This window comes from Myotis myotis, unplaced genomic scaffold (genome assembly GCF_014108235.1).
Source record: "Myotis myotis isolate mMyoMyo1 unplaced genomic scaffold, mMyoMyo1.p scaffold_m19_p_10, whole genome shotgun sequence".
In the NCBI taxonomy this organism is placed as follows: Eukaryota; Metazoa; Chordata; class Mammalia; order Chiroptera; family Vespertilionidae; genus Myotis; species Myotis myotis.
The window spans coordinates 47,661,821-47,733,909 of record NW_023416314.1 but is presented as its reverse complement, the minus strand read 5'-3'; positions in this window follow the sequence as shown (position 1 = coordinate 47,733,909).

Below are 72,089 nucleotides of genomic sequence, written 5' to 3'. Positions count from 1 at the left end.
ACAGCTGTTACAAATATGGAATGGGAGAAGCTTAGGATGAACCCTGTGGTGTAGGACTGGAATTAGAGATATGGGATAAACAGATAGGGGTGTGTGTGTGTGTGTGTGTGTGTGTGTGTGTGTGTGTTGTCTTAGATCTGTAAGCTGAAGGGGCCTAGAAGCAATGATACACCAGTAGCAATGAACACACCTACTACCCAGATCTTCTAAATATTATTCCTTATAATAATAATAACGAGGGTTCCTTGGAGAAATGGCTGACTCCAAGGTTGCGGCAAGAAGGACCTAGGATAGCTTGCTACAGAAAGTAAAGAAGTGCTCAAAAAATTATAGGAACAAATCAAAAAGCGTAGGAGCCAACTTGATGGAGCTCCCACTACCAAATCTGAGTACATGTCAGCATCAAAATAAAAAGTGATAATAGTGACTTATAGCCCATTGAATAAAGTAAGAACCATGTGTGTATACGGATATAATTAAATAAATGAATATATCACTGGGAGGTAAGAGAAAGAGCTTCCTTACAGAATTATGACAACTAATTAATGTAGAAGGGATGTTGGAGTTAGAAAAACCATTTTGATGCTTAAACTAATGGGTGATAGTTTGATAAGGAACAGGGTGTTTACATAGTTTAAAGTATCTTCCCACAAATTACTTAATCATAAGGGGGGAAGTGAGAACTTGCAGTGGGGAAGCCTGGAGGACACTACCTTACCATGGGGTCAAGGTCACCATCCTTTGACAATGTCACATCCCTTCCAATACAGTGTTCTGACAAGGACACAGCACCGCTTCTGTGGGATACGAACTAAAAATGCATGATGTGAATCCTGTCATGAGGAAACATTATACAAACTGAAATTGGGGGTAATTTACAAAATAACTGACCTGTACTCTTCAAAAATGGTGAGGCTGTGAAAGACAAAAGCTGAGGAAATATTTCAAATTAAAGAAGACTGGAGAGAGACGTGACTCCTAAATGCAATGTGTGAACCTGGACCAGATCCTGGACCAGGAAAAAAAAATAGCTATAAAGACAATTGGCAAAATTTGAATTTGGACTGTGGATCGGATGACAGCATTTTGTCAATGTTAAATTTCCTAATTTTGATCACTGTACTGTAATAAACATTCTACAAAATGTCCTTGTTCTTATAAAATATACACTGATGTATTTAGGGATAAAGGGATCTAATGCCTACTTACTCTAAAATGATTCAGACATGTTTATACTTAGAAAGAGAGAACAAATGTTCATGCCAGTGGGGCAAAATGCTAACTCTTGGTGAATCTGGATGAAGGCTATTTTGTACCATGGCAACTTTTCGTGCATTTAAACATATCAAAATGAAAAGTTACGAAAGAACCTTTTTTTACCAGTGGAATATTTTCTTAAATGAAATCCCACCTGGAAGCTTGATGTGTCCAACATAAAAACTCAGAGTTATTCTGAATGAAATAGGAACGGCAGATCCAGAGATCTGCACTCTCAGACCCGCTCCCGCCCTCCAGAGCAACACCTGAAGGCACAACCACAGACACTGGACTGTGCACTGCCAATCCCTCTCCACAGGAGCCCTGGATGTGCTAGGCCACACCTCTGGCTTCATCCCTGTCTGGATTCTCGTTCTAGTCATCTCTGCTCTCCAACTTCCTCTGGCCTATGCTCTCCGTGCTTACCTGGCCTTTTCCTAATATTTATGCACATATGCCAATTGCTGAGAATTCTCAGTCTGTCTACTACTGCCTCCTCTCCATGATGCTCAAAAATGGTCTTCCCTGCCCAGTCGGAGTGTCGTAGTTGGCTGAGCATCATCCTGTGCACCAAAAGGTTGCCAGTTTGATTCCTGGTCACAGCACACGCTCTCTCTAAGCATGTCCTCGGGCGAGATTCTAAGAAAACAAATGTTCTTCCCCAACCCCACAGAGCTCACAGTTGCTATTGTATTTCCATTTCTGCTTCCAGCTGCAGCTGCCCGTACCTGTACCAAGTAGAAACTTCCTGGGGAGGTGAGTGCTCTCCTTGCCCTATAAAATACCTGCTGGAGGGGACCTCATTGGCATTAGGCAAGGAAAACTTACTTGTATGCATTCCCTGTGGCTGCTGTAACAAATTACCACGAAAGTGGTGGCTTAAAGCAACACCAATTTATTCTTTTTCAGTTCTGGTTGTCAGAACTCCAAAATCAGCTTCACTGGACTGCAATCGAGGTGCAGCCAGTCCTGGATCCTCCTAGAGCCTTTGCAAGGAGAATCCATTTCCTTTCCTTCTTCAGCTGCTCTTTTCTGCCTGAATTCCTTGGCTGTGGCTCCTTCCTCCATTTTCAAAGGGCATCATACCTGCTCCATCATCACCTCGCCTTCTGCTCTTCTGAGTCATCTCCCTCGGCATCCCTCCCCTAAGGACACTTGTGATTACATTTAGGGCCCATCCAGAAGATCCAGGACATTCTCCCCATCGCAAGAGCCTTAACTTGGTCACATCTGCAAAGTCCCTTTGCCTTGTAAAGTCACATTCATGGGTCCTGAGGGTTGGAACCTGGGTGTCTCCCAAGGCCATTATTCAGCCTGTCACAAATGGATTACATTACTGTCCAACAGCCTTCCCCTATTATAAATACCCCCAGTCTTTAGGATCATTTGCTGGCTTTTACCTAATTGTCCCCCCCCCCCAAGAGATTCAAGTTCAAAACTGTTCATTTACAATAATAGACACCACCTTCCTTTTGCAGCTCTGCTCCATCATGGCCCCTAACTGTAGGTAAAGTTACAGAGCTGTGTCTGTCTACACAGCTCTTCCTACACCACCCCTTTACCAGCTGAAGTGATGAATTGCCTTGGTCTTATACAGCCCTAGCCTGGGATACAAGCTCCTGGAAGCAACAGAAAAAGGATTGAGCTAGAAGATCTCTGCTAATTTTCCAAGACTATGGCTGGGGTGGGCTGAGGTCTCCCCGGGAGCTCTCATCAACAACCACACACATAAATCAAGAAGGAACTGAGCCACAGTGCTCCCGAAGAATGAAAAGGGAAAAAGAACCCTGGCTCATGTTTGGGCTGATTCTAAAATATATGGGAATGAAAGCCTTTGGGGTGATGAATTTTCTTTTAATGCTGTCACATCTGTAGTCCTGGAGGTTTAACCTCTGATTTTTGGCTGTAAAACCAACATTATTTCTGCAAACTTGACACCAGATGCTGCCAGGGAGATGTAGCTGAAGGGATAAAAATCTATGTAACAGATTTAGTGAAGCAAATACAAACTAATTAACAATTTTGGAATTGGGATTAAACACTAATTCTTTTAAACTATAAAAATTGAGATGAACAAAAGGGGAAAAAAATGTTCTCCCTCTGAATAACTCACAGGAGCCATCTGTTTGCTATTGAGAAAATGGCCCAATTGATAGATTTTGAACAAAGCCCTACATATTTTTATCTGGATTTGAATGCACTGTGGACGACTAACCCAGAAAGAAGGCACATTACTTTCTGGCTAATATGGCCATCTGAGCTTCCTTGAAGCTCCAGAAAACAAGCTATTTTTGTACTGACTCAGAAATAAGGAAACAAAAAATGAAATGGTATCTTTATAAATTTATTTATATGTTTTCAGCTATGAGGAGGAATGATGGCCTGAGCCTGTGCAGTAGCCACTGGCAGGACACAGCGCTTTTGCTGTGTCTTCAGTGTCATCGCCAGTGAGCGTAGAGGGACCTCAGCTGCCACCATTATGAGACTTTCCAAACTAAATGAATTCCAACCGATGAAACTGTGGGTCCTCTCATCTTCCCACCTCGACACTCATGCCCTCAATATGCAGTCGACTCTAGAACACAGGCTCTAGAATTCATTCCACCCTAATCAGAGTTGGATGATGGGGAGAATTCTGTTTGCTCTGGTTTCAAATTCAGTTGATTTGGCATCAAATCAGTCTATTAATCCCACTCTGAGCAGCTCCTAAAAAGACCTCAGGTCTGTTATAAGCAGCTTGAGGGTGGAGAGAATTTGGTATCCCTTGTGCCTAACCCAAATATCTGTGTACATATATACACATATATACATTATATATACATATATGTTCAATTAATGATGATGATAATGATGATATTACAACTTATTGAGTACCTATTATGTGCCAGACACTGTGCTATCTCACTTAATCCTCTCAACAACATCTATACTTATAATAGGGTAATATGCAAATTGGTCAGGACGCCATCACGTAATGACTGATCAGCAGGAGGGTGGAGCAGTGAGCTACGTGATGGAGAGCTACGAGTGGTGGTGGATGGGGCGGCCAACTGAGGCAAGCAGCAGCAAGCTACTCATGCATGGATTCATGCACAGGGCCACTAGTTATAAAATAGATATTTTTATGATCCCTATTTTACAGATAAGAAAACTAAGTCCTAGGAAGATCAAGCAATTTGTTAAAGGTCATATAGCTCATAAGTGGCAAGGCAAAGTTAAAACTCAGTCCTCTCTGACTCTAGAACTGACCTCCTAGCACCACACATACCCTACTGTGTGTACATGATCATTCATTCATTCACTCAGAGCCCACTTCATCCTAAAATATATTTGAAATTACTACGTCCCCGTGTAGACTTTTGTTTAAATCCACGTGTAGACTTCCATACTCTGAGCTGGTCAGTCAGTTGATCCACAAGATACTTACATTGATTATTTTTAGATTTTCATTGAGAGAAAAAGACAAAATTTTTTTAAAAAGTCAAAAACTCATGAACCCAGAGAAATTTCTACATCCGCATGTAGACTTGTGTTTACATCCATGTGTAGACTTCCTTACTCTGAAGACCTTTTACAACCAGACCTATGCAGTATAGAAATATAACCTGAGCCCAGTTGGCAAGGGTCAGTGGTTGAGCATTGACCTATGAACCAGGAGGTCACGGTTCAATTCCCAGTCAGGGCACATGCCCGGGTTACAGGCTCAATCCCCAGTGTGGGACATTCAGCAGGCAGCTGATCGATGATCCTCTCTCATCATTGATGTTTCTATTTCTCTCTCCCTCTCCCTTCCTCCCTGAAATCAATAAAAATATATTATAAAAATATATATATAACCTGTACAACTCAATTGAGAGTATTGAGTTTCAGGGAAAATAAGAATGGAAAGGTCAAATTATTAAGTGCATTGTCAGTTCAAATAAGGTTGGTAGCAGCACTTGGGAAGGAGTTTGAATTGTTCCTTGAGATTTGGTGCTTGGATTCCTGGGGCAGGTGGGGTTATGGGCAATTGGCTCCAGAAAGCAAGACACCGCCTGTCCTGGGCTATGATAACCACTGAGACTGGCCAAAGACCATGCAGGGTGAGCTGCAGGTCAATCAAGCCTATCACTAGGACTTTAGGGATAAGCCCTATGGATCAGATGTTATGCAGCCTCAGTTTCCTCCAGGAGTCTGAAAACAACTTGTTTTAGAATGCTTTACTGGGTTTGGGGGATACCACTGCCTGCCGCAGAACAGACCATAGTCTTTTTATCTGCCCATTTTGTAAAAGGCAACCAAGCTCATGGGTTCCTGTACAAGCTATGTAGATTAGCTTGTATTATCTTTGTGGAGCTATTTGTATTTTACAAATTTGTAAAAGTATACCTGAATGTTGTTTATATTTAAGTTTATATATTTAGTTTGGTTTTAAGGAGATTAGACTTGGATTAATAACTGCACATATATAAATTAACTAAGATAATAAAATAACTTGTCATCATTTTTCCTTTAAAGGATAGATATAGATATAGATATAGATATAGATATAGATATAGATATAGATATAGATATAGATATAGATATAGATATAGATATAGATATATCATATGTAACATATATATAATTTAAGCTTAAAGCACTATTATTTTCTATTACACCATCAATTTCTCTAATACAGTGGTTGTTTGCCCCTTATTAGCTAATGTGGCAAATATTCTTATTGATCAAACTAACTTCTTTAGTTTTTTTTTAATGGCCTCTTTGTTCATAATCCTTTTCCTTGAAGAATGCTGAAAGGACCAGTAGCTTGAGTGAAAAAAAAACTGTCTATCTGACCACATTAACTGTTCTAAACAGGAACAGAAGGTTCTGGAAGTTCCTTGAGGCAATTCCTCAAGAGCTAACATTTGGTCAGAGGGACAACGCAGAAGCCAGCACCAGATCTGGGTAAGAGTTAGATCCACCCAGGCAGCAGGATAGCACTAATGCTCATCCACAGGATTTCTTCATCCCCTCCCGCGCCCACCACTGAAGCCAGGACTAGCTCCAGATCCTGGAGGAAGGAGGCTGGGGAGGACTGAGCCTGAAGTTGAAATCCATTTACTCCAGTTGTGAGTGGTCAGGGCTGGGAGGCAGGAGCCAGATTAGTGAACTCACAAATCGATTGCTGGCCACAGAGAAAACAAATTACTTTAGACATAATTAACTGTACACAATGAAACACCGAGGCCATCCCAATAAAATATCGCGTTACTTCAGACTTGAGTTACAATAAAGAAGGAAAGCAAGGACCCATGAGAAAAAAAAAATTGTTGAAACGTTAAGGTCTTGCCCTGAAGTCCCATCCATGACCCTTTAACTATGGCCAGGCTATGGATGGACTGTGATGGGATTTGGGGAGGGGGTGCTACTAGAGAGGAGATGACAATCAACGTCAACAATGCCTGCTCTGGGACACTGCCCAGGGCTGCTCCTGCTCACCCTGAAGCAAATACAAAGTCTAAGGAAATGATATGATTGGAAAAGATAGACAAGCTCTAAGACCCAGACACACTTTATATATTAAATGCATATGAATATTTTTTAATCCCACAAAGAAAGATGCTTTCCACCATTTTTCATGAAATAAACAACCCCTTTTTGGTCAACCTTTCATTGGTGTCACTAAAGACATGGATATAGAAAAACAGTACTTCTCTATCATAAGGAGAACAATAGCGCAAAGGTGATGCAAGAGGTAATGGACAGACGATTTAAAGTGAAGAGGCGATTGGGAATGGTGGGGACTGTGCCAAACTGGAGAGCACTTACCAGTGTTCTGTCTGAAGGCAGCAGACATAACTCAGGCCTGCTGAGCTCCTGTGTGCTTTGCTAAGGCAAATGTCAGTGCTGCTCAGCATTAATCCCAGGAGCCTGGAAGGGAAACGGAGGATGACTGCTAAAGGGCCATCCATCCTTCAGACGTGGGACAAACACTTACCAATGTGATCGGCTTGCTGCAGGGCGTTTTTTCTATAATACATTTATCAATTAACAACCTGTAACAGATAATAGAGGTAAATTCCTGATGCAGAACACCATTATGTGTTCAGCCACATATAATGAGGCCATTCCCACATCTTGGCCAATAGCCCACACTAACACAGCTCTGCTGATGTGGGTATAACAAATTCTATTAAACGAAAAACCCAACATAATGGCAACTATTAATACCTTCTACTATTAATAGGGAGCATTAATCTTAGGTAATAGAATCTGTTCCCGTTATCAGGCACTTCATTTCATAGCTCTTCTTCAGTTTCTTTAAATGTCCTTCACCACACCTGACCACATCTCCTGGACACCTTCCAATTTGTCATTACTACTAAGGTGGGGGTCAGAAGGCCAACAATGTACAATACGGCACAGAACATGTAGCCCCCCCCCCTCCCAAAAGGGGAATGAATACAAGAGACATCCTTTTAATCTAGCACACTCCTACTCATCTTTCAGATCTCAGTTTAGGTGCCACTTCCATTAGGAAGCCTTCCCTGCTTATCTCCTTTACCTCAACAACAAGAACTGGGTTGAGTGCCCTCTATCAAGGTCCCCAGCACTGTTGGTTTGTCCGTATCTACTATTACCATCTGTGGGGTCCTTCCAGGCAGGGCCCTGGCATTTCCCAGACCAAAGCATAGAAAACATTCAACAAATGAACAAATGATTGAGTGGATTATTAGATGGATGAGTGGACAAATGGATGGATGGATGGATGGATGGACGGACCAACGAATGCTGTCTGCCTTCTAAGAGGTCTGCACAAGGGAAGGAATATTCTCCAATGATATTTAAATAGAGATCTCACCACAAGATGGCGCTCATAATTTTTCTAATTTTTGGTTTCCATAGAAAATTTCAAATTTTAAGCTACCTTAGAATCATTTTTCAGTTACTGGAACTTGTTTCCCATACTGTCTGTATTTCATGTTCCATCACATTTCACACAATTACAAACATGTCCTTTGCCCTGGGACATCAAGACCCAACCCTGTGGAATTTTCTTGGACATTGGGCGGGCTGCTCTGTGGCTAGTCCGATTGCTACAGAATACGGGGAACAATGCCAGTCCCTAGACAGCTCAGGAAATGAAGGCATTGTTCTTCCACCACCCCATCTCCAAAAGCAAAGAGTCAGCAGAAAAATGAAACCTTGGCTTGAAATAGCCATTAACCTTTGGAACCATGAATTTTGCCTTAATAAAATAATAGCTTCTTACAGTATACAGTGCTTTTATGCCAAACAAAGCAATTTTACATCACAATAACTGTTCTTGAGCTCCTAAAAACCATGCCAGGCACTTTAGATGTATTATCCCCCTTTAGCCCTCATACCAACCTTCTGAGTTAGGTCTTAATACTTCCCATTCTACAGATAATAAAATGGGGATTCAGAGAAGGGTTGTAATTTGCCAAAATCATATGGGTGGTGACAGAGCTATAGTTGGGATCCAGATTTGTCTCTACTCTATATTAATGTGCCTTCTTTTATTCCCTGGGATACAGCCCATTTCAATATCAAAGACCGGGTATTAAGCAATGAGGGGGAAGAGGGTTGCCATGTATAAGACCCTGCTGTGTGCCTGTTATCTTCCTGTATTCGTGTGCACACACACACACACCTCAAAGAAGCTCTGTACAGAGTAACATTTACTGTTTTCAAGTACCCACAACATGCCCAGCACACCATCAAGTGCTTTCTCTTACATCATTACATTTCATCTCTAGCTACTTCTATGAGGAAGATATTATTATCCCCATTTTACAGATGAGGAAATTTTATGTCACAGAGGACCCATGCCACAGCTAAGATTCAAAGTCAGTTCCATCTGACTTCAAAGTTCTACGTCACCATATGAGGTTGCCAAAGGCCACATGACTAAAGGTAACTTGGGAATTCTGGGCAGGATTCCCGGAGCTGCCTCTTTATCTGCTCTTATCAAACTTATCCACATTTCCCAAAGGTTCCTCTGGGCCTTTGCATTTTTCTGTTTCTCTGAGGAAATGCCCTTCCATACAGAGTCTGCCTGAAAAGCTCCTACTCACCTTTCAAGACCCAGCTCAAACATCATTTGTGCCACAATGCCTCCTCGGATGACCGTCTCACTAACCATACACATGTATCCCCATAGCATATCCATTGTCCTTCCTCTAAGTCACACACACACAATCATCTTGTGTTTCCTCAGAGAATAATACATGTCCTATTGCGTGGTGTCCAGGAATGTGAAGGGTCTGAGATTTCAACTACCTGCCAGCTAACAAGTAGGCCTGCCACAGTTTCATGATGCTGGCAGAAGACACAGATTCTGTCCCCACTCTCCATCTCCAGCACCTTTAACAGAGACATGTGCTGTGGATCCATCACAGGTTGCTGAATAACTGAAAGAATGAGTTCAAAGTCCAAATCTTTTTCTTTTTTTATTAATTTCAAAGATGAAGGAAGAGGGGGAGAGAGATAGAAACATCAATGATGAGAGAGAATCATTGATCAGCTGCCTCCTACACACTCCACACAGGATCGAGCCTGCAACCCCGCATGTGCCCTGACTGGACCCTGACTGGGAATCGAACCGTGACCTCCTGATTCACAGGTTGATGCTCAACCACTAAGTTATGCCAGCCAGGTCTCCTGTATGTTTTTTTTTACCAAAACACATAGCATTTACTCTATGCCAAGCACTAGCGTGAGGAACTCTATGTATATTCACTGTGTTCATCTTCATAGCCTTGGTGACTGCCACTGTTCTGGAGCAATAGACAACTGAAACAGGCTTGGTTCCCTATGAGACAGGTTTTGGTTCCGTATCAGCCCAAAGTATATGTCCCTAACCACTGCACAAGCTGTCTCTCCATTTAAGCTCACAAAATAAAACCAACTATATAATCCCAATCACATGCCAGGTTTTCAAGTCACAATAGCCTGTTCATGATGCCTGTGTGTTTTAAAAATGTGCTAATGCTTTACCGTGTTGTTCATTCTGCTTAGCATGAATCAGAGGTAACTCTAGGATTGCAGCCCTTTCAGCTCTTCCAAAGTATACATACAAACAGGCTGACATGAAGCCTGGGAAAGCCGCTAATGTCCACAGCAAACCAAATATGAAGACAGACACGTGAGAGCCCACTCTTCAGCCGCCATACCTTGACTGGTGGTGAGGAGAGTCTGAACAGCAAACTGCTATCAGTCAATCTGTAGCTTTGCAAGCTGGGAGTGCAGCTATTCCACAGCGCCTTATTTAAAGCACATTCTTGGGGAAAGACGCACACCTGATAAGTAAATCTCTATAGCAGGGCTCAGCAAACTAGGGCCTGTGAGTCAAATCCACTGGCCACCTGTTTTTAAATAAAGCTTTATTAGAACGCAGCCAACCTACTCACTTGTATACTGCCTATGGCTATGTCCATGCTACAACACCAGAATTGAGTAGTTGTGAGAAACTAGGCTGCCCTTTAAAGAACAGAATTTGTCAAATTCTGCACTAGATAAGTGACATTTAGCTCTCTTTTTCACATTCTAAATACCTCTCAAATCATTTCACATTTTCTTACATTATTGTTTTTAAATTTTTAATTATGAGATATTTCAAACATACATAAAATTGACTAAGTAGTAAATAACTCACATACCACTGAGATTAAGCAGATGTTGCCATCTTACCACATTTGTTTCCGTTTGACTTTGAAATGAGAAAAAAAAAAAGTACAAACACAGCTGAAGCACTCCTATCTCTTTCCCGTCCCTCCATCCCAGCCTTTACCATTATCTTGAAGTTGGGGGTTCTTTTCCTATTCACGTTTTTGTACTGTTACTACAACTTATGCAATTTCTCTATCCCTAGAAGTGCTGTCACAAACAACTTTGTACACATCTCCTTGCGTACAAGCGTATGAATTCCTCTAGGTGTGTTCCTAGGAGTGTAATAGCTGGTCAAGGGGCCTAGGTGTGAGTCATCCTCCTCTGCCCACTCTTTCAGATGTCCCTCTGCACCTTTTCTTTCCTGCTGTGGATTCCAGGAAGCTGAGTTATGTGGGCTAATCATCAGGCTTCCTTGTCTTCTGCTTCCCATTGTGTTTGGCCCATGAAGAGGAACCAAGGGAAACTGGAAGAGGGAGGAAATCAAGGTCAGGGTGTTCATTTTCCCAGACCCCTCCCTGTGGGATTGCAGCAGGCTGAATAGGCCCCTCCATTAAAGGTCACAGGAGCCTTCGCCTCACAGCCACCTCGGTCTTCAGTTTCCAGTAACTGCAGTCAGCTTCCTCCTTCAGGTCTAGGGGTGGTAACAGCCCACTAACACTTGTCCTAGGAGTTACCCTATTCCTTGTGCTTTTGCTGCTCCTTGTCCATAATTTTCTAAATAGTGCCATTATTACACTTTCCTCAGATTACCAAATTTGAGTGTTCCAGCTGCTTCCAGCCAGAACACTGGCTGATACAATGCACATCTTCAGGTTTACAGTCTATAAATTCTATTTACAGTCTATTAATCCAAAGTCACTGAATTAATCTGCACTCTCACCGGTTTGTGCATGAGTTCCTACTTCTTCAAATTCTCTCCACAACCTGAGGTGATCTGTTCTATAATGTTGGCCGGTGAGGATGAGCATGAGCATCTTTCTCTATGTTTATTGGTCATTTGAGTTCCTCCATCTGTAGTTGCCTGCTAATATTCTTTTCCTGATTTTCTGGCTTTTTTCTTCTTACTGATTTAAATAGGTCCTTTTAAAAAAAGATTAATAGGTCCTTTAGATATACTGAATGCTAATTTTCCTTGGACTGAAATGAGCCTTCTTTCAACTTGAGTCTTGTCACGTTATTTAATTTATGGTGTGGCTTTCCACGTTAAGGTGGTCTACACTGTCAATCTTTTTCTGGTTTTGCTTTGTATAACTTAAGAAATTCCTTCTTAATCATAAAGCCATAAAAATATTTCATCATATATTCTTCCAAAATGTTTATAGTTTTGCTTTTCCATTTATATCTTTAGCCTTCCTGGAATATATATTTGCATTTGGTGAAAGGTGGGGTGTAATTTTATTTTTCTATAAAAAGAAGTAATTATTTTATTGATGGTCCCTTCTATTGTCACCAACTTATAATGCCACATATGCTATAATCACGACTCCATGTGCATACAGGGCTGTTTCTGAGCTCTCCTATTGGTCTGTTTTCCATCCCTCTGTTGGTAATGCACAGTTTTTATAAAAAGTCTGGCTATCTGATGGAAAAGCATCATATCACCTCCTCCCAAACCTGCTTCTTCTTCGAAGTTATCTTAGGTCTGCTCTCCCAGGTGTATTTCAGGGTTTTGGTACTTTGCCTCTAATCATGATCATTTTTTTCTATTTGTAATTTTCTAATAAATTTAATAATAAGAGACAATATGTTGATACTATAAATTCCATACAATACATTATATAAAAATAAATGATGTATAATTTTATAGAATTTTTCTGCATTAAAAAATCATATGACTTTACATTTGTTAGTGAGGTATATTACACCAACATATTCTTTAATATTGAGCTGTCATTCAATTCCAGGAGTAAGTCCTTCTTGGGTGTAATATTTTTCTTAATGCAACTGGTTTACCTAGGATTTTTGCACCCATGTTAATATTATTACCCTATATTCTATTTCTTATCCTTATCCATTTTTATTAAAGAGCTAAGAAGAGTAGCTTTTTCTCTTTTCTCTGTGGTTCTAGTCCTTCCTTCCCCCTCCCCTCTCCAGAAGCAGGCAGAAGATAATCAGGTTGGGTGTTCTCTTTTTATATTATCTGAATTAGTTTAAGAGGGATTATCTGATTTTTTTTAAGGTTTCCTAGCACTCTCCTATAAAAACATCTTTGCCTAGTAGCTTTCAAATTAGATTATTACTTATTGGTCTAGTTCATTTAATAGTTGTAGATCTAGTCAAGTGTCCTGATTCTTGTTGAGTCATTTTTTGTGTGATACATTTTTCGAAGTAATTACCTATTTTACCAGTTTTCCAGTGCATTGTGGGAGGAGCTGCTCTGCGTGGCAGCATAATGACCTTGCACATTTCCACAGAGGTCACGTAAGCAAGGCTTCTCCACTATCTGACCTATATCTTTACGGAACACCCTGTCATCCTCCAGGCACATGGTTATAATTGGAGTGTCTTATGAGGAACTGTCACATGCTGTTTGCTATCCACCTCTCTATCTTGCAAAACAACCCCTATTTTGGAAGAGGTTGCCATGAGACAACAACATTTTGCTAAATGAATGAAACTCACACTCCCAACATCAAACCCAGTAAGCTTCCGTCTGTCCCACTGCCTCCTGGCATCACAGGAAGACTGAGCCCACCTGGAGTAGCTCCACACCAAGTGCTCCTGGGCCCATGTTTCTCCTCCAAGGTCAGGGTCTAGTTGAGGCCCTGGGTAGCAGAGGCTAAAGCCATATTCATGGTCGGGTCCCTCTCTAGACTTGGTACAACATCTGGCACAGGGCCGGGCACATCTCAGGTGCTCAGAAAGCCTGAGCAATTGAAATGGATTGGCCTTTTGATTTGAAAAGCCTCAGACACAGAACAGTGCTGACTCAGGGGATCAGAGCTCCCGCAATGACTCACACATTAGGACCTCTTTAATGGGGGATTATGAAAATGTACTGCCTGGAGCGGGCTTAATTAAGAACAACCTGTTCTTGACTGCAGCCTCTGAGCAGACTCTTCTTTTTGTCCTCCCGTCTCCTCTTCTCCTCGACATCTGGAGGCAGAATCCGACTGCCTCTGACAAGGCTCTCCCTCTCCCAATAACACTGCTGACAGTCTTGGTTTGGAAACAGTTGAGCTAGTTGGGGATGGCAGCCCTTTGGCCAGCATGAGGCTCCCTAATGGGCAACCTAAATCAGTGAGTAATAGAGATGTCGCTGCACCTATGCGGCCCTCGCTCTCGGGAAAGGCTGGGCTAAGGTTGGAAATGGGCAGAATATCATCAGGTTGGATGTTCTTCCCAGGACCCACTCTCCCCACCTGTCTCTCCACGTTAGCTTATCCCAGGCAGAGAATACAGATGGGCTCCCTCTTTCGGCCTGAGCCCCAAGGGGAGGAAGGGAGCAGCCATTCTCTCTATATAGGAAAGAATATCTTATGTGTAGGCTCAGGGGCCACAAAAGAGGACTGGGCTCCTGGAAGGTCTGGCTTCCCAAGATAAGATTCTGAGCCCTAGCCAGAGCCAGACACCACCTGGCAGCTTCCTGGCAGCCACAGTCCCCCACTCACTGTCACTGGATTTTCCGTCACCATGCTCGGGCCATTTGTCACATCTTCATTCAGCAAACATTTACCATTGTGTGTGAGGTCTTGATGCTCTGTGGTTCCAGCCCTTCCTTCCCCCTCCCCTCTCCATACACAAGCGTGTACACACACACACACACACACACACACACACACACACACACACAGAGTTTCTGAAAATAATAAGAGTTTTCAAGGAAACTTTACCATTAGGCATGACTCATCTTTTAGTTGGTGGATTTAGTTTCTCTGGTCCCCAGCTTCTCCAGGGAGTAATTAATAAAGGGTAAACAAATATTTAAGTCACATGGGAGCTCACTATTTGAAAGCTCAGGGGTGAGCTTCTTGTAATAATATGACCACTCCTTAAAACATCTGTGAGCAAAACTTCCTTAAGCAGGGGCAGGATTGGGTAGAACTCCCATTTGAATGAACAGAGCCATTAACCTTGACCCGGCAGGACAAGATGGGGAGTACTGTGCACCCACTGTCCTTGATATATATATATTCAGCTGCCCGACGACTGTTCACAGGGGAATGGGAAAGCCTAATCCCAGAAAACAGATCCTCCTAACCTGGGCCCCTGGCTCTGTTTCTCCTACCTAACCCTTTCCCATGGCTTCCTATTTCCCAGATCAGAAATCCTAGAGTGTGTTTCCTGGCCCAGCAGCATCAGCATCTCTTGAAACATATTAGAAATGCAAATCCGCAGGCCTTATCCCAAACCTACTAAGTCAGAAACCCTCCAGGTGGGGCCTAGCAATCTCTATTTTAACAAACCCTCCAGGTGATTATGAAGCACAGAGTTTGAGAACCACCGCCCCAGATAGAGGTGAACCCGCAGTGGTTCTCAACCTTCCTAATGCCAAGACCCTTTAATACAGTTCCTCATGTTGTGGTGACCCCCAACCATAAAATTATTTTTGTTGCTACTTCATAACTGTAATTTTGCTTCTGTTATGAATCGTAATGTAAATATCTGATATGCAGGATGTATTTTCCGATGGTCGCGACCCACAGGTTGAGGACCGCTGCTTAGAGCAAGATCTGCAAGGCCCTCCACAGAGACACTGCTGGCCCATAGTAGCCTTTGTGCAAATTACAATAGGCAGTGGTTCTCAACCTTCCTAATGCCAAGACCCTTTAATACAGTTCCTCATGTTGTGGTGACCCCCAATTTCATTGTTACAAATTTAACATAATTAAAGCATAGTGATAATCACAAGAACAATATGTAATTCTATATGTGTTTTCCGATGGTCTTAGGTGACCCCTGTGAAAGGGTTGTTCGACCCCCAAAGAGGTCACGACCCACAGGTTGAGAACCGCTGCAATAGAGCTTTTTCTGGGAGGATGTAGCTGCCAGCACATGCTTGCTCTGTGAAGCCAGCGCTCTAACTCAGCACCCGCCCCCCACCTCAGCCGGGTGCCCTTGTAAAGCAAACAGCCTGCACAGTCATACTTGGACACCCTGACCACAACCAGACCCTCCCCCAGCCTATATCCCACCATTTGCCTCCTTATCCCTATGCTCCAGCCACTCTAAACACTTTACAATTCCCTGAGTACATCATGGTACTTCATGCTTCCTTTGTGCCTTTGCCCAAGTTGACCTCTCTACCTGGAATGCTTGTCTCCCACTTTCCATCTAGAAAACTCCTACAACCTTCAAAACTCAGCTTAGTCATCTCTTCCAAGAAATATTTGCTGACTACAGAATCAGATTCCACTCCTCGAGGCTCCCTTATCACGTTCCCATTCCCCTCTGACACAGCCCTGGCCTTACTGCATTTTAATTGTTGGTTTCATTTTAATTGTTGGTCTCTGTCCTCCTCCAGGGCAGGGCCTGGATCTTATTCATCTTTGCATCCCAGTATCAGCACAGTACCTGACATATTCATACGATGACAAAATACTGAATGTCAATTCTGTGCCAGGCTCTCGGCACCCAGAGATACAGTGAAGGTCATGTCAGACAGATCAACCTCATGCAGCTAATTCATAATGAAGCGAATGGTACAAAGGGGAAAGGGAGAGACAGAAGAGGCAAGGCCCTTGCCCAAATGGTGGCAGCCAATTGCTTTTCGGAATGATTTAGGAGCTGCCTAGAGAGCCGGGTGCCTTTCTGCTCTGAGAGGATGAATTTCTGTCCTCTCCAGATTCACCTGTGAAATCAAAAAAGCCAGTCCCAAGCAGAAAAAAACTCTCAGGGGGAGAGCTGCCCTCCCACGAAGCTGGGTTAAGCCCACACCACTAAAGAGCCACCTTGTGGCCCAGAGTGTCCAGCGCCTTCCCACGGCAGCTGCAGCCAGGAGTGTGAACAGGGAAGAGATGGAATCAGGAGTCTTGATGCCTCTCCTCCTTGAAATTAAGACCCGAATCAGTGTGTCCAGACTCAAATCAGGTTGGCATGCCTCCTCCCCCCCCCCCCCCGCCAGTTAACACTTATCTAATGATAAGACATGAAGTGCACACTTCTGCTCACTGCAGGAATGCAATAATGGGGTTCCTTGTGGAAGCCATTTGACTCCTGGAATAACTTCTACACACAGTGAGCCATGGAAGGGCAAAGCAGGGGTTCAGGTTATATGCAGAAAACATGAACTTTCTCAAAGTAAAAGAAGAGGTTTGAAGGTGGAAGGGAGGTGATCTGAAGAGGTTGCCACAGTCACCAGGGTGAGCAATGCACTAGGGCCGTGGTCAGCAAACTGCAGCTCGCGAGCCACATGTGGCTCTTTGGCCCCGTGAGTGTGGCTCTTCCTAAGCCTTAGGAGTACCTTAATTAAGTTAATAACAATGTACCTACCTATATAGTTTAAGTTTAAAAAATTTGGCTCTCAAAAGAAATTTCAATCGTTGTACTGTTGATATTTGGCTCTGTTGACTAATGAGTTTGCCGACCACTGCTCTAGGGCAAGGCAATGGGAATGGAGACATCATTCTAGGCAGACAGAGTGCAAGAGGAATCAGGAGGGGAATGAAGGGGGCTCGCCTGGATTCTGAAGGTGCTGCAGAAATAGCTAGGGCAAACCCTCTGATAGATAGATGATAGATAGATGATAGATAGATAGATAGATAGATAGATAGATAGATAGATAGATGATAGACTTTATTAGCACTGTCCCAGCCTGAGCCCAGGTGTGTGTGCACACCCGTGTACATGCACATTCACACACTCACACACCCGGCTCCATCTCCTTTCACTGACATGGCTGTGCTATAAGAGCTTCTTCGTCGGATAGCTCAAACCAAGCTAAATCAAAGTCCCTCGCTGTGGTCCTAGTCTCTTCAATTTTTCACTGTAATGACAAATTGTGACCCTTTGTTCCTAGTGTCTAAAAACCACTCCTGGGCAAGAAAGCAGATAGTGTGGCCAAAAGAAAGGAGATAAAAGAAGCTCAGGTGTGCTGAGAAAGGTGATTCTCACATCCTTACTAAAATTTGGAGTGGACACACAGAGACATCAACAGAGATCACAAATATATGTATACAGAGACACTCCATAATGGAACACACACATACACACACAGGGGTGGGGGACAGAGAGAGAGGCTTCCTCACTCATAGACTCCCACACCAACACAAAGAAAACAAAATTGCACCTGCAAAACCATCACACAATAAACAGATACTCTCTGACAAATGCACATATAGTCACTCCCTTAAAACAAGAGTTTTGAAATAATCATTCAGGAAATTAAAACCAAAAAAAATTGTCAATTATCTGGATTTTTTTTTTTTTTTTTTTTAGAAAAAGTGCATTGTTTCATTGAAACATTCTGCCTATGATTCTGAACCCTCTCTGGCTACGAAATACCTTGTATTTGCATCACACATTTTCGTTGTCAAAGAAAATTCACAAATTTTATCTCCTTAACACCTCACAGGGCTTTCTTTGTTGGTATGTTTTTCTAATTTCCACATGCATTTTGTGCTGGATACTGACTGTTAGCATTCAATACCATCCCAGCTCTCCTGAGCTCCTCCTGTGTGGCCAGTTGCTGGAAACCAAAAGACTACATTTCCCAGATTCCCGTGCCAGCAGGGTGCTGGTTTTGATTCCACCCATAAGAGACATTCCTGCAAGATTTGGAAGGTGGGGGAGAAACAGGAGCCATTATTGCTCCGCAGACATCGGCAGGCAGGTGAGCTTCCTGGGCACGTGCAGTCAGCAGGTTTTGCAGTGGCTTCCATACATCCCCCTGGGAATCATCCACATCAGTGCTTCAGGCAGCTCAGACCATTGGTAGTAGGTTCAGGTTTAGGGGGTTATTTTTATAACTAATGTAAAGCTCTGATTTTATAAACATTTAAGCAAAAAATAAGGACACATTACTAGATCAGCTTCCAGAATTGATGAAGAAGGTAAAGAAGCAAGCAGTTTCAGGAGCCCCAGGGGTTCCAGGACTCTAAGGTAAATATGGGCGGGGAGGAAGTTTGTTAGGGAGGGCAGTGGAAGGCAAGGAAGCGGGACTGGGGAGGAGAATTGGGTGTGAGCTTGACAGAGGCCCCAGGCCACTTGGAGGGAGTGAATGAAGCGGGGGTGATCCTTCGGTGCTGGGTGAGGATGCCAAGCCTCTATCCCTGCATGCTTTCCAGTTGTCCTGAGTTGAGGCATTGATAACCCACAGGGCAGCTCTCTTCAGCTGAGGCAACGCCTGTAGGAGACGGGCAGCTCAGGGCCTTCAGCCAGCAGCTCTTATGCTGCTTGAGGTAAACAGTGCTTCATTCCTGTTAAGGACTGGAAGGGTGTAACTCCCTGTAAAATGTATATGCTGGAGCCCTAACCTCGGATGTGACTGTATTTGGAGTCAGAGCCTGTGAGGAAGTCATTAAGGTCATAATAGGGCTGGTGCCTACTATGCAGAGGAAAAGACACAGAGTTCTCTCTCTCTTTCTCTCTCTCTCTCTCTCTCTCTCTCTCTCTCTCTCTCTCTCTCTCTGCCATGTGAGGACACAGGAAGAAGGCGGCTGTCTACAAGCCAAGAAGAGAGTCCTAAAGAGAACCCAATCATGCTGCCATCTTTTTTTTTTTAATTCTCATTTATTTTAGAGAGAGGAAGGGAGAGGGAGAGAGAGAAACAGCAATCGGTTGCCTCCTGCATATGGCCCATACAGGGGTCAAACCCACAACCTGGGCATGTGCCCTGACCAGGAATCGTATCCACCACCCTTCAGTGCACAGAATATGCTCCAACCAATTGAGCCACACGAGCCAGGGCCATGTTGACATCTTGATCTTGGACTTTTCAGTCTCCAGAACCGAGAAAATTAACTGTTGTTTAAGCCACTCAGTCCATAGTTTTTATTTTTATGGCAGATCAAGCTGACTAATCTAACTTTTGCAGGAGAATGTGGACAGCACATGACAGGGTCAGGCACAGGAGCTGACCCAGGGATCTAGTTGCCTTCAGCTTATTCTCTCTCTCTCTCTCTCTCCCCTCTCCTCTCCTCTCCTCTCCTCTCCTCTCCTCTCCTCTCCCCACCTCTACTCTTCTTCCCTAAGTTGTGAGAGAAAATATGACCACCTCCAGCCTCTCACCCTTCCAAAGCCATGATCCAAGAACGAAGAGAGCTCTCTCTCAGGCTCCAATTTGGAAAATTCCAGAAAAGGATTCTGGTTCCCCAGCCACACCATGTGCACCCTCCTGGACCAGTTCTGAGGCCAGGTACATGGGTACCAGGACTGACTTTGCCTTTGACTTCAGGCCATATTTATTATCCACCCAGGGCCCTAACTCATCCCAGCCCAGAGTTACAGCCTCTCTTTTCTCCCAGACACCCAACCTGTATGTTCAAGTCCAAGGCTCCTCGGTGAGCACTGCTGGGATGGAATTGAAACCCAATGGGGTATCTGGAAAGCAAGTGGCATATCTGGGAGTAATAAACCTCCAACTGCTTATTCATTTGGCACCCAGCGGGTAGCACAGATTCCTCTCGTCTCTCTTTCTTAAGAATCAATAAAAAGCTAGTGATGCATTTAACAGAGATCAGATAAATGCAATTAAGTACCTTTTTTCAACCTTTTATAGGACTGATACTTCGGTTACATTCCTGAAAGTCACCCCAGGTAAATCTGGCCCATCATCTGGTAATTGCATTGCAAATTTTTAAAGCTGAGTATTGGTGTAACTAAGAAGAGGCGAATTTAATTGGCCAGGGGAGGTGCAAGCAACAAGGAAACAGTGGCAACTTTGGCTGAGCCTTGAAAGGCCCGTGACTGGGGTGAGGCAGGAAGAACCAGGGTGAACAAGGACGTGAAAGTAAGCAACATGGGGTGTTTGGGACTGGCAGGACCATGTAGGAGCTTGGAGATCCTTTTGGAAGTGTCAGAGCTGACTGGGGGCAGGATGAGGCTGGTCACAGCGGCCCCAGCACTGCCCCAGGCTATGGCTGAGGCCAGTCAGGGATTACCATCCCCGTATCACAGAGGAATAAAATTGGAGTTCCACTGGGTAACTGCCTGTCCAGGCCCTGGGCACTTTCTGTTCCTATCAGAGCTGCCTTCAGCTGCCAAAGGAATCAAAGAATCCAGAGAGCCTGCAGGTTAGGCCTAAATACACCTTAAGAAACAACAGGAAGAGAGAGTGCAGGCCAGCTGCTCTGATGGGGACTCTCAGTAATAACAGGCTTTGGCTTCCTTAAAACAATCTTTCACACCCATTCAAAGCTGTGCCTCAGGATGCTGAAGCTGAACTAATATCACGGCCCAAATTACGCCCTTCTGCACCACGTGGCCTGGGGCCTTTCGGTGTCTCTGAGCCTCATTCATATTATGTGGGGTTCAACTGGCTGGTCTCTAAGGCCCATGGCTCCAACATCGCAGGATTCATGAGGAATGTGCGGGACCTTCAACACTGATGTTGGCATAATAATGCCATGCTACTCGCATCTCTTGTCTCCAACCTACAAGATTAATGCCCACCAGGAAACTGCAGGCAGTAATTTATTCTGGATTTTCCCACCATGGGACTTGCTTTACATACATTGCTACATGAACTCTAATAAAACATTAAACAGATAAAAAAAGGTTTCTGTCAGCTTCCCAGCCCCCTGACATATGCTCCTCTTCCTGCCAGACACCCTGGAGAGGGGACCTCCTTGGGACTACAGCTGTGATCAAGGGTAACTGCAGAGAGCCAGGCAGGAGGTTGGACACAAAACAACCAAGCCTCTAAAATAAAACGGAATGACAAAAGAATGAAGTAAAGCAATCCCTCATAATAAAACCCCAGTGACCAAAACAGTGGAATGACCAGAACAACCAGAGACCAGAACACCACAGTCCCTCGCCCTGGCTGGCCCCACCCCCCAGGGAGCAGTTAGGGGTGATCATGTAGATTGGCAGAGTGGTTAGGGGCAATCAGGCAGGCAGGCAAGTGGTTAGGGGCAATCAGGCAGGCAGGCAGAGGTGGTTAGGGGCAATCAGGCAGGCAGGCGAGCAGTTAGGAGCCAGTCGTCCTGAATTGCAAGAAGGATGTCTGACTGCCAGTTTAGGTCCACGCAGATCGGGCCTAAACCAGCAGTGGGACATCCCCCAAAAGGTCCTGGATTGCGAGAGGGTGCAGGCTGGGCTTCGGTGACGCCCCCCCCCCCCCGCCCATTTTTCATGCACCGGGCCTCTATTCTATATATATAAAATGCTAATATGTTAAGTGTCCCTCTGACTATCCGAATGGTTGCTATGATGCGCACTGACCACCAGGGAACAGACACTCAACACAGGAGCTGCCATGATGCACACTGGGCATTTACAAAGGAACGGCAGCATGGTCTGACACCCACAAAGTAGCACTCAGCTTTCCCCAAGTGGGACATAGGCCCTGCCACCACCCCAGAGCAACACCCCACCCCACCAAATTGCAGCCAACACTGCCAAGATCTCACAGTGCAAAATGAAGTCCACAGCCCACCCCTGCCCAGAAACAGTCGCTGTGGGCATCAGGGAATGATGTCACATAGCAATACCTGGCTTCCTCTCCCTAGTGACAATTAGCCTCCTTGGAGTTTCTTTAGCCCAGGAACATGACTTGCTTCATAGCCTGGTGCAAACATTTTACACTTTAACCCAGTGGTTCTCAACCTTCCTAATGCCGCAACCCTTTAAAACAATTCCTCATGTTGTGGTGACCCCCAACCATAAAATTATTTTCGTTGCTACTTCATAACTGTAATTTTGCTACTGTTATGAATCATAATGTCAATATCTGATATGCAGGATGTATTTTCATTGTTACAAATTGAACATTATTAAAGCATAGTGATTAATCCCAAAAACAATATGTAATTATATATGTGTTTCCCTATGGTCTTAGGTGACCCCTGTGAAAGCGTCGTTCGACCGCCAAAGGGGTCACGACCCACAGGTTGAGAACCGCTGCTTTAACCAAATGTCTGTGAAGTGTTTTCCCGGGCCTCATCTCATTAGATCCTCACAGAAGTCCTGGAGTAGGTACATAGGAGACTCGGTAGAGTCCTATTTTCTTTTCATTAGCCAGAAAACAGAGATTTAGAAAGTTTAGAAACTTGACCCGACTGAAAAGAAGTAAGAAATGGTGAATCTTGAAAATGACTGTGGGTTTTCTCACTGCGCAGAATATAGTCAAACACTGCTGCAGTTAAATATTTCACCCTTTGTTCCCCCTGTGTGATCTACAATAATAATGTGCTTCATGTTGATATTTACTGCTGTGTTGCTGACAATTACCTGAAAGAGAAGTTGGGGTGCTTCACTGGGCTGGAAAAAGTTCAGCTAAATCAGAAAGCAGGTCTAATTAAGCAAGTTTATCTATATATATATAAAGCTCTCATCAGTGCCAATCACACGCATGTGTTTCCATCTGTCATTGTTGATCATGAATTTGGTTGACACTTCTATTATAGAGAAAGGGCAAATAGCAATATTAAAATATTTCTTCTAATTAATTTCCTTCAATGTGCACAAATTCGTGCATCAGATGTCTAGTATGAAATAAAATAATAAAATGACCAAGCTGGATAGATGTCAGAGGGCCCTCTGCCCAAGAGAAGAGGGTGACATATTGGAATATGCATCTGTCCAGCCCTACCCAGTTCACGACCTGGGGCAATGGGGGTCACCCTGGCGACACAGGAAGATGAAGTGGGGTCAGTGCTGACCATAGTCAGTGCTAGCACCTGGTCTGCTGGGCTTGGCTCTGGGGGCTCAAGTGAGCACTGAGCTGACACTGAGTTTGGGGAACAGCCATTATCACTTCACATGGGAGAACAGCAAACCTCCACATATTCCCTATTACATCAGTCTCTGCAGTAGCACACAGAAATAGAAATAGCTAGGAACCCAGAAACACAGTAATGAAAACTCGGTAATCTGAAAGCTAAATTTGATCCCCTGAAGCAAGATTGGGAGAGTGGCATGTCTTTTCTGAAACAAGGAAATGACCAGTGTGGAGCTGTGCAGGTCATGGGCAGGCATGGGAAGCAGAAATGGTTTCACAGAATATGCAGAATCAGGACAAGGCAGGCAACTGGGGGACTGGATGCTACTCAAGTTGCTTGTATCCAACGAGGTCAACATCACCCCGGGGAGCGGAGTTGCAGTTAGTGCACAGCCCCCACTGGAATGGAGCCTCATATTGAGCGTGGCTGATGTAAGTACAATTACAATTAGGCTAAATATCGAGTAAACGAAACACAGTGGGCTCACTTCTTAGCTAATCTGTGTGTTGTCTTTGCAGCTTCCTAAGTGAAGGCTCCTTGTTGCTACCTTTAAGGCAGGCTGACTGAACGGTGAAGGCACAGGCGATGTGCACAGTAACCACCAGGACGCTCAGCAGAGACAGGTCAGGGAGCAGGTCCCTCTCCTCCCGCCACCAGGAAAAAAGAGACAATGCCTCTGCCTGCTCACGTGTGTGAGCCTCCCTGACCCTTCAACTTCTTCTCACTTAGTGAGAGGCAGACGCAAGAAGAAAATAAAACGTAGACTAGGGGTTAGTTTTCATCTGAAATAGGGACAGTAGAGTAGGCTCCATTGAGGAGGCGCATTTGAGTGGCAAAGGCTTAAGGGAGGGCCCTGGCTGGTGTGGCTCAGTTGGTTGGACATCGCCCCATGCATCGAGAGGTTGGATCGAGTCAGGCTCAATCCTGGAGGAGGGAGGTGAGGAGAGTGCAGAAGGCAGCCGATAGATGTTTCTCTCTCTTTCCCTCTCCCTCCCTCTCTCTAAAAAATCAATAATAATAAGACTTGAGGGAGTAAGATTTCAAGCCATAGAAATATCTGAGTGAAGAGCATTTGGGACAAAGGCAATAAATAGAGTAAAGGTTCTCATCAGAGACACAGCAAGGAGGCCAGCATGTCTGTACCAGAGAAAAGGAGAAACAACAGAAATGAGGTCAGAGATGTGAGGCGGGTGGAGAGGCAGGTCACAGACAACCTAGTGGGTGTTCACTCTAAGCTCTTTAGATTCTGTAAACTTGCTCCAAGGCCCCAAAGCTCTCAGCCACAGGTGACCTTTGACGCAACTGGTTCCTAGTAAGAACTTCAGGATGGTGATCCCAGCCCAGCCTCTTCTGCCGGGTGGGGACTGTGGCACTGCCTCAGGAATGGCTGTGATGTGTCTCGGCACTGAGCCTGGCAGCCTAGACTCGGGCTCACAGTGTGGCCCTCACACAGACAGGCTGCATGCCAGACCGCTCCTGCCCTGCCCACCCCAGCAGGGCTGTCTCTCCCTCTAGCTCAGCCTGTTTCCTCAGGGCTGGGCACAAAGGGGATAGGAGGGAGGGCACTGGCTGTGTTCTGGGTGTAGATGCTTGTTTCCCAGCCTCCGCCATCACGGCTAATTGACCTTTATTGTTCTCTCCATCACATGGAAACCCAATTCAGCCCCTTTTCCCTCTGTGCCTCGGAAAAGTAAAAGTTCGTCTCGGCTTCTAACTGAACCATCATTATCCTGACAGTACGAGGCCCACAGGGCCTCTCCCCCTAGCCCATTGCCTCGCTCCTCTTTCCGACTTGGAAAAGAAAAATACGAATCAATGTAAGAAAGCCATTTACTCTCCATTTTACAGGCTGCACACCAAATAGTTTGTCAGGGTCTTTTAAAAGCAACTCTCCCCACCCACATTTTGCTCAGAAGGTTGCTTTGTCTTTTCCCGCAGCCATTGATTTTCACATCTCGTTAGGATTGTTCTAAGCTCCTAAGGCATTAACAACAGATTTGCCAAAGTCTGTGAGCTATAGCTCAGCGGGCGGTGCTCAACTGGGCGGACCGTCGGGGCTCTGCTGCACTTATTTCACGCCAGGAGAACGGAGTCCCCGAGGATGGTGCTGGGCTGGAGAGCATTGGGGTTCTTACTCTGCATTGCCAAGGAGTGAGACTGCTCTGGGCTTCCTCTTAGTGTCCTGAGGATCGAGTGTTGACCTCCGAAGGTAACAGGGGGTGGCCACAGACAACAGTGAAAGGGTGTGGTTTGGGAGCCATACAGGCCTGAGTTTGAATTCATGCCTAACTGTTTACGGGCTGTGTGGCCTTACTTATACTTACAGGAAAGTGCCCTGGTGTTTAGGGCTTTGAGAGCCCCCAGGGTGTCATAACCCATGAGCATCCAGCCTCATGCTGAGTCCTAGCGACAGGAAGGGGTGAAGGAGGGTGATGAAGGAAGCTAAGGAAGAGCACGCCTGGAGTTGGGCTGCAGTGTAACTAGAGAACAGCTCCCTCCAGGGAAAACCAGGAATCCAGACCTCAGTGTTCAAACTGGGATCACTGCATCTGCAGTCAGTCCAGCCTGGCGTCGGTGTCCAAGAAGTTCTACCTGGGCCCTTGAGTTCTGAAAGGACTCTAACTGGGGCACTATGCTACATACAAAGCAAGAAACAGCATGGTAGCTGAGAGCATGGACAGGGAGCTAGACTTCCTGGATCCAAATGCTGACTCTGCCACTTACCAACTAGGTATGCTTAGGCAAGACTCTTAACCTTTAGTGCCTCCGTTTCCTCATCTGTAAAATGGGACTAATCATTGTACCTCATGGAGTTCTTATGAAGATCAATGAGTTAATATATGTAAAGGGCGTAGAAAAGTGCCTGGCACCTAGTAAATGCGATAGAAGGTTAACTTTTGAAAAATAAGAAAAATGAGGGCTCACTTATCACAGAAAATATAATCACAATTTCCCCTTACTATGTACTTGTTGTATGACTAAAAACTATTGATGGATCTATAAACCCAGGCATCATCTTTAGTGCTTCCTTCTCTCCTGTCCCTCCCCACCCCCCAATTGATTGGCAACCCAGTCAATCACCAAGTCTTTCTGCCCCTTATACCACGGGCCCATGCCAGCATCACTCCCCCTCTGGACCATTGTGCCAGCTCATCTCCTAACTACTCTCTGGTCTCCCCGGTTCTAGTCTTACCTTCTCCAACCCATTTGTCACACTTCCAGCAAAGCGATCTTTATAAATCACAAATCTGGCCAGATTGCCCATTTCAAACCATTCCATTGGGCTTCTCCCATTGTCTACAGGAGTCGATGAAACTCCTTGGAACACAAAGTCCTTCATGGTCCTCTATAAACTGCGGCAGCCTCATTTACTGCCCGTGGCCCCATGCTTTATACTCCAGCAACACTAAACTTCTTATTGTCACCCACACCACACACACACAGACACACCTACACATGCTATCCCTTCGTGCATACACACACACACTTGCATGCTTCATTTGTTCTATTCCCTCTGCCTGCAATATTCTCCCAGTCTCCCCCGCCTCCCTATCCACCCCTCATCTCAACCCCACCACCGTCCCCACACATTGTTTGGCAAAACTCAGCTGACACCTTAAGACCCCAGTGTTCCTTCTTCCTAGAGTCTTTCCCTGGAGCGATCAGTTGGATTAGACATCAGCGCTCTTAGAGTTCGGGCTCTTTCTGGCATCGTGTCCATAGGCTAATTCCAGATAATAAACTTCTAAATTCCAGTGGCTTAATTCTATCAAAGTTTAGTTCTCATTCCAGGATAGAGTAATGTAGGTGTTCCTGGTCAGCAAGCATCTTTCCTCCCCATGGTCTTTTAATTTTTTAACGTAGGAACGCATCCTTTGGCTCCATAATCCCTGGGATCTCAGAGTCTTCTGCATCCAGTTGATGAAAGGGTAAGAGGAACTGGCAGAGGCACATCAGCTCCTGAAAACCCCTGGCTGGGACAGAGGTGGTACACCTCACTCCCACTCATTCCATTGTGCGAACTAGTCACTAGTCACAGGGTCACTCCTGGATGAAATCTAGTGCCTGGGCCATTCCGTGGCCCTTGCAGCCTCAGGGCCACTTCTCGGTTCTCCTCTGACACCCTGTCCCTACTTCCACCTCCAAGTGGCTCAGTTCTGTTTCCAGGTCCATCTGCTCCACCAGATTGTGAGCTCCTGAGGACAAAGGCCTGTTTCTTTCCCCTCTATACACCCAGCAACCAGCTTACTACCATTGTTAGATGAATGGGTGACACGTCAGAACCAGCTCAGTGACTGGGTGGCCTGGCCCTTGCAGAAGGTCTTCCTGCAAGCAGCTTGGCTAGACTGGGGAAGGTGGGGGCTGCCAGGATGGGGCATGAAGGGGGATCTTCCAAGGGAAATATGGAAGACAAGGCGAATGATGTGACCATTTGGAGAGATTTGCTTCTTCATGTCCACGGTATTTCTCAGGCCAGAAAGGGCCCAACCTCCAAGAGTGCTGAAACACATATCTCAAAGCTAACACTACAGGTAGCCCATACCATGTGCCAAGCACTGTTCTAAGTACTATACCTGCATTAATTCATCAGTCCTCACAATAACTCCATTTTACAGATGAGCTAAGAGAGGCTAATCTCAGAAAGGTTGAATGACACATGATACTTTCTCTACTCAAGGGTTTTTCTTCCTTATCGTGGAGGCCCTTGAAGCCCTAGGACAAGGATGGCTTCCGCCCATTTTCCAACATTTCTGTCCATGAGAATCAGGTGTGGGAATAGCAGAGATTTGACTTCCTGGAGGCCAAAGCAGACATTTTGAAGCTTTCTTACCCCAATCTGAACCCCAGGGCTCAGGTAACAGGCCAGTGGCCTGAGAACATTTCCAAGATGATTCTTCAAGATTATTTCAAGCTAAGAAAGACGAGGCTTTCCGTTGATTTTTATGTCTTACAATAACCTTTGGTCAAATTCAAAAACAGTAGAGGTTGGAGCCAAATAACAAATTGCAAGGCTCCAAGCCCATCTGAACATGACACTTGTGCAGAATTAACAGTGATCATGTTATGACAGGGGGCTGATCTCTCTGCACGAAGCGCCAGGGCTGACTACCCAGCAGCCAGCGGTGCGGAAACGCAGCTCACTCAGCCGGGCGACTCGGCCCCTCCACCGAGCATTTCCATAGTCTTAACTGGATAACAACCACGGCCCTCCTGGGAAATCACCGCCTCGGAACTGCTTTACACCGATGACAAGAGAAACAGCTGCAATTTGTCATTATAGAAATATCCAATTATCAAGCTACTGAGTGATGACTGCAGCCTCCTGTCTGCATGGCCTTCGGTTTAGGCTCTGAGCTACATACCTGTCATTGCCAGGGTCTCGGGTGACAGTCTCAGAAGAGCCTTGCTCCTCCCTCCCCCCCCCCCACCCCTGTCACCTCAGGAGGGCCCAGCAGCCCCTGCCTTCAGTGGGAGGAGCAGGTGCTTCCAAGGCCTCCTCCTGCTACAGGTGCAGGAAGATCAGATTAGGCCCAACAGCACCTGGCTGAACTGCCACCTCCTCCAAGATGGTCACAGAGGTCACTCCTGCTCCTCAGTTTGCCCACAGGAGGAGGAAGTGGCCTGTGATAAGTGAAGGTGCTTCAACAAGTGGGGTTGAGTTCAATTCATGTCTCCAGAGCATCCTCGCTATGTGACCTGCGAGGTACACTAGAGACAGAATCTTCCACGGGTAGAATGCACTAGGAAAAAGCAAATGAATGACAAACAGCCAAACATGGTACAACGGTGATAAGCCAGCACTTGTCGGTGCTGTTTACATGTGGTAACTCATTTTTATCCTCACATCATCCCTACACAATGGGTGCTATTACGGGGTCTATTTCACACTTAAGAAAACAAAGAAAGTCCCCTGGCCAGGTAGCTCAGTTAGTGAGAGCGTTGTTCCAGTGTTCCAAGGTTTCGGGTTAGATTCCCTGTCAGGGCACATACAAGAATCAAGCAATGACTGTATAAATAAGTGGAATAACAAATTCCTGTTCCTGTTGTCTATGTCCAAGAACTGTGTTAAGTTCTTTATACATATTATGTCATTTAATCTCACAATACATTATCCCCAGTGTACTGCTGAGTAAATTAAGGGATGGAAGGGTTAAGTAACTTGCCCAAGTTCATTAGCAGAGCCCAGACTCAAAGCCAGGCTTTCTGGCACAGACTGGGTACCAAGCCACTAGCTATACATACTATGCTATGTTTCCTTAATTATGTTATATACACACTTGAATTAATCTTTCCAATACTCCTGAGAAAGGTACTGTTAGTAACTCCATTTTATAAATTGGGAAGGTGGACATTATAGAATCCAAACAAATTATAATCAGTAATTGAGGATTCAGGATTCATATCCAGACATTCTCTGGAACCCTTTATTTAAAACTCTGTGTTGGCCCTAGCCGGTTTGGCTCAGTGGATAGAGCGTCAGCCTGTGGACTGAAGGCTCCCAGGTTTGATTCCGGTCAAGGGCACATGCCCGCGTTGCAGGCTTGATTGCCAGTGTTGGATGTGCAGGAAGCAGCCGATCAGTGGTTCTCTCTCATCGTTGATGTCTCTTTCTCTCTCTCTCTCTCTCTCTCTCTCTCTCTCTCTCTCTCTCTCTCTCCCTCTCCCATCCTCTCTGAGATCAATAAAAAATATATTAAAAAATAATAATAAAATAAAAAATAATTATTAGGGTAGGAAGTTGCAGTAACTTCCTACCCTAATCTAATGGCTGCTCATATACAAAACATATGATTTTAAACTCAATTGAGCTAAAGTATGAATGAATGACCTGCTCAACTCCTGGCTCAAATGCCACTTCCTCCCAGATGGCCTCCCATTTCCCCGGCAGAAGTTGTCTCTCTTTCCTCTGTTTAATCTCTCAGCTGGTTCTTGATCACTTGTATGGGCAATCCCGCTGTGAGAGAAATTCCCTGTTTGGAAGAGTTCATTGTGCTCTGGCCTGGCCCAGACCTCACTAGTGTGATACTGGAGGGCAGGGTCAGTGAAGAGAGAGGAAGCATCTATGGGAGAGCATGGTCCACAGCCAGAACCAAAGGCCTTATCAGAAACAAGAACCACCAGGACAGAAAAAACAGAGACCAGACCATGATAACAAAATCCGGAGCAGCAGTAAGCAGCTGGGTGAGTGGTCACCAACTCGGCAGAGCTGAGGAAGCTACATCCTAACCCAACAGCAATAAAAGGCACAGAAATCAGTAGCAGCGTGAAGGGAGTGACACAAGGTAGATTGGTTGAGAATTATTTAAGAAGCAGCTGAAACCCTAGTTCCCTTCCCCAACTCAATGCCCCTAGGTTACTCTCCTGCACAGTCTAGAGAAGATGAGAGGTTTATTTTTGGGAGAGGATAAAACAGAGGTGTTTGGAGTGGGGGATAACAGAGCCAGCTGAAGACCAGGTACCATTTTGAATAAAGTGACCATGGCCTATGGAATGTTCAGGCTCCTGTCTGGCCTCCTGCCCTGAGCCCCAGACATCAGAACCCAGGCCTCTGCCTTCCAGGAAGGAGAGTGGAAGAGGAGGAACAGGAATTGGGCTGGCTCAAGAGGAAGGATGTTTTAAAACTAACATTTGTCTCCAACAAATGGTACAGCTGGATCACCCGACAGCAAAGTTCCCAGTGCCAAATGCCACCTACAGTCCCCCACTCCTAAACATGAGTAGATATCTGGGCTTACCAGACACCTCAGGAAGTTTCCAGCATGAAGGACATAGACTGAAAGAAACATGAGAACAGGGGAGCAACCTGAAGGAAATGGGCCCATACAAGGAGGAAAATATTAAAATAACATCATTCATTCCTCAGATATATAAAAGAGTACATTACATCCTTGAAATAAGAATAGGGGCCTGGGACACTCCGAGAACAAGGAGGGGCTCTGGGGAGTTAAAGACATGAGACCAGAAGTGAGAAACTCAATAGAAGGGTTGAAGTTTGAGGAAATCTCTCAGAAAGATGAAAAAGGAAGAAAATCTATATAATAAAAGCCTAATTGACTGTTACGGTAGAACGACCAGAATGACTGGTCACTATGATGCACACTGACCAACAGGGGGAAAATGCTCAAATCAGTCGCTGCCCCCTGGTGGTTAATGCAGTCCCACAGGAAGCACTGCTCAGCCAGAAGCCGGGCTCATGGCTGACGAGCGCAGCAGCAGTGGTGGTGGGAGCCTCTCCTGCCTCCACGGCAGCTCTAAGGAGCAGCGAACCGAGCAGTGTGGAGCAAGCAGGCCGGCGGTAAGAAGCGAGGGATCACGGATTGAGAGAGGGATGTCCGGAAGTTGGACATCCCCCTAGGGGTCCCAGACTACAAGAGGGCTCAGGCCAGGTTGAGGGGACCCCCCCCCTTCCAGTGCACAAATTTTGTGCACCAGGCCTCTAGTAAGATAGTAAGAACCGGTTTAGTGGGTCCAACATCTGAGCAATAAGAATTTCAGCAATAGAAATCTTTCTAACACCAAGTCAAGGTTTTCCAGATTTGTAGACCATGAGTTTCCAGATAAAAAGGGCCTCTGAGTGCCCAGAGAAATAGATAAAAATACCCAAACCAAGGCACATCCATGTGAAATTTCAAAACACTGCGGACAAACAGAAGAGGCTACAAGTTTCCAGAAAAGGGGGGGGGGGGGGCGGCAGGGAAGAAATAGTTTGCATACACAGAATTAGAATTAGGAGTTAGGATGGTTTCAAAGTTCTCAAAAATAACTAATTTCCAATAAATAGAAGTAATAAACTAATAAATAACTTCTCAATAATAAATAGAACCAATATATATATAACTTTTTAAAAATAACTGAAAGCTACAAGACTATGGAATAATGCTTTCAAAACTCTCAGGGGGAAAATACAGACAGGCAAGATCTCAAAAATGTATATTCTACCCACCCCCCCCCACCCCCATTTCTCAGGAAGCTACTGATGATGTGCTCCACTCAAATTAGAGTATAAATCAGAAAAGAGGAAGAATGGAATACAGAAAAGAGGAGGCATAAGGCGAGAGGGAGGTGGTGAAGGAAATTCCTACATTGACGCTGAAGGGAGGTCTGAGGACAACAGCCGTGCACCAAGCAGGGAGGGCAACTGTCCACCAGCAGTTCAGTGACCACAAAAAACTCCTTCATGAGGAGGAATTCATAGACCCTCTGATGCTGGGGGAAAGAAATGTGGACAACCTTTGAAGAGTTGGGGTTGAATTGGTGATAAGTACATGGAATATCCAACACAAATACAAACAAACAAAAGGCAATTAACTCCGGGAAACACAAAAGACTGTTCACAAAAAGGAAAGTAATCAAAATTTACTATGAAGACCTGAATAGCATACATGGCCATAAAAAGCCTGAATTTAGATTGAAGCAAAATTATAATTATGTTGGCGGGATGGGAAGAGGAAAGGGTGCTGCATTTGGTGGGACAAGAGAAAGAAAGGGAGCTGAGTAGCTTAATCTGTATCTTCCATAGTGGGAAGTTAGTAGATGATGCCTATAAAAAAATTTTTTTAAATCAAGAAGGAGCAATACAAACATATTGTTGGAGGTAAGGTGATAAGGACAAAAATGTATCTAGAAAGGCGAATGTGTTTGCCTCTGTGGAGAGGAACTGGAGGGAGTGGCTGGAGATGCTCTTTGTTTTAGGAAATCTTATAGAACAGCTGAGTCTTTAAACTATGATCATGTAGAATTCTGACAAAAATAAAAACTTTTAAAATTTTTCCCCTGGTTTTGGAGTGGGAGCTGAGAAAACAGGATGGTGTTTTCTAAAAGAACCCAGGCTATTTCATGCTTTGATGATGGAATAAATAGCTACATCCATGCTGCTGTACTTCTGCACCACCTTAGTGATTATTCATTCATTTGTTCCACAAATATTGATCAAGATCCCACTCTATGTAAAAGCAATTCCACATCCATTTTCTCTGATGACTTGGCTTTTAGAAATTAGAGAGAAATAATGTGGGCTCATGGCTCCCTCTCGTCAAATTCATGCAAAGGCCGCTGACTCCCCTGGCGGGGGGTAGGGGTGGGGGCGGTGAATGTGGGGTCTGGTGCTGTGATGCTGGCAGGTCTCCTCCTCTGAGGGGCAATGGCTGCTCCTCTGGTATATGAAACATCTCACTATTCAAGGATTGGTTTTCTTCAAAACTAATTCTCACCATCAATATAAACTTATGCTTCCCTCTTAATGGGATGCATAAGGGAAAGAGGAGAGGTGAGGAAATCAGTGTCTATTCTCCCTTTTGTGGAATACTTGTGACCTAAAAAAAAGTTCTACCCCCTCTCTAATGAGTGGAAAGGAATCTACATAGCACACAACTGGTCACATGAAATTTGCCCTCCCTGACCATGTCCTGCTCATGGTAAGTCATCGGAAAATTTGGACAGCTCCCCTGTCCCTGCCACAGGGAGCCTGCATCACCTCCTCTACTTGGGAAGCAGTTCTAACTTCCTCGGCCTCATTGTCTTCCACATGAGAGATGTCAGAGCTATATGCCAAGGCACTACTGAGACTGCCTGAGGATCAGGGTGTATGAAGGCAAGACTCCCATGCTAAAAAAAAAAAAAAAAAAAAAAAAAAGTCACCAGGCACCTCCCTATTCAACAGGATCATCTACTCAACCATGGAGGAAGAGGGGAAAGAAGGAAGGGAAAGAGGCGGTTTCAAAGTGGACAACTAGGAGATCTCCCTCTGCAGCCTATTTAATATCACACTTGGCATTCAATCATTTCTCTTCATTACAGACTCCCTGAATCACATCAGCATTGAGATTGTTTGTTGCACTTGCCCATTATAAAAGCTACATTTCAGAGCCAAAAGATGAGCTAATATTCTACTTCAATGTCAGCAGTAAAAAGCAAATAACTTTGAGCAGGAGAACCAAGAAATGAAAAGGAAGCTTTAATGCTTTCATAGAGAAGCAAATATTTGCACTTATTAATATCCTGAAACCCATGTTACCATGACTAGTTCCTTCTCCTTTTATCCCACATCTTTTGTCTAATACAGTGATATATTGCCATTCTTTCAAAATCCTGACACAGATGACATTGAAGCAAATTATGTATCTCGGCCAGATTTCTCAGTTGAAATGGAGATAGCTGGTGTGTACATTTTTTCCATCTAATTAACTCCACAGTTTGAATAGCTGTTATCATGCCCTGGGTCCCCTATGAATGGGTGAATAGATAGAAAGATCCATAAACAGCTTGGTTTGCATCAAATGAGATCTTTCTCCCGACAAAGAGAAAATGGAATGAATTGTCATCTGGATGGTAGTGGCATCAGAGACTAGCACAAGCACACTCTCCCCTGTGTGCAAAACACAAGTGTGTTGCCTAGCACCAGCAGCCAGCCTGGAGGATTTTACCCACTCCCCACCATTTCATTTGACCATGTAATTTTTTTTCAAGCAGGTCTTTGTTTACACTGTGTGGTGGTTTCCAAAAATATGTTCCAAATTTTTTGAGACTCCTTCACTCAAGAGGTTTAGATTAATTTTCCTCCCTTGTACTTAGTGATTCATTTCCAACAAAAATAGAATAGGCAGAAGTGGTGGTATGTAACTTCGGAGATGAGGTCAAAAAATGCTCGCTCTCACTCTCTCTCTCTCTCCCCAATCTGGGGAAACCAGCTGCCATTTGCAAGAAGCCACTCATACTCATACAGTTCCAAAAGAGAAACTGAGGCCCCCCACCCCTGCCAACAGCCATGAACGTGCATCATCCTGGAAGTGAATCCCCAGCCCCAGATGAGCCTTCAAATGAGACCACAGCCCAGGTTGATATCAGGACTGCAACTTCATAAGACCCCCTGAACCAGAACTACCCAGCTAAACTGCTCCTGAATTCCTGGCTCTCAGAAACTGTGATATAAAAAATATTTGTTGTTTCAAGCTGCTAAATTTGGGGGCAATCTACTATGCAGCAATAGATAATTAATACATACTGTGACTTCTCTTGATTCTCATCATCATATTTATGGGGGGAAATCTTTTTCTCCCAAATATTTAAAAGTCAAGATGACTGCCACCTCCACAGCAAGACTCCAGAGGCTCTGTGAAGTGAGTGTGAGGAGATCAGAAGCTCACTCAGGCCTTCCACAAGCTAGACAGATCTCTGGCAACTGCACAGCTTGCTGGTGAAGAAACAAGAGAAATTGGAGGAAAATGTCAAAGGCATGCCTCAAGCCATTCATTACTCACTCACTCCTTCTTCCATGCAACCTCTAAGCACTGTCTCACCTCTCACAGAATTATGTTCTGCAGCCTCTTTCATCAGCTGTATGCATGCTCTTGGCCCCCTGCCTAACATCTTGTATATTGTTATTCTCCCAGAAACCCGCAGCTGGCCATAATGGTGCTTACACTTGTAGACCTGGTCCATGCGAGTTCCTTGGCCAAGCCTGGCCAGAACAGGTGGTGTCAGAGGTCCTGTGGTGCTTTCAAATCAAGCTGGACATGGAAACCTCCAAAAGAGGAGTAACTACAAATTAGCAGAGTGGTTAAAAGTTTTCTGTTTTGGAACTAGACAGAAATGGGTTTGGTGCCATTTGGTGCCTGGTAACTAGCTGATTGACTTCAGACAAGATAAATAACTCATCCTTGGGTTCCTTCTCTATCAAATGGGAGCATAATACTACCTACCTTAAATCTATGTAACCTCTTAATACTGGCCCTGACATCTTACTCAGTAAGTGTTGGTGCTAAGACTAGGAGTAGAGGAGTTGATAACACAAAGCTAGAATCCCTTTCCAAGTCCTATGAAGTTACTACATCCCATCTTACTACACATTCTGGTAATCCCTCAACCTGGTGCAAGTGGTCTGCTTTCCTGTGGCTAGTTTTGGGTTTTTCCTATGAGTGTGCCCATTCTTCCCTGGTTTCTATCAGCTCTGGTTTTGATTTCTGGCTCTTGGCCTGACTCCCAACCCATTCCTAGGGCTCAGTCACGTTCTGCTCTTGCTGGTAACTGCCCATATCCACCCTCGGACATCCCTTTTCTCACCCTGGCCTGCCCCAGCTGGTCCATGGGACAAAAAGAAGAGCTTACCCGTCCTACCACAACATGTTTCTATGCACCCTCTAAAGTTTCCCATCTGTTTGTCTTTAGGAGAAAAGAGGGAATCTATTTGCCTCCTTTTGTGCAGGGAACTGTCTATTCTAGGGAAAACCAGCTGAGGTAATTTATATGCCCTGCTTAATTACTTCACTACCAGACTCCTAGCTAAGTTGCCCTAGCAACACCTAGCAACCAGCCACCAGTTACCAGCTGCTTCTATAAGAGAGTTCTTCTGTTTTCTAAACTGTCTTTATTTGGTAGCCTTGGTGCAGAAAAGAGTAAATTAAATAAGACTTTGATATGTAAACTGGTTTCATGCCACCCCCTTTGCTTGGCCCTGCCTCCTTTTTCCTGCATTCCGCCAGGGCTGGCACTCCCAATCCACGATGGGTAGAGGCGGCAAAGGGCACTGCTTTGAGCACATGTTTAGAGTTGGATGGGCCTTGTAGTTGTGTGACATTGAGAATATTATTTAATCCTGCTGTGCCTCAGTTTTTTCATCGTAAAATAAGGGTAATAATACCCCCCAAGACAGTTCACAGTACCTGGCATGCAGTATGTCCTCAATCCTGATTGCTATGATTATACAGAATCTCAGCTGAGATAGCAACATTGTTTTTCCAAAGGACACTGCAGCAGAGCCAGCTGGGCTGGTAGCCCACGTGACTATGAAACCCACAGCCTCTGGGGTGACATAAACTGTGCCCTTCACCTTCCATCCTGGTCCCCTAGTCGCCCCCCACCCCTCGTGTTCTACCCCCACTCCAGCACAACATAAGCTCCACGAGGGCAAGAATTTTTGTCTATTTTGTACACTACATTCATTATCCCACCAGCTGGGACAGTGCTCGACATGTAACCGGTGTTCAACAAATGTGTTTGTTGAATGAATATTTGCAGTGTTGTCTTGTGCATACAGGTTCCCTTAGGAATTTCAGATGCTGGGATATGGGAATTCCTGGGCCCCTGGCCTTATACATCTTAATAACACGCCAACCCCTAACAGCTGCCATGCTTTGCCTATGTATAAAGCCAAGTCTAAGCTAAACCCCAAATGTAACATCTAAGACCGTCCTAAGTGGTCATTTCATTGTCAAGACTGTCCTATGTCATATACATCCCAAACCTATTTCTTTAAAATTCAAGTGACCACCACAACAGAGTACTTGAATCCTCAGCAGTCCTGCCTGCCACTTCCTCTCTGCCTCTTTGGGGTGGTGCTGGGCCTCCAGCTCCCCAGGCCTCTGTGCCCTAGCCCTGCTCAACTTCCCCTTCCCCACCTTTGCTCCTTTTCGGACCTTTTCAGACAGGTAAGATCTCAAGGGATGTAGCTGCATGCACCCTTTCTGAAAAAGAATCTGGAGGATATACTCCAACAAAACAGAATAAACAAGAGAGAAGAAGATAGTGAATTCAACCCAACATGGGAGAGAAGAAAGAAATTCAATCAAGGTGTAGCTGGTCCTGAGACCCAGAGACCCACGAGCCCAAACTGGAGCAGGACACAAGGCTGCGGGAGGGATGTATCCAGGGAAAGAAATAGAACTGCTGGGTTCCCTAGTGTGCTGCTTGGTTTTTCTGAGAGGGGTTTTACAGCTCTGCGGAAGAGCTTAGGGGAGATTGGGGGTTTGGAAATGAGTTCACACACACACACACACACACACACACACACACACACACACACAATAAGACAATCCTTAACTCAAATGAAAAGGAGAAAAATGCTATAAATGAAAGAAAATGTATTTATAGATTACTTCTTGGCTAGTTGTAATATAATTAAATGGCCATACGCAAGTACATAGTCACTGTTGATTTAACTAAAAATTAAGATACAACTATATTGGGAGGATGATGAAGGAAAGAAGTCTGTGGGGTAAGGAAGAAAAGGAATAAGAGAACTAAAATATATCTTTATAGTGGGAAGTTACTAGAGAATGTCTTAAATTGAAGGTTTAAGAAGTAGTAGTATAAGCATATAATTTAGAAATCTGGAGATAAACACCAGTAGACATAGACCAGTGGTTCTCAACCTTCCTAATGCCGTGACCCTTTAATACAGTTCCTCATGTTGTGGTGACCCCCAACCATAAAATTATTTTCGTTGCTACTTCATAACTGTAATTTTGCTACTGTTATGAATCGTAATGTAAATATCTGATATGCTATATGTATTTTCATTGTTACAAATTGAACATAATTAAAGCATAGTGATTAATCACAAAAACAATATGTAATTATATATTCAATATGTGTTTTCTGATGGTCTTAGGCGACCCCTGTGAAAGGGTCGTTCAACCCCCAAAGGGGTCGCGACCCACAGGTTGAGAACCACTGACATAGACAGAGTCAAAAATCTCTTTGTCTTTGGGAGCAGAAATCAGGCCTGGGGGCAGGCCACCAAACCGCTGCTTCTCGTTATCATCTGTATAGTACTCTGCCTTTTCAAACTACATATTTGTGATGCTTTTTAAAAATAAAAATTAATTTTTAAAAAAGTGACAGACAATGGAAATTTGGGATGTGGGGAGGGCTTAAATGACCAGACCAGTCTCATTCAATTGTTGGTTTCAATGCCAACAATTCAGTTTTGGTTTTAGCTGATCACTTTTGCTTCAACTCTATGAAAGCATCAAAGAATAGGATAATTGAAAGATGGTTAATCCCAAATTTCAGGATTTTTTAAAATTAGGTAAATGTTTTCTGAATACCTTTTGTAGCAGTCGCTGAACCACTTCTTAGTCTTTGAGTTTTCATATCTGTTATCGCCTTTTCTAGCTCTTTCAACTCAAAGTGTTTTCTTTAAATTTTGAGAGTGCATTTCATTCACATTTGACCTCTGCTCCAGAGGCAGAACTTCCTTCTCAGCTTTCAGCACTTTGACAGTTTCTCAGAAATGGCCTGGGACATTTTAGCAGGAGAGTAAAAGTGAGAGAAAGGTCAGGATTTTTCCTTAAAGCAGAATGAAGAAAACCGGGGTTATGGAAAGCAATAATCAATAACAACTAAAGACTAGCACAAGAAAATTTCTACATGGTATCTAGGTAGCTGTATATATACTTAAGTGTTAATGTTGAATTATCATTTTGTGTACATTTATTAATAACTAAATTATTTTAATACAGGATTTTGAAGGATAAATTGTGACTAGACCAGTGCTTTCAATCACCTGGAAGCTTTTATTTATTTTTAAATATATTTTTATTGATTTCAGAGAAGAAGGAAGAAGGAGAGAGAGATAGAAACATCAATGATGAGAGAGAATCATAGATCAATGCCTCCTGCATACCCACTCTGGGGATTGAGCCTGAAACCCGGGCATGAGCCCTTGACCAGAATCAACCCTATGACCTCCTGCCGGGCACCTAGAAGCTTAAAAAGTGCTGATGCCTATGTAAGTCCCACTCCCCAAATGTTCTGATTGAATTGGTCTAGGTGCAGCATGGTCGGGGCAGTGTTTTTAAACTCCCCTTGTTATTCTGACATGCAGCAAAATTTGGGCAACACTACATTGGATCGTGCCCCAGGTGTTATCTCTCAGTTAAAATATCCAAGAAAACACTAATTCAGTAACTATATCTAGGCACTAATTTCACCTTGTGACAAGTGCCTGTATGGCATATGGATTCCTAGAGGATATAGCCAGTGGCTCTTGCAAAATTAAATCTTAAAGTGGCAATGACTATTACCCAGCCACCCCTACACCTCCTCCTCTGTTTGTACTAGGCTCCCAAGGTGGCCTTGCAAGGATAGTGTGGCTGGATAGTGCAAGGATAGTGAAACTCTCCCTCTTTATGGCTTTCCTCTGCACAGACGATGCTCATTTCTTGTTGAGCAGTTTATTTGAACTACAACATTGCTCATTTTAGAGCCACCCTGATTGCCCAGACAATCTGCTTCTCTGCACTTTTTAATCAAAGAACTGGATGGTCCAATCATGGTTCATTCTAAGTCCTTTTGTTCTGGTACCTGGTGCATTGGCTGAACAACGGTTTTATGGAGCGCATTGCCTATGTGGAACTGGAGGGTGCTTTGTGAGCATATGTGAAATGGCTCTTCAACTACTGCAATGGTGCCTGCCCCCCATGGGTAAGCATGTGCTCAGAGAGGATGAATCGAGTCCCACAGCTGAGACGTAAGATTGGTGATCGCAGTGGGCGGTTGGTGCCTATTAGTGAAGCAGGGGAGGGAGCTGTTGAAAGGAGGTCTGAACCAAAAGCCACAGTTCAGACTAGACCAGGGGAAGCATTCTGAACTTCATACAGGCAAGGGGTAGGTGCTGGTGAGCTGATCCGGAGCCCAGGCAGAACGTACCTGGCTGACAGGGGGGCCATACTGGCTTGACTCCCGGAACAGAATCACCCCTGCACCTCCTAGCAGTGCCCGGCTGGGCTCAGGGAGCAAGAGAAGGAGCCAGAGAGGGAAGAAAGCCAGGATCATCTTCCACAGATGATCAGCACTGCAGCCTAATTGCTGAAGAAGCAAGGTAGGGAAAGAGAACCCAGAGAGCATCTCTGGGACCAGCATGGCTCAGAGCCAGAAGCCTCCAAGAGCAGGATGGGAAATTCCCCTGCCCTAAACCAAAGCCATCCACCTCAGCAGCAACCAGAAGCTCCTGGTGCTGTAAATGCCTGGCTGGTATGTCCCCGGCTGCTCCATACACAGTTTGAGTGCTGTCAGGTCATTTTGTTGGAGCTCAATTCGGACCTGCGAGACAGGGAACACACTCAGAATGGTCCCCTGAGTGTGGGCCTGGCAGAGGTAGGAAGCCGCCAGTGGGTAATGACTGCAATCAGAACTTAAGTGGAAAAAGAAGGACACACCTATTCAGACCTATGACAGCTAAACTAGTTTCTAATTTTCCTTGTTATACTAAAGAACCAACACTTTTTTAGCTAATGTGTGAGATGGGACATACATGCACACTCCATCCTAATTATTTAATGAAAAATGCAAAATATCTTCCTCCTCATGTGCTTAAAATTATCTACAAACCCTTTGAGCAAGACCAAAAGCTCCAGAAAAATACTGGTCCTCTCTTCCTAGGTTCTAAGTATTGAGAAATATCTATAAATCTACAACAGATATTATACAAACTCATAGAGCTATGGGCTGTTAGACCTTAGTTCATCAAGTGTTTACTGAGCATCTACTCTACATTAGGAACTGGGGATATCTAAACAAACCAGACCCAGTGCCTACCTCCAGAGGCTCTTGGAGAGAAAGATGCAGAAACAGAACATTTTCATACAATATAATGTATGCAAACCACAGAGTTATGAATAAGCGATGGGGATATTGGCTCTGACTGAGGAAGGGAGGAGAGAATCAGCAAAGGCTTCATGTAGAAAATAGCCCTGAGCCTAACAAAGAAGAAAGAGTAAAATGGAGGTTGACGTGTTGGCTGTGTCATTTTACACAATGAGAATAAGGTCATTCCTTTTAGAGCATAACAGAAAATAACAAATATTATTTGGGGAACAGAATTTCTCCCAGCCCAGCTCAACAATTATTTGAGCAGAAAAACAAGATGGCAAGAGATTAAGAGGAAAGACAGCAACATCCGAAACCATGCAAAAATGGCCAGCTCCTCACCAGTGATGGCATTGTTTGGCTCACAATTGCATTACTCCAGTCTCCGCCTGGGTCATCATGGGGCGTTCTCACTGTGTGTCTGTCTTCACATGGTATTGTCCTTCTCTTATAAGGACACCAGTCATATCAGATTGGAGGCCGCCCTAATGATCTCACCTTAACCTGATTGTGTCTGCAAAGACCCTGTTTCCAAATAGGGTCCCATTCACTGGTACCGGGGAACTTCAACATATCTTGGAGGCAGGCATGGGAGGGTGGGAGGGAAACACAATTCAATCCCCAGCAGACCCCTCTCATTAGTTTCTCCACCACTGCTTGAGGAATAATTAATGAGCAACTGCAGCTCTTTACCTTAAAAGATAAGCATGTATTTCCCAGTCTAATCTGCCTCGATGGATTTGGAAGGCAAAGCAAAGAGACATCCTGTCTGCTGGTCCTGCGAGAATATACGCACTGGCTCACATGGCTGCCGGGTCGGACATTTCTCTGTTGAGCCGGCCTGACTATGTATGAACGCTCGCCCTTCCATGGCTTCCTGAGCCAGGGAGTCGTATCGTACCAAAGCTGCAGCCAGGCCCTGGGAATGCAAACCTGGCCTCACTCTCCTCTCAGGGCCTTGGTTTCCTTGTCTGTAAAGTCTAAAGAGACGTCTTGTCTGACAGTGACTATAGAGTGGGCACATCTGGCCCAAATCAGCTCCACATCCAAATTCCCAGCTAATTAGCATATGGCTATTTAGTGGGTGTCCTCTGCGACCTGCAGGGAGGCTCACTGGAGTATGAAAGCACCCCCTGGGGACAGTGTGTTTAATGTGCAGATTCTGAATTGAGATAATAAAGAAGCTACTGATCTTCTCTGCCCAGAAGCTAGTGCTTTGTATTCATAGAGAATCTCTGGACACCTGCACAGACATCCCTTTACTCACGCACTAGACATCGTGCAGGGTGAGAGCGAAAGGCAGGGCCAAATGTCTGTATTACAGGAGAGTTGGAACCGTTCACTCTGCAGAATCACTCAGCAGCCAGTGTTCCCTTGGCTTTGGTTTGGCTGCACAAAAGCTAAACAGCTTCCCCTACGGAAGGAAGGAAAAGAATCTGTGGCCCACCAGGACAGAGATGGAACAACACACAGAGGCCTGCAAGGGGCAGCAGGGCCATCCGGAACCATATCCAAAGGCCACAGGGTCCTTTGGGGCAGCCATGTGAAATTCAGCAATCAGCAAGGAGCCCATTCAGTAAGGCCCTGCTGAGGGCTGGGGATCCAGAGAATAGGACCAAACTCTCTAAGGAGAACTAGGCAGAGAATCAGGACCCAATCATGTGGCTGGTTCAAGCCTCAGCAGGGCTCCAGCCCAGCCTGGAACACCCACACCCAGGAAAGAATCTGATGGGGGCAATGATGACTGCATGCAGGGGAGGGGAGGAGAGAAAGGAGGAATAATCTATAATAATAAAAGGGTGATATGCTAATTAGACCGGATGTCATTCTGGACGTCCTTCCTGACAAAGCCAGGGCCAGAGGGAAGCCAGCCCAGGTCCTGGGTGCCTGCAGGTGGCCGGTGCCGGCAGCCGGGGGAAGGAAGGCCTACTCTTGCACAAATTTTCGTGCATAGGGCCTCTAGTTCAGTGATAAAGGACAAACCATGTGGGGGGATGAGGGAAGGAGATCCTTTGAGTTGGTGGGCTCTGGAGTCTCAGTGTTTCCCCAGGCATGTGAAATCTCAGGGCCCTGAGTAGCAATTCCAGACCCAGCCACTGGTGGGCCAAGGTCCCCAGAGGTCTCCTTGCCTCTGGGTTGGGTAGGCTGAGTCCGGACAGGGCTGGAGGATAGACACTGCACTGTGCAGGGTGGACCTGTTCCTCCCAGTCCTCAAGAGAGGGCACTCTTGCTCCCCCAAAATCCAACCCATCTTCACCACACCCCATCTGTTGGCAAAAGACAGGGTAGTCAGAGAACAAGATCTGAACTCAGATGACTGAACCTGAATCCTGCCTGTCGTTACCAGCTTTGAAATGCTGGTCACATTATGTAACCAAAATAAGTTGCTATATCTTCACCTGTAAAAATGGGAAAATTCTAGTACCTGATTCCCAGGATCGTTGTAAGTGAGACGATGCATGTAAGTGGTATAAGCAGTTACCATAGTGTCCCCCACACAATATGACTAAATATACACATATTCCTCCTCATGTAAAAATGAGGAGGGCCTCGGGGTGAAATGAGTATTGTCTGCAGGACAGAACCCAGAGTCATCCACTGGTGGGCCAAGGGAATATGTCAGTCTTAAAATTCCTCATTTAACAGTTACAACTCCCTGCAGCCTGTGGCACTTGGACCCCCAAAGGCACTACTTCATGTCTAAAAACAAGAAAATCAGAAAACAGGCAGGACCCCACATGGCCCAGCCACCGGAAATCCAGGCAACACACAGACTGACAGCCCTATCAGCAGGAGGCTGCTGTGCCCCCACAACCTCCCACCAATGCAACTTAGCCCTGCAACTGCTCCAACGCTGAAAAAAGCAGCCCTGTTGGCTGAGCTGAGATCATAGCCCACCCCCTGGCTATACCTAAGCACCAGTGAACCGTCTGAAGTCTGGGCGTTAGCTTTTCAAACGGAGGGTGCAATGGCAGACCTTGTGAGGAAAGTAATTCCTTTACAGGGGTGGTTCTCAAAGTGCAGTCTCCAGACCAGCGGCATCAGCATCATCTGAGGACTTTCTAGAAAAACACATTCCCAGGCCCCGCCCTAGACCTCCCGAATCAGAAACTCGGCTTTCCCAAGCCCTCCAGGTGACCCTGATGCACACCAGTTTGAAAACCACTGGCTCCACAGAAAATCCAAGGGATAAATGCCATCAAACCAAAAATAGCAATTGCCCAGGATGTAGGTTAAAAGTCAGTGTGTAGAGCCAGACTGGCAAGAAAACTGAAGTAAAATACTGAGGGCCTCTTGAGAGTTTTTTCCTACTGATGTGTGACATAGTGTGCCTGTTGTGCAAACACAACTTCAGAACAAATCTCCAGCCCCTCCTTCCAACCACATTGCTGACCCTTAGTCCCTCCTACAAAAATCCTGGCCCCTCCGGTTTCTCAGCCCCCACTCTAGCCTCCTCCCTGTCCTTCCTCAAGTTATTCCACTCCCTGGGAACCGGCCCTCCTTCTCGGCAAATCTAAAACCTTCCAGTTCCCTGAAACGTCAATGTCAGAACTGTCCTCTGAGACCCTTGGAAGCAAACAAATCACCATCCTCTGGCCTAGGAAACGTTCTGTCCCCTCTGCCCCCACAGGCCACAGAGCCCGTCCAGGGCCTGCAGCGAGAAGCTGGACTGCAGCAGCAGCGTAGGATCTGCTCAGCATCAGGTAGCCCTTGCCGCTCAGCCTGGCAGACTCCAGTGTTAGTCGGTGTCTCGAAGGGGTTAGCCTGAACTGGAGGGACACCGTGTGGCCATACCTGGTATGACGATCAAGCCGGAGGCTTCTGTTGTTTTTGAGAATAAAAATAGAACTAAAAGTTGGAACCCACAATTATGCTAACAGAACTCTTTTCATTTGTTTCTACTCTTAAATATTTTCTGACAGTTACCACCACGGCACCCACTCGCGCTCTTTGCCATGGGAATCTGATCATCGGCATTTTCCATGTTCATTCCAGGTTTTCGCAATCATTCTCTTCAATGATCGTCAACAGCAGACCCTCCATAAATGTTAGTGCAATGCAACGGAATGAAAAGGCATTGAATTGTTTGGGAGGCATGTGGTTTAAGAGCTCCATCTCTGGGGAGACACAGGCAGGGGTTCAAAACCCAGCTCTGCTGCTTACTAGCTGCGTGATCTCAGGCATGTTTTTTAACCCTTCCGTCTCTCAGTTTCCTCATCGGTCAAACGGGGAGAGGGACGAATATTACCTACCCTAGAGGATTGTGATGAGAATTAAATAGCAACGTGTAAGGAGTCCCTTCACACGGGGCCTGGCCATAGCCTGAATATCAGCACCCTTATCATTTTTAAATGCATCCCCTCTGGAACCATCACAACTGATGCCAGCTGAAGACCTCTCTTGGATGGGATTCCTCAAACGGCAAAACTGTGAGTTGACTCACAGCTGGAGAAAACATAAAATGAGACCGCCTAGAGCAGCGGTTCTCAGCCTGTGGGTCGCGACCCCTTTGGCGGTCAAACGACCCTTTCACAGGGGTCGCCTAAGACCATCCTGCATATCAGATATTTACATTACGATTCATAACAGTAGCAATATTACAGTTATGAAGTAGCAATGAAAATAATTTTATGATTGGGTCACAACATGAGGAACTGTATTTAAAGGGCCAGAAAGTTGAGAACCACTGGCCTAGAGGCTAGGCCCTTGGATCAGGCCAATGGGATTCCAGGCCAGATTGCCCTGTCCCCACTCCTCAGCGGTACTACCGCACCACCGAGCTGTATGTCCCTGGCCCCAGCTCCTCCCAGGTGCTGCAAGCCTCAGCTTCCTCCCCTGCAAAGAAGGAAAGAGATGACCTACCACCGCCTTCATCCAAAGCACAATGTGCTCAGAAACGTGGAACAAGCTTAGGATTCTCTCCAGAACAAATTACTCCACAAGGTACTCAAGATTCATCTGAGGAAAACTTGACCTATATCTGCCTGAGATCACTATGTACTCTGCTCAGAAAGTTCTTTCTACAGGAATCATGCTACCAAGTAAGCCCCAGTGAACAAAAGAAAACAGAGGGGGAAACCCAGAGACACGCCCCCCAGAAGAGCATGCAAGGGGGTTCTCTCTCCCTGGCATCTTCCGGGGAGTCAGGTGGCCATCTGGTGAACAAGTCTTCCTGAGACCCCCTGTGTGCCAGACCAGAGGCTAACGGATAAATTAGGCCCTGCTTCTGTCCTCAAGGGCTCATCTTTTGGCGGGGGACAGGCATAGGGAGAGACAGACACATATATCAACAACGCTGATAGTTTCGTAAGTGCTAGAACACAGGGATGTTCAAGGTGCAGTGGGGATGGAGAAGTGAGCCACTAATGCTGCCTGAACCCCCAGAGAAGGTTCACAGAGGAGATGAGATGTCCACTGAAGGAGGATCAGATTACAGGTAGTGACACTAAAGCAGGCTGGATCCATTAGAAAGCTGTTTATTACTGGTATGTGGAACACGATAAGGCCTGAACTAGGAAGCTCAGGGCCCTGGGCTAGAGAGTGGGGAGGGGAGAGGGTGCATCAGAACAGCTGAAATACAGATTCCTGGGCCCTGCCCTGAGACCCAGATCTAGTTTGTCTGAGGAGGTACCCATGAATACGTGTTTAGCAAGTCCCTTCCCCAGGTGATGCTGCTGCAGGCAATTCACATACACATCATTCTCGCTAACCCCACAGTCCTCCTAGTCATCCCTCCCTCTCCTGGCCTCTGGGGCCTTTGCCTGGGAGGCCCTCCCATTCCGCTCCCACTTGGCAAATGCCTGCTTCTCCTTCACACAGCTCAACACTGAGGGGTGAGCCCTGTCAGGGTACTGCTTTGTCTCAGGTGACAGCTTAGTACTCTGTATGGATTATTTCACTTAATCCTCAGAACAACCCTACAGAGTCAATCTCCTAGTCAACCCCATGTTACAGGTAAGGAAACTGAGGCATAGAGCAGTTAAGTAACCAGGCCATTGAAACGCTGCTGGGCTGTGTGTTTTGTCTAGATCTGGAAGCTGAAGTTATGTTTATGTGGCCCTGGAGCCTGGGCCAGGGTCCTGCACATTGTCATTGCTTAGTAAATACCTGTGGCATAAATAAAGGAATAAACAAACACCACCTCCTTCCATCTGTGACCCTCAGCCAGTGCCCAGGCAACAAATCTGCCCTCTGCTGTCTTTCCTGTCTTGCCCCCTGCCATCTCCTCTCCTGGGGGGCCAACGGGGGGCAGCTGGGACCTCCAGGGAGTATGCAGAGCACCTGGGCACAGCCACCTCCCCTTCCCGTGGTCAGTCGTTAACTGGCAGGAGCAGCAAGGAATGTGCTTTCCCAGTTTGTTGAGCCTTTTTACTTGGTGATATAGAGAGAGAGACCTCTCTCAGCTGCCAGATTTGCCTCCTCAAAGTCTCCTCCTTCTGGGGGCTCCTGGCCAAGTCTCTCCCTCACAGCTTCTCCCCGCATCCCCCTGGCTCAGTGTCTATCCTGCCTCCATTGGTGCTCCCAGCCCTGCCTTCTCTCTACCTTTCCTCCACCCCTTCCCTCCCTCCTTCCTCTCCTTCTCACTTCCCTCTAGGTTTTCCTTCCTCTCTCTTTCTCTCTGCCCCTTCCCCCCACTTTGTCTTTCTCCCCTTCTCCCCATCTTCTTCCTTCTCTCTCTCTCTCTCTCTCTCTCTCTCTCTCTCTCTCTCTCTCTCTCTCTCTCCCCCCCCTTCCTTTCTCCCTCCCTCCTGATCTCTGTGTCTCTCTGTCTCTCTCTCTGCTTCTCTCTCTCTGTTGCTGTCTGTGTGGGGGTCCACTGGTGACTGTGTCTCTCTGCCTCCCTCTTTCTGTTGATCTGTGTCTGTGCTGCCCTTTCTCTGCGCTGCTCTCTTCCTCTCTCTCCCCTTCCCTTTCTCTTTCTGTCCTCTTCCCCCTTCCCTCCCTCTTCTCCCTCCCCTTCAGCTCCCTGCCCCTCTCCAAATTCAGCACTATTTCTCCCGGCTTCTCCCACAGTCCCCAAAGGAGGTCAGCTAGCTGCCGGCTGCCTGTTCTCTGCGTCAGAGCCTCCAGGCCTGGGGGCCCTGGGCCCTTTCACTGCATCCCCGGCCCCTTTCTCCTCTGAGTCCCCATTCCCGCTTTCTCACCTCGGACTACCCTGCCCCATCTCCCCCTGGGGGCTGCGCCTGGCTCTGGCGGGGACTGCTCTCCCCCAGCAGCCCCCACAGCTCTGCTCCCAGCTCCTTGCCAATCTGGCCTGGGGCCCGGCCCCACCCTCCCCTCTGCTGCCTCAGACAAACCAGAAACCCTGGAGCGGGAGTCAGAGGGGCCCCCCCACATCTGGAAGCCACCCAAGTGAGTGGCGGAGGGGCCTCCACATTCATCCTGCAGTCACTGCGCTGACAGAGGCGAGGCTCCAGGACAGTTCCTACACCCGGCCCCTGCATCTCTTAGCTGTGGGGCAGGCCCCTGGTTGGCTCCAGTGCCACAGGTCCTCCCTGGGGGCCCTGGGGCCTAACAGGGTGTTGCCCTCCAGTCTTGGTGGGGCCTGGGAAGCAACGAGCCAGTGTTCTGAGAAGGCCCAGATCTGCAGGGAATTCGTTACTGTCCCTGCCCTCCTGCCTCTCCACCAGCAAGGAGCTGCTGGCAGAAGCCTTTGTTCCTGGGCAGAAGCTCACAGTGAGATTCCTGACCGGCTTAGGGGTGATGGTGGGGCCCGAGGGGGCTTAGCAAGTGAGTATAAAGAACCAGCTGTGGCCGAAACCGGTTTGGCTCAGTGAATAGAGCGTCGGCTTGCGGACTGAGGGGTCCCAGGTTCGATTCCGGTCAAGGGCATGTACCTGGGTTGCGGGCACACCCCCAGTAGGAGGTGTGCAGGAGGCAGCTGATCGATGTTTCTCTCTCATCGATGTTTCTAACTCTCTATCTCTCTCCCTCTCTCCCTCTCCCTCTCCCTTCCTCTCTGTAAAAAATCAATAAAATATATTTTAAAAAAAAAAAAAAAAAAAAGAAAAAAAAGAACCAGCTGTGGGGGAGCAGTGGAGATTTTAGAGGCTGTACCCTAAATCCTTCTAACAGTTCACTAGGTTCCTTTCTTCAATAAACACTTAACTGACAGCCTGATGCGTGTCCCAGGTGCTGGGAACCGGAAATAAATACAATGTTGTCCCTGTCCTCTAGGGGCCCGAGAGAGAGAAAAACAAGTAAGCCGCAAACACGGTGTGATAGACACCATCACAGAAATGGGTGATTATAAAGGAACCATCTCTTGAGCACATATTAAATGCCACAAACTAGTCTAAGCATTTTACATATGTTATTTTATTTCCATCCTATCTGCTTAAAAGGTATCATTACCCCCATCTTACGGATGAAAAACTTGAGGCTCAATTAAATAATCATTGCACAGTTAACAAGTAGTGGACCTAAGATTTCTAAAATGCCTAATTGACTCCAAATTACTTCTTCCTACTGACATAGGTGCTATGGGTAAACAGAGTTACCAGCAAGTAAGCTCTGTTGAAGGGTGGGTGGGACGCAAGCGGACAAGGTGAACTGAGACGGTTTGGCCTGGTTGGCCTTTGAAGGATGAATAGGAGCACAAAGAGCACAAAGGCAATCCAGGCCAAGAAACAGTGTGCGCAGTCTCCTCCGACTTGTTGTAAATCTGTTCTCCAATGAACTTTTAAAAATCTGAGATAATTTCTGTCATTAAAAATTATAAATAACTTGTTAATATTTAATTCAGAAATTCCCTTAGAATCTCAACATGATTGAGTATGGGAGCCAGAGGGTCCCATAAAAAATATCAATTAGGCCTGGGCCAGTTGGTTGGGCATCAGCCAGTGCACCATGAGGTTGCTGGTTCAATTCCCTGTCAGGGCACAGGCCTGGGTTGTGGGCTCAATCCCCGGTATGGGGCGTACAGGAGGCAGCCCATCAATGTTACACTCTCACACTGATATTCCTCTCTTCTCCCTTCCTCTCTCTAAAAACCAATAAACTATTCTTTTTTAAAAAATGTCAATTAGCATTTAAGAGTAATATTAAAGTCAACTCTAAAGAGGAAACAAAGGCCCCCTCATGCCACCATCCGAACACAGCTCTTTTGGTCACTTTGTTTCCTCCCAATTCTTGTCAGTAAATGCATGAGCACTCACCACAGGCAGCATGGAAGGCAGCTCCATTAGCATGTTCCATGGCTGTGGCCAGGAGAAGGTGAGAGTCTTTACTAGGATTTACAAATGTTCTCTAAGGGCTGTTTTTTCATATTTTATGTTGGAAAAACATTTAATCTATAATAATAAAAGCATAATATGCTAATTAGACCAGACAGCCTAAAGACCTTCCAGTTGTCATTCTGGATGTCCTTCCAGATGAAGCCACAGTGGCAGGGGGCTGAGGCAGAGGCTGTTAGGGGCGATCAGGCAGGCAGGTGAGTGGTTAGGGGTGATGAGGCAGGCAAACAGAGTGGTTAGGGACAATCAGGCAGGCAGGCGAGCAGTTAGGAGCCAGCAGTCCCAGATTGTGAGAGGGTGCAGGCTGGGCTGAGGGATCCCCCCCCCACACACACACACACACACACACACCCTGTGCACTAATTTTGTGCACTGGGCCTCTAGTATATCTATAAAAGTCATTCACTCTTGCTTTACAAAGACACACCCAGAATATGTGTAGCTGCTTAAGGGAACTGCCTTCACAGAAGAGATTGAACCCTTACCTGATGGCCAAGGCCCAAGCCTCCTTCCCACATGAATTTCTTGCTCTCCAAACCCTCTGCTAGTGTCAAGCAGCCACACCTACCCAATGTTCTTTGAACATACCAAGTATACCCCATCTAGAACATACCAAGTATACCCCATCTAGAACATACCAAGTATACACCATTTCCAAGTTTTGCTCCTACCCTTCTCTCTGCCTCAAGTATCTTTCCTCTTCCCTCGGTTCTCCTCGAGATTTTCTCCAGCCTTCATTCTTAAGGATCCCAATGAAGTCCCAAGCTTTTTCAGAATCCCTGGGGATTTTTCCTGCTCTAAGCCCCTCCACTTCTATCAATACCATTCACTGCTTTTTGCTGTTTATCACTTCCAGACATACTCTCTCTCCTACATATATTTGAAGATCTTAAAGGTAAGGACTATATTCAATTTCTCCTCCTCTGCCTTCTGCCCACAACTGACAGCAAATATGTGTTGATTATAATAATGCTGGTCATATGGGCCGAAACCAGTTTGGCTCAGTGGATAGAGCGTCGGCCTGCGGACTGAAAGGTCCCAGATTCGATTCTGGTCAAGGGCATATACCTGGGTTGCAGGCACATCCCCAGTAGGAGATGTGCAGGAGGCAGCTGATCGATGTTTCTAACTCTCTATCTCTCTCCCTTCCTCTCTGTAAAAAATCAATAAAATATATTTTAAAAAAAATGCTGGTCATATGGGATACAAAACACTAGAATTTCTAGCCATAAGAGAAGAGGATAGACTCAGAAGTCAGAGTGAGCCAGAATAAATTGTAGTGCAATCATTTACTAATGATGTGACCTTGGAAAAGCCTCTGAACATCTCTGTGCCTTAGTTTTCTCATTTGTAAAATGGGGACAATAATAAAGTTATTGGGAAGGTCTAATGAGGTAATGCTTAGCACAGTATAAAAAGTGCTTAGTCCATCATAAGCATTGACTACTAGAATATAGTTTATGCTTTTATTTTTTACTACTAATAAAAAATAACAGCAGACTGGAGTTTGCAAATACAGGCATACCTCATGGCACTGTGCCTCACTCTATTGCACTTAGCAGATACTGAGTTTTAAACAAATTGAATGTAAGACACTTTACCAGCAAAAAGGTCATGACTCTCTGAAGGCTCAGGTGATGGTTAGCATTTTTTTAGCAATAAAGTATTTTTTAATTAAGGCATGTGCATTATTTTTTAGATTAAATGCTATTGACCACACGTAATAGACTACAATACAGTGTAAACATAACTTTTATATGCACTTGGAAAGCAAAAGGTCCATGTGACTATTTTGATATTCACTTATTGCCGTGGTCTGGCACCAAACCTGCAATACCTTTGGGGGATGCCTGCAGATTTCAGAAAGCATTCTCTTAATAAAAGTCATTATCCCAAAACATGATGAAATTATCTATCGAAAAATTTTACATTATAAACTAGTGAACCTTAAGGAGCTCTAGGGACTTTGCGCCTGATGGAGTTCCGTAGCCCTGAGATATCACTATCTCACGCTCAATGTCTGTGACCCCCTGCTCAGAGTTACCAAGGATACCCCAGTTCCAACAGTCATGAGGTTGTTCCCAGAGTTCTAATGGCCCGTCAGCCTCCTAGAACGTTGGAACTGCGAATAACTCTAGGGATCACCCCCTTATTCTACAGACAAAGAAGCAGCAGCTCACACAGAGTCACGTCACCTGGCAGGTAAGGGCCAGAGCCAGAACTTGGAACCCCAATATCCCCACCTCCAGTTCAGAGCTCAGCATTCACCACATCATGCTGACTCCTTGGAGAAAGAGCAGCCTTGGGAGACTTGTGCCCCATACCCCAGGGGCACTGGGATTTTATCTCAAAGTGTGTTTATTACTGTGAGCTCCACCGAGTGGCCATAGCTATAGACTAAGGAGGGTGACTTGTTCAGTAGCTTTTCAATGTAACAGAATTCTGTCGCTAAAACCTCGGGCCTCCTCCAGGGACTAATATCTAAATCAGGGGTCCTCAAACTACGGCCCGCGGGCCACATGCAAATACAAATATTGTATTTGTTCCCGTTTTGGTTTTTTACTTCAAAATAAGATATGTGCAGTGTGCATAGGAATTTGTTCATAGTTTTTTTTTAAAACTATAGTTCGGCCCTCCAATGGTCTGAGGGACAGTGAACTGGCCCCCTGTTTAAAAAGTTTGAGGACCCCTGATCTAAATATTCCATTTTCTGACAGTGAGAATAGTTAATGCGTGAAAACGCTGAGCACCAGCTACGATGCGTATCTTCTCTCAACTGTTCCTGCTCAGCATTTACATCCAGCCTCTGTGCCGGAACTCCGGTAACCTCGCTGCTTCCAAGGGTAGCTCTGGGGAGTTAAAGAGTCACCAAACCTCCTGGGATTCACATGCCTATGGAAGCAAACAGGATGAAAACACCTGCACAGAAGCATGCCATCCTCCTGGCATGTTGTGGGCCCAAATACGTGGTTTCTCACTGATACAGCTTCACCTACAAGGAAAGCAAAGAAGGGAAACACATTTTTGTTGAGTGAATGACTGATCACCAAAGGTGTAATTTAGTAACCACCCACAGCACCATCAGTCATTTCTGAGCAATTAATGTTTCACTCACTGAATCATCACCCATGTGGCTTACAGGGCGAGGCTTGGCTCCTGTCTCAGTGTTCTGGGGCTTTCTCAGATGACAGCCCGTAGAAGTTTCTGGCACGTAGAACTCACAATAATATTTGCCCAGTGGTGCATCTTGCTGGAATCAAATTTAGCAGTCATGATGGCTCCATAAAAACACTTGGCAGGGAGGGTCATCCCTGCTGAGCAGGCATGCCCTGATTGATAGGAAGCCCATTCAAATTTGAGACCCAGACTAGTCCCAGCTGAAGTGCCCTTCCATCCCTCATCTTCTATGAAATCAACTGTAACTCTTATCCTGAGGATCAAGAAGATCTGCTTCTGGCTCCGTGTGACTTAATCACGCGCCTTACCCTGATCTCATCCCTACGCATGTGACCTCAGAACTTTTCCTCATGATTCATGGCCCACACACCTGACACAATGATCGTGACACCACAGGGTCCAGAATCCATGATGCTGCCTACTCTAGAAATGGTGGTGAGTGCTGTTTCTCCCAAGCCACCTCTCTCTGTGTATAGCATTGCATCTACAAAATGCACAGAATCCCAGATGGACCCATTTGTTGAGCCCTTACTGTGCGCCAGGGACTTAGCTAAACATTTCATAGGCATTATCTTATTTTATTCTTCTGATAGTCAAATAAGAAATATTCTATTATATCCATTTTATATGTAAGGATACAGAAGCTCAAAGATCAAGTAACTGATCTGAGGTCACACAACTAACAAGTGACAGAGCTAGGATTAGTGCCTGGATGTTTCTGACGCCAACTCCCAAGCCCGTAGCCTCTGCTCTCCAGCAGCCTCTAGATATCATCTTCCATTGCTGAGGTACAGCACGGCGTGCCCGTGCATGAAGGAAGACCCTGCAGGCAGGACTGGAGGCAGCTGGACCTGGTCCTAGCCTGCCTCATTCATCCATCTGTTCATCCAGCAGATGTTCATAACTACTGTGGGCCAGATACTGGGGCAGGAATAAACAGCACAGGGCTCCTGTCCTCAGAATGAGGACTTTGAAGACAAATGAGGATGTATTTTGAAGGCTGTTCGCATTTACCTCCAGGTGTCATCTTTACTGGGAGCCTCAGAGTTGGACCAAGTTGGCTCTTGAGATCCGGATCTTGCGAAAGTCCAGAGCACAAGGCCAAGTGCCACTGCTGTTGATCCCATGCTAGATATTTATCTCAAGGGAACTTCAAACAGGGGAGTAATTCAAAACCTCTCCTTACCACCTGTCTGGAATTGCTTTTTGGCTACACCCATGAGTGACTCACTAGTAGCATATTCCTGGAGCCATTCCAAAGCAAGTGAAAGCATTTGGTGTTTTTCAGTTACTGCCTTAACCTAATATAAAAGGGCTGGAAGGCCCTGGACAACTTCCGTTTAATGGGCCCAAATACTCCCTAACACTCCCCATTCAGTTAGTGATATCTTCTTCTTCCTCGTGAGAAACTAGTGGGATTAGGCCATTGTGACTGACCCTGTGCTTATGTCACATCAAGTCTGTGTGTGCCCTTCCAGAAGATTATACTTCTTGCAACAAATGGAAAATGAGGTGGGTATAAGATTTCTTTAATAATTTCTCTAGGTCCAAAAATGACATTCACTTGCACTTTAAGTATTCTTGTTAAGGATAGAGAAAATCTGCCCACTGGGACTGCTCACCTCAAGCAGAGGAACATTCTAATATCTTCCCAGGGGAGGTAACCAAAGGAGCTTGATAGTGCTCACAGGGACTTGGCCAAGAGCTGTAGGCAAATGACTTCTCTCTTCACTCACTAACACAAAGTGGGCCATTCCCGCTAGGGGGTGCTAGACTATTTAACCTTCCAAAATAACCTCACCTTTGGTAAAGCGCTGCAAGATCTGAATGTTGCATGGCAGTGCCTTTCATAGAGAATAAAAGTAAACAAAGAATATTCCTTTGAGTCATCTTAGCTCTTGGTGTCCTAAAATATCCATTTAATTCCTTAATAAAAAGAATATAGGCCAGGCTAGCCCAGAGAAGGTACGTCCCTGATAGTAGCAAGACCCTGAATAGAGGCCTCTAAATAGGGTAAACGTCTCTTAGATAATATATTGGGAAATAGAATTATGAATGTGGGGAGGTGATAGGTTTTCAATTTAACTAGTTTTGTGCTTTTTGTGTACCAATGGTTTTATAATGCACTGGTTTTTGGCAAGGTGCCCCAAATGGTCTTTGCTCCTACAAACTATATACAAGCCACTCATTCTCTGCCTACTTGATGTTACCCAAACCTTGTTCCTGCCTCAAGCTCTGCCTCCTTCAAGAAGTCTGCTCGGACTTGTATCCTGAGTATTTTCCCAGCTTTGACAGGGTGCTTCCTCTGAGCACTGGGCATTTGGCATTAATGGCCTGATATCACTTCAAAATAGGACAGCAATCGTCATCTGGAAAAAATATGCCCTTTGCCCAGTAGATGAGAAAGCAGATGGGAAATAGAACTGCCAAATGACTTTTCAAGGACAGCTCAACTGTCAACCAACTGAACTTTCCCAGGAAACTACTAAATGTATACAATGGTAGCTTAGTGTTCTTGTGCAAAGTAGCAATATACTACTGATATTTCTTTTACTTCTCTACTTTCTATGAAAAAAATGAATATGGTGGTACCGCCTTTCCAGGAACAAACCCACTTCTAAAATTTATCCTACGGAATTAACTGCATCTCTACACAAAGATGCCCCTTGCTATATTATATTAGAACAATGTGTAAGTAAATTGTGGTACATCCATTGGAGGAATACTAAGCAGTCATTAAAAGTCATGTATAGTAATAACTAAAAATATTCACAATATATTATTAAATGATAAAAGGTTACGAGATGAATAACTGTATTAAGAATTTTGGAAGCGACATCTCTGTAATGAACACTAAGATAGCTTTCGGCTTTCTGACAGCTAAGGAAAAATGGAAAGTTTTCATGTTTCATAATAATTATTGGATAAGTGTCTATCTTCTAAAGAACACTTTTCTTTATCCTCACAATAAACCTATGAGTTAAGCTTTTATAACATGAAAACATGTTCATACTGTAAACTATTCTGATGAATAAAAAGGGGGGATGATTTTAAAATACTGTTTGCACTGGGTACCAGTTGTTTTCACTATGCAGCCGACATTTAACTTTCTTCTGGCAACTGCACCCTGATTTTCCTTTGGAACCACCCCCACCCTCACTCTCATGAAGTCCACAGGCAAATTACAGAGATGATCATTACTGCAGACCTGACCAATTGCAGCATCACAGGCCCCAGCCCATAGTGACTGCTTAAGGGATAGATTCTAACCTAGACACAGGCAATGCAATAAAACTTTTTGGGATTGCTAAGAAGAAAACATATGATCTTGTCTATTGAACTTATGTCCGGAAGGACAAAAGGCTGATGCTTTCGGCGCCTTCTTGCCACCACATAGAGTCTGAAAATGAAGCCAGTATAGGGAAAACTAGTGCCAAGAAATAGAGATTTGGACCTGTATTAGTTCCTGGATCAAACTATACCTATCTACCCTGCACTTTTTAGTTGTAGAAGCCAATAAATCCCCTCCTTTTTTGCTTATGCCATAATCGGTTGAGTATTCTGTTGCTTGCATCCAAACAAGTCCTAAATGATATGCTCTCAAGCTCCATACCCATTTCCAAATCCTCTAGGGGTGGTCCCACATTTTAGAAATTATAAATATCCTGCAGAGGCTGAAAACCTGTCCATGAGAGTAATTAAGGGAAACCTGTTAAAGAAAGTGTTAATACCCCTATTAGAAATCTGAGACCAGATGTCTCCTTTTTCTTACCTTCTCCTCTTTGAATAATTACTCTCCTCAATAATAACCCATCCCTAAGAGTGTTGTCATAAAGAATAAATGAGGATTAAAAGACATTAACATGCTTACAACCGTGCCTGACACCCAGAGGGTTTCCAACAAGTTTTAGTTTCCTTCCTCTAAATATCGTCAAAAAAACCAAATGCACACCAACAAGATGCGTATACGTTATCGAAACCTTCATTGTCCAAAACAATGTTCTTTGGACATGTTTTGAACTGAAACATGATCAAAACATAGGATACTTGCAAGAAAACATCCCCAAAGCAATGGTACTGCCATATTTGCAAGTGATGGACCAAAGGAGGAGGACAGCACAGTGGGCACTTCTGCAGAACACCTGCCCCAGCAGGACAGCGGACCCTGAGCAGAGTCTGTCAGAGGGGAAGCAGGAGGGCCTACCACGGACTAGGCCCAGTGATGTGTTTGATGGGCTGAGAAGGCAAGGAGCATGAATGAAAACAGCCCCAGAGAATCCGAGAGACCCACATCAACACATGACTACAAGGAAATATATGTCCCTGGCGAGATCATAGAAAATATATATTGGCCTCTGCCCCCAGTTCCTGGCACAGAGGCCCTGAAATCCTTGTAATTTCCTTGGTGATAGAAGTGTCTTTTGCTCTGATGCAGTGACTCTTGGTGGGTTCCTGGAATGTTCCAAATGAGGGCTAGTCACCAGAAAGATGAAGCTGTGAATGGAAGCTTGGAATGTTCAGCCCCACCCCCATTCTCTTGAGAAAGAGAAGGGCTTTAAATGGAGTTAATAATCGACCATACCTACAGATGAAGCCTTCATAAAAGTCCCAGCGGCATGCTGTTCAGGGAGCTGCCAGGTTGGTGCGCATATTCATGTACCAGGCGGGTGTCGAACCCCAACTCTACGGGACAGAAGTTCCTGCACTTGGGACCCTCCCAGACTGGGCCCATGTATCTCTCCATCTGGCTGTTCATCTGTATCCTTTAGCATACCCTTTAATAAATTGATCAATGTAAGTAAGTGTTTCCCTGAGTCCTGTGAGCTGTTCTAGCAAATAATCTAATCCTTGGGGGAGGAGGTCATGAGAATCTCTGATTTGTAGCCAAGATGGACAGAAGTTATGGGTAACCTCAGGACCTACTACTTGCAACTAGCACCTGACGTGGGAGACAGTTTTGTGGGACTGAGCCCTTAACCTGTGGGATCTGACACCATCTCCAGGTAGATAGTCTCAGAATTGAGTTAAATTATAGGACACCAGCCTAGTGTCACAGAGAACTGTTTAATGTGGGGGGAGAAACCCACACATGTGCTATCCAGAAGTGATGTGTTTTGCGTGAGCAGTAAAAGAGACACACAGAAGGGGAGACGCTAGCTTTTTTCCCCCCAATACAGTCCCAAAACCTGGAAATGCTGCAGATGCTCCTTAAGAGGATAGTGTAGTGCAAAGAGCATATGTTTCCAGTCATACTGGCCTAAATGACAACGCCAGCACTGCCTCCGACTAGCTAAGTGACCTTGAGCTATTTCTTAAGCTCTACGTCTCAGTTCTCTTATCTGTGACATTTAGGTAATAATATGTACCTGGGAGAAGCTCCTTTCCTCCAGTCATTAGGGACGCTCAGGGAGAGTCAGTCCCGTTCTCCTAACAGGTCTGCATTCCCTATCCCCTTGGGAGGTGGGTGTGGTCTTGTGATTTGCTTTGAGAAATGAAATGTGAGCAGAAGCACCTGTATCTGATGAGGTAAAAGCTTTAAGAATCAGAACATGATTGCTAGGCCCTCTTTTATGTGATGAGGTAATTCTAGAAACAAAGTCAAGATTGGACCTCTGTCAGCCTGTCACCTTGTGTCTACAGTGAACAAAGCTCCCCTTCCGAACTGCACTGGAGATGGATCATGGGAGAGAAATGGACTTTCGTGTGTTCCTAACTTTAGCATAAGCAAGCCCATCCTGTTTGATACACCCAGTTACACCCTTCCACTTGCGTGAAATCACTTAGAGACATATGGTACATAATTAAATTATATGATTTAGATATTCACTCAAAACTTTGAGTGTCCTCATGTATTATAATCAATGGGAAGATACTTCCAAAACTTTAAAAACAAAATGAGTAAGATTCAAAGTAAAACGGACATGATTAGAAAAGATTGATAATACCCAGTTCCAGTGAGGATGTAGGATGACAAACATTCTCATACCCTGCTGTAAGGGATATAAATTGCATAAGCTTTCTGAAGGACAAACTAAAATGTAACCTAATTTAGAAATGTCTTCCTAGAAAATCACGAAATACTAAAGCAAAGAAGTATGTACAAGGACATTGATGTACTAGTTGTAAGAGTGAAAAATTAGAAATGACCTAAATGTCTAATAGGAGACTAGTTATAGAAAGGATGGTATGTTTGTGTGTGTGTGTGTGTGTATGTATGATATATAGATATAGATATAGATATAGATATAGATATAGATATAGATATAGATATAGATATAGATATAGATATAGATATATATTGCTGTGCAGCCATGAAGACCAATGAGGTCAATTCATATTTTTAATACAAGTATATCCATGATATGCTATTTGTAAAAGGCAAAGTAAAATAGCATACATTGTATGATTTCATTTTCATAATTGTTCTAGAGGCCCGGTGCATGGATTTGTGCACATTGAAAGGGAATTAATTAGAAGAAATATTCTAATATCGCTATTCACTCTTCTCTTTAATAGAAGTGTCAACCAAATTCACAATCAACAGTGACAGATGGAAACACACGTGTGCGATTGGCGCTGGCGAGAGCTTTATATATAGAGAGATAAAATTGTTTAATTAGACCTGCTTTCTGATTTAGCTAAACTTTTTCCAGCCCAGTGAAGCACCCCAACTTCTCTTTCAGGTAATTGTCAGCAACACAGCAGTAAATATCAACATGGAGCAGATTATTATTGTAGATCACACAGGGAGAACAAAGGGTGAAATATTTAACTGTAGCAGTGTTTGACTGTATTCTGCACAGTGAGAAAACCCACAGTCATTTTCAAGGTCCACCATTTCTTACTTCTTTTCAGTCAGGTCAAGTTTCTAATCTTTCTAAATCTCTGTTTTCCAGCTAATGAAAAGAAAATAGGATTCTACCAAGTCTCCTATCTACCTACTCCAGGATTTCTGTGAGGATCAAATGAGATGAGGCAGGGGAAAACGCTTCACAGACATTTGGTTAAAATGTAAAATGTGTGCACCTGGCTATAAAGCAGGTCGTGTTCCTGGGCTGAAGAAACTCCAAGGAGGCTAGTTGCTAGGGAGAGGAAGCCAGGCGTTGCTACGTGATGTCATTACCCGGCGCCCACAGTGACCATTTCCAGGCTGGGCTGGGCTGTGGGCCACATTTTGTGCCATGGGGTCTTGGCAGAGTTGGCTGTGATTTGGTGGGGTGTCACTCCAGGGTGGTGGTGGGGCCTGTGTCCCACGAGGGGGAAGCCAAGTGTTGGTTTGTCGGTGCCAGGTCTGCAATGCCGTTTCTTTTTAAATGGCCAGTGCACATCATGGCAGCTCCTGCATTGAGCTTCTGCCTCCTGGTGGTCAGTGCATGCCATAGCTACCGGTCAGATGGCCGGACAGACTCTTAGGCTTTTATATATATAGAAATTGCAATACTAAAAGAGCTACCTCAATGTGACTAATGGTTATCTTTCTATAATAACCTGCAATTGATTACTTTCTTCCTTTTTCCTTCTTAGTGCCTGATTCTTTTTTTATACTAAACATATAATTACTTTTTTAATCAGAAGAAAAAGTAATAAAGCTGTTTTTATTCTTAAAATGGAGGAGAGGAGTAAAAGGTGAGAGGCAGAGGCAGAAAGAATCAGGGAGGCAGAGAGGGTGACCAAGAGACTAATCAACCATCGGCAGCAGTGAGCAAGAAATTGTCTGTAAACCACAGCTGCAGGGACTAGGAAACCCAATTTCTGCTGAGAAGGGTTCTGTTTAAAACGATTGTAACCAAGCAATAATCAAAAACTGATCAACTGTAATAGGGCCTGAGAAAAGACATTTTTACAAGGTTGTTCAGCATGGGATGTAGAAAAAAATGAATCAAACAGCCAAAATGTGTTTCTGTATCCAGAACTGCTCTAGCCAATAGGACAGCCACTAGCCACATGTAACTGTTGAGCACTTGAAATGAGATTAATCCAAACTGAGAAGTGCTGTAAGAGTAATATCAGCTCTGGACTTCAAAGACTTAGCATGAAAATAAAAGAATGTAAACAATAACTCTGTGCTGAGCCCTGGCTGGTGTGGCTAAGTTGTTTGCACATCATCGTGGTTCAATTTCCAGTCAGGGCACATCCCCAGGTTGTAGGTTTGCTCCCTGGTCAGGTTGTGTACTGCAGGCAACAACCAATTGATGTTTCCCTTTCTCTTCCTCTTTCTCAAAAATCAATTAAATTTCTATGCTGAAATTATAATATTTTGGGTATACTGAGTTAAGTAAACACATTTGTTTAGATCACTTTTTAACTTTTTAAATCCTGCTACTAGAAAACTTAACATTCCATAAGTAGTTCACATTTTATGTCCATTGGACAGGGCTGGTCTAAATTGTTGTCCAGAGGAAGGATTGCCCGCTCTTGCTTAATTTACTTAAACCAATTCATCTAGAGTTTAAATTTATCAAATGTGTGTTTTATATCTGATAAAATAGTTTCCAATACTATTTTGAAAATTTGACTTTTTTTCTATTTAAGATATATTTAACCCAATCTATCTAAAACTAATTCTGTCTCAATTTTAAGCTAAAATGTTAACCAGAAGGCGAGAATATTTGCAGAAAGTTGGACATACTCAGAAAAGGGAAACTTCCTCTTTGTGACCAGAGAAACAATATAGCTTTTCACACCTTTCTGTCACCTTTTATTTTCAGTGCAGAGGGAAAAGACAGGTGGCTCAGTGCAGAGAACTCATAAGCACAAACCGGGCCCTTCCTTTGGGTAAAATTTAAGCAGTAGTCAGATCTTCTCCATGGATATTATACCAACATAAATTCCAGTTGGACTGAAGAAACACTTTTTAAACCATAAGAAAAACTTGAAGCAAAGAAGGGGGGGGGGGGATGAATTCATTAGACCAGGTACAAATTAAAACTTCTAGACATAAAAAGTATAGAAACAAGAAACTAGAGAAAATAATTATAGAAAATATCACAAACATTAAATAAACTTTTAAAAATGTATAGATCTTAGATAAATTGGTTTAAAAAGTTTACACCTCCCCAAAACAAAATGCCTAAATTACTCATCAAAGAAAAATTATGGCTAGTAAACAAGTCCATGAAAAAATATTAATCTCCCTTATAAACAAACAAATGAAAACTAAAACAAAAGAAAGTAATCTATTCAACTTATATAATTGGCAAAGATTATTGTGATTGTCATTTTATTTGGTGCTGGTGAGAATGTAGCAAAATGGGCACTAATAAATATCTAGTGGTTCTGAATATTTCTATAAGCCTTTGAAAAGCACCTGCTATAAGAAGACTTTGATGGCCCTGGCCAGTGTTGTTCAGCGGTTAGAGCATCAGCCCATGGACCAGAGGGTCAAGGGTTCAATTCCCACTCAAGAACACGTATCTGGTTTGATCCCTGGCCCTGGTCTGGTAGCATACAGGAGGCAACCAATAGATGTGTTTCTCTCACACAGATGTTTCTTTCCTCTTTCTCTCTCTCTCTCTCTCTCTCTCTACCTTACTTCCTCCCCGCTCCCTTCCACTCTCTATAAAAAAAGTATAAATAAATGGAAAAAATATCCTTGGTGAGGATTAACAACAATAACAACAAAGCTTTGATGAAGTAATTCCACAGATGGGAATCTATCCCAAGGAAAAACTTATAAGCACAAACATAAAAATTATGTGCAAAAATATTTATCACAGAGTTCTCTATAATATTAAATTTTTTAAAACAATTTAAATTTCCAAAAATAAAGAAAGGCTTAAGTAAAATGTCATATAGTCACTCAATAGAATATTATGTAGTCAATAAAAATGTTTGTTCAGGCTATGTACTAATATGGAAAATAGTCTGATATAATATTTAGTGAAAAATCAGGATTTCAAATTGTGTGCAAATTATAACCATGCAAAAACTATTCAGTTAAAAGAAGAATGAAAGGAGATGTTCATTATGTTTATCTTTTAGTAGTCAAACCATGACTAATATTTTTCTTCTTTCTACTTTTTCCAGGCAGTATTTTATTACTGTTTCATGAATGAGTATTATGGTAGGTCAAGTAGTACAAATGAGTATTGTGGTAAACTGCCCAAAGATGTCCATATCCTAGTCCCCAAAACCTATGAATATGTACTTTACATGATAAAAGGGACTTTGCAGATATGATCAAATGAATCATTTCAAGATAGGCAGCTTATCCAGCTCAAAGTGATCACAAGGGTGTTAATAAGAAGACAGCAGGAGGATCAGAGAGAAGGCAACACAATGACAGAAGCAAGGGTTGTAGTCAGAGAGAGAGATTTGAAGATGCCACACTGTTGGCTTTGAAGATGGCAGTAAGAGACCATGAGTCAAGGAATGTAGGCAGCCCCAGAAGCTGCAAAAGGTGATGAAACAGATTTTCCCCCAGAGCTTCCAGACAAAACGCAGGCCTGCTAACACCTCGATTTTGGGACTTGTGATCTCCAGTACTGTAAGATCATAAATTTGTATTGTCTTACATCATTAAGTTGTAAATAGTTATAGCAGCAACAGGAAACAAATATAAATATAGACCATTTTTATATTGAAAACAAACTTGATTTGGTTAAAAGTATCTTTATTTGGTTATAAAATGCTTTAAAAATAATGTGCAAAAATATTTGTAGTCCAGTGTTACTTCATCATTTAGATATCACAAAATATAAAACTGCAGTTGAGCTTACTATGTTTCTGATCAGCATGTCTCATCTTTTCACTCTGCCTGTCAACACAGAAATGCCGCACTACAGGGCAATAAACACTGACTTCAGGGTAATTTGCTTAATATTGAAATTTAGTACACAAAATCTAAAAGCAGACAATAAGCAGCAGGAAAGGGAAGCAAAAAAAAAAAAAAAAAAGTAAATTTGATGAATCATATATAAAACATCCCCTGAATTGAGCAACACCAGATTTATGCAAATCCAGCATTGCACAAAATTTTCCAAAAGCCACATACTACAATTTTAAAGAAATTGCAAAGTATGAGATAGTTAATGGGCAATGGAAATAAACAGCTATTATTCTCCCTGCACTTGCTTTCAGCCTGTTCTTCCTTCAATCTAGTCTCCTATCCCATTCGGACTCCAAGTTTGATTTCAAGTTGACAATCCTGCTTCTGTTGCTTTGGTCTTGTGTTTAAAGTCACCTGGAGCCCTAGCCAGTTTGGCTCAGTGTCTAGAGCATCGGACTGTGGACCAACAGGTCCCAGGTTCAATTCCAATCAAGGGCACACACCTCAGTTGCAGGCCCAGACCAGGAGGCAACCAATCAATGTCTCTCTCACATCAATATTTCTGTCTTTCCCTCTCTCTTCCACTCTCTCTAAAAATCAATGGAAAAATATCCTCGGGTGAGGATTAAAAAAATAATACTAATTTTTTTTAAAAAGTAAATAAAGTCACCTGGAGCATCTGGCTCTTGGCCTTCAGCTCCCCCTCCAACTTGCCTCACCCCACCCTCTAGCTTAGATTTGCTCCACCCATTTCCTCCACCAGGCACCATATCTGCTTTTAATTAGTTCACCTCTTAAGACCCAACCTCCAGTCTTGGGCTCTAGGAGATGTGGGGAGCAAAGGGGAGGAGGTGTATCTTAGACCCGGGGCAAAAACACAAAGCCAGTCGCTTTAGGGGAAAATATTCAGAAAGCTATGAAAAACATTCCATCACGTATGAAATGTTTTGACAAATGCTAATTGTAGGTGAATGTCTCATTAGCTGACGTGCCTCGAGGGTGAACTGGTTTCAGTGAGTTGGCCTATTTTCCAAGCATGCCCTCACGTATGCACATACGTGTACCATGTGGCCGGTTCAGCACATCCTGAAACTGGAGAAAAGCGCCTCCGACCACCCTGGCACAGAGACAGTCTGCTCAGATCCCCTAACTATCTGGTTCTCTCTGTACTCATCAAGCTGCCTTCTCATTATAATTTGGCTTCCCGAGTAGATTTTCCTACTGGGAGAGACAAGCTGACCTGTGAGCAAGAGTATTCTGGTTACTCTGCAGGGAAATTAATAAGTCAGCATTCTCTTGGGAACCTGATTTGTGTGTCCATTCTCCATAGTCTAAAAAAATTTTACTGTACTAAAATAGTAATGTTCTGTTAGTGGCTTACTTAAGGCTTTTCGAGATGCAAGTCAGTGAAACCCACTTTATCTAGCACTAACACAAAGCGGAAATTTATTATAAGATGGTAGTGGCATGTCACAGAACTCAAGGGCAGAAAGGGTGGTTAGGACTAGAAGTAGAAACCAGAGAGCCGTCAGAATTGAAGCTTCTGTCCTTACTCCTGCTTCTGCTCCCCTTCATCCTCACAGTCTAACCCAAACCTGTTTCCCTACATTTCCTGTCTCAGTACCATCACCATCCACCCTGTCACCAAAACACTTAAAAATTATGCCTTCCTAATCCTCCCTCTCAAATCCAATCACACACCAACAGTTGCCCGTTTTACCTCTTAAGGCATTCCTGACCCCTCTACTCTTTCTCCATCCCTGCCACCTCACCCTTAGTTCAGGCTAACTCATGTACCCTTATTATTTCAGCAGCCTCTTCAGTGACCTCCCTGCCTCCAGTATTATCTCCCTCAGACCCATTCTTCACAATGCATCCAAAGTAATCTTCAGTTATGTCATTACCCTGCATTACAATAAAACAAAATTGCTGGGGTCCAACCCCAGCAGGTCCAGGGGTCCCCAAAGGTGTGGACGGAGTCGGCGAAGAAGGAATGACACAGAGACAGCGTTCAGTTGATCAGCAGCCTAGCCAGGATCTCTAGCCAAGTTCTGGTCAGGATCTCCACCCCAGGTTCTGTGTCCATGTTCTCTTGCTAGGTTCTCCAGCCAGGTTCTGTGTCTAGGTTCTTCAGTCAGGTTCTGCAGGTTCTTCAGCCAGGTTCGGTTGCCAGATTCTGTAGCCAGGTTCTTCAGCCAGGTTCTGTCTAGGTTCTCCAGCCAAGTTCTGTAGCCAGGTTCTGTAGCCAGGTTCTGTCCAGGATCTTTTGCCAGGTTCTCTCGCTAGGTTCTGTCTCTAGGTTCTGTGTCCTGTTGTCTTGTTACATCTGTATTTATACCAGTTGATTTTAATCCTATCAATTTCTATTCCAAAGGTTAGGGTATTTCTTATCTCCATTCCAGGGAGTAAAGATTATGTAGCTTAAATGTGATTGTTCTTAGTTAAAGTGATTAACTACGCTCCTGGCACTTAGTTAAGGGGTTTTATTCCCTCCCTAACTTCAGGGAAAAATCCCTACCTGGGGAAACAACCTTTCTCAGAGAGGTGACCTTGGTTAAAACATATAGTGCCAAGAAGGTGAGCAAACATATTAAGAACAGTATGCCATATACGCCAGTTCCCTTGAAACATATGCTGTGCGGATGTTTCTTTCCTGCAGTGACTGTGTCAAGCAGCAAGGATGGACCGGCTTCCGGCACAAAATAAAATCAATACATGTTTTTAAAAAACTCAGTGCTCCCAGTTCCCCACAACAGAGATGCTTAATGTGAATGAGGATCAGAGATATCTATATCCTCCAAAATCATCCATAAAATTTTGAGTATATGTTTATTTTACTAGAAGTTTCATGGCTTCTATTAGTTTTTTAAAGAAGTCTATGATCCCAAAAATGATAGGGGTTAATCTTCTGGCAAATCTGAACTATTTATTGTTTCCCATACCTTTGTGTGCCTGTGTGTGTGTGCTTATAACATTCCCTCAGCTGAGATTTCCTTTATAAATTCACTGTATTAAATATCCGCCATGCGATAGATTGGAGGAATACCACAATGAACAAGCTTCTCTCACCACATGACATCTGGGTGTTGCTCATCCTTCCAGTCTTAGCTCATCTCCTCCAGGAAGGCTGAGGTACACCCTTCATTGTTGACCCCTTGACACCTTATACTTGTGGCAAAATCCACAAAACAGATGGTAATAGTGATGATTCCACTTATTCTCAAAGTTTCTGAGTTTCATAAGCAAAAGTAAGAGCTATATAGTCCCTATATATTGGCATTTGTAGCTCTGCTTGAAACAACGATTTTAAATTAAAGGATATTAATAAATTAGTCGTCATTAGAATAAACCAGATAATAATTATGTTATTAACAAGTCAAAACAAATTAACAAATCCAAAGGTTGCTGATCTTTACCAGTTAACAGCTACAACTAGGGTTATATTCACATTAATATCTGCATCCCATTGGCCCAGCCTCCGATTCCAGTCTGTCAAGAATTATAGTCTCACCCAGCTGGTGTGGCTCAGTGGTTGAGCATCAACCCATGAACCAAGAGGTCACCAGTTAGTTAGATTCCCAGTCAGGGCACATGCCCAAGTTGTAGCCTCAATCCCCAGTAGGGGTGTGCAGAAGGCAGCTGATGGATGTTTCTCTCATCAATGTTTCTATCTGTCTCTTCCTTTCCCTTCCTCTCTAACTCAATAAAAAAAAAGTATTTAAAAAATAATAATTATAGTCTCTTACAAATTTCTCCCCTAAAATTTCCCAAGAGTCTTTGGATGGGGAGTGGCGGGGGGATGCACATGAATGTGAATCAACCCAAGCATCCCCATGCTGCTGGCCTCTATCCATGCAAACCAGAGCTGCTCAAGCGCCCTCCACCAGCCAGAGAGCTGGGATTCCTATTCATTTCACATCATCGGAGTGACTAAAGGCCCCCCACCGTCACTGCACTGACTCTGCTGAGCTGGGCAGAGACCCCCCACTCTGACACCAGATTGCTGCGCCACTGATGCTCACAGCAGAGTAGCACCATCATTGCCACGGGGAAGAGGAGAACGGTTACCTTCACGCCGCTACTACTTCCCATGGCAGGTGTGCTTTGGGCCCCAGAGCATTACAGAGTTTAGTCTAACAGGTCTTCTCATTTGTACCCCTGGCCCTTCCTCCCAGGGTGCTCAGGAGACTTGTTGCTGTGCCCTGAGCATGCACAGGCACACCGTACCAACCTACATTTCCCCTTTCAGTGCATTATCCAAAAAGAAAACAAACAGCCTTCCTGAAACTTGGCTTCAGTCACAAAGTATCAGCCGTGACACCATCTGCTTGAAGCCCGTTTGTGGAGACGGTTTAAGTGTCCTTTCTCAGGAGTTCCTCAGTGCCCAGGTCAATCTTCAGATATAATTAAACAATTGGGCAGAAGAGTTGCTGCCCAATAACACATACCAGATGTTGGAGTCTCTCTCAGCTCCTGCCCAGCTGAGACTCGGGTACAGATACACAACGTATTTTATTTATTACTTAATAAAGTAAGTATACAGCTATAAACAACACCTACAAAACTTGAACTGTAACTTTACATCTGTAACCTCAGAGCTACAACAGCACAAACAAAAAAGTAGATCTGTCCATTCAGCCTTTCCCTCCCTAACTTACAGTGGTTTCTGGGAGAAAGTGTTGGTTGGTTTGTTTGTTTTTCATCTACTGCTTAAACATTTCTGGGAATTTTACCTCTCTGAAAAGATGAAAACATAGATGAAGAAATTATGCTGAGAGAAATGAGTCGGACACAAAGAGTCAATTACTGTATGATTCTACTTACATGAAGTACCTACAGTAGTCAAATTCATGGAGACAGAGAGTAGAATGGTGGCTGCCAGGGGCTGGGAGGGGCCATGGGGAATTCCTGCTTAATGCGTGCAGAGTCTCATGATGGGAAGATGAACAAAGTTCTGGAGATGGGTGGTTCTGACAGCTGCACAATAACTAATGCCACTGAGCTATACACCTAAAAATAGTTAAAAGGTAAATTTCATGGTATGTATATTTTACTACAATAAAAAATACAAGAAATTATGGAGCACTCTTTTTTTTTTCCCAAAAAAGGCAGACACAAAGGTGTTGTGAATTAAGGAGTTAAGGTGTTGGTCCCGCCTCGGGAGGCCAGATTGAAGCAATTTCCCTGAGATACCGAAGATGTACTTCCACTGAAGGCTAAGCTGAGGATGAAGAAGCTAAGAGGAAGAGAAACTTTTTTTTTTTTTTTTTGGCATGGTTTTTGAGGGCAGCGATTTCCAACCAGCGTGCCGCAAGAATTTTTAAAACATGCAATACCTGACCTTTTAGTCAGGGGCACTGACTTCTTTTCCCTTAGGTTGCCAAATAACAAAGTGACAACAGCCAACACAACAATAGCTGTCCAGTGTGAATGAATCAAAATTATACCTGTGGTTTTTTTTGGCAGATCAGCAAAAAATATAAGTTTTGGGGGTTTTGGGTGTGCTGCAGAATGTTAGTAATTACTTTACGTGTACCATGACATGAAGAAGGTTGAAAATCACTGGTGCACAGTAGTATGTTTACCCCTCTCAGGAACGTAGTGCGTTAGTTTTCAAAGCTCTTGCAGGAGTGATCTAACTCGAGGTCATAACAAGCCTGGGAGGTGAATGGGGAAGGGCAGGAGTTCAGACTCTAGGGCTATGGTGCCTGGGGGGAGGGGGGGGGCGGGGGACTGGCCCTGCCCCAGGGATGCTCCCAGTGTCCTTGGGGAACTGACCCCCCATCTTGCAGACAGCAAACTGAAGCTTAGACAGATGAACTGACTTGCCCCAAATCCCAGTTACTAACAAGCGGAGCAGAGACTTGACCCTGTCTCTTGACTCACTACCTAGTGCCCTTCCAACAACCAAGGATGACTTAAAACAGAATGAGACTGGAAAAGCCCAAGATAATTCCCAACTGCGTCATAGAATGAAAGAATCCCTATGCTACACTAAAAGGATATATTTTGGGGATGTATTTTAAGCTTTATAAAATCCTGCCACCCCTGCCTCTGAGCAGGAAAGTGGTAAAAAGAGAATCTGAGGTGAGAAGGCATCTGACTCATCCACGATGCGGTGGCGAAGAATCTGTAAGCAAACACCCTGCATTTATTTCAAGTCCTGTGCCTCCCTCTGCCAGCCTTGGCATCCAGCCCATCGCGTTTGGTTCAGGGGCCCACCTTTGGACACATGGTCCGATCCCTATTTTAGGATGATAGAAGTCACCTAAAACACGTGGCCATTAAGCTAGAGTTTCAAAGAACAAACACATTGCAGACAGAAGATGGAATAAGCCATCTGGCTGCCGTCATATGCTGGGAATTCATCATCCAGATGTGTGTTCTAGGCCCCATCTGACACAGCACAGCCCTATCCACAGAATATCATCCCTGTGTCCTGGCCTGTTCCAGGAAGCAGCTGGCAAAGTTGCCTGCGAGAGAAAGCACGTGGCCTCCGAGGTGAGCCAGGGACAGCCTCTGAGGTGCCAGGGATTTATCCAAGCCGCCAAATGTGCCCTGACAGACAGGTCTGTGTGTGCTGAGGCGCTTGCTCTGCGGCTCAGATGAACAACTCATTGCGGAATTCACCCACAAGGGGAAGTGAGTTAATGACTGGAATGGTTCACTTTCTGCCTAGATGCGTCATAAAATCAGCTTGTCGATCCTGGCTCTGAGAATACATTTGCACACCCAAATGCAGTTCTGTGGGGCTAGGCAACAGTTCAAAGAGGGAACGCTCGCAGAGAAAGTTCATAGGCTTTT